Here is a 72,089-nt window from a genome sequence, read left to right on the forward strand (position 1 = left end):
TGGTTCAACTTATATAGGAGCTTTAAGCATCAGAATTACAAAAGACACATAAATTTCAATTACAACCCACTTAAAGCTATTAATTAATGATCCACTCAAGCTAGTAATGATCCGCTACTTAATGGTTGATTGTAACTGAATTTAAGGCTACCAAAAGTCATCCACAAACTTTCAGCAAAGGTCCTCTTGATCTTCCAAAGGTTGGTTCTTAAGTTGGCATATATGGACCCTTATTTCAACTTGAAAATAAAGCAAAACTAAAGCCCATTAATTGGTTAAGCCAAAACACAATTTGGTCAGCCAATTTTACAAAGCATTGGGCCCTTATTTAAATAAAAGAAACTGCATCAACACGCGCATTAGTCATCCTCCATTTGACCCATATGCAATTCACATCATACCCTCCTTCTTCGAGAAGATTTGTCCCGAATCTTAAGACACTAGTTTTGATGTAAGTTTATTATGATCTTGTGAAGGACTTTTATTTTTTCACAAGTTGAAACTAATTCTCTTCCTCCAGGATCAAATTCAACTTGATATTTGTTACTTTCCAATGGTTGCAATCCGTCGATAACATTTCTTGGCAACAGTACCCCACCTTGATATAAATAATTCCATGCATTGTGTTTGACGAATCTGCTTCTTATCGACGGACCAAATGCATAATAAAGCACTATGAACAAGCTTCCTTTTCAAACATGGAAGTTGGTGTGTTTCTTCACATGCTTATCCTTTTGTTCCTGTAAAATGACATCACAAACTGTAGAAGAAAAACATTGACGAATAAACTTTCTCTAGTTCCATTTCTTTTTCTTTATTTTCCCTTCCTTCTGCAGTTTATATTACTTCTTTTCTATTCTTCTTTTTCTGTTTTCTCCTTCAGCCTACTTGATTCTTACTGACTTGTCTTGGTGTCATAAATTTCTACTTCTTTTGATGTCCCTCATGCCTCAAATAAAGGGAACGTTCATCAAGATGGAGTGTTTTAAAACGAAGCCATGCCCATCCCAAAAGAAGATGACAGAGTCCATGGGAGCAATATCACATAATACTTCTTTCACACATTGCCATGTACTGAATTTGATCCATGCTTGATTCAGATGAAAGGTTGTTGGTAACTGGAGTTTCTCCACCAATCTTTGGCTCACAACATTGTTTTCGCTTTCGTAATCGAATGCAACTAAACATGGGTGGCCTTCGGTTAAACACCTTGTATAATAAACTTCCATTCCTATACCAAATCTACATAGCCAGGCTCTGAATACCAAATGATGTGAATCCAAAGTGTTCGATTCGTTTTACTGATCTTTCAAGGTTGGAATGCTAATAAGCAAGAAATTTGAGAAATTATTTAAAACGAGAAAATGGAAACATATAAGAAGATGGAGCGGAAATTGATAGACATCACACTTCCAAGAATGGAAGATAAGCCTAAGAGTTTAAACACACAAAGGATAAAGGAACTTTGATAAAACTCAGGATTCTTGAATCACTCAAGAACTTAGGAGAATCATCTCACTAAGATAGATGAGATAAAACTCGTTTATTTTCTGAATAAAACTCAGCTTGCCTTCATTGATGAAAATGGTTCAACTTATATAGGAGCTTTAAGCATCAGAATTACAAAAGACACATAAATTTCAATTACAACCCACTTAAAGCTATTAATTAATGATCCACTCAAGCTAGTAATGATCCGCTACTTAATGGTTGATTGTAACTGAATTTAAGGCTACCAAAAGTCATCCACAAACTTTCAGCAAAGGTCCTCTTGATCTTCCAAAGGTTGGTTCTTAAGTTGGCATATATGGACCCTTATTTCAACTTGAAAATAAGCAAAACTAAAGCCCATTAATTGGTTAAGCCAAAACACAATTTGGTCAGCCAATTTTACAAAGCATTGGGCCCTTATTTAAATAAAAGAAACTGCATCAACACGCGCATTAGTCATCCTCCATTTGACCCATATGCATTCACATCATACCCTCCTTCTTCGAGAAATTTGTCCCGAATCTTAAGACACTAGTTTTGATGTAAGTTTATTATGATCTTGTGAAGGACTTTTATTTTTTCACAAGTTGAAACTAATTCTCTTCCTCCAGGATCAAATTCAACTTGATATTTGTTACTTTCCATGGTTGCAATCCGTCGATAACATTCTTGCAACAGTACCCCACCTTGATATATAATTCCATGCATTGTGTTTGACGAATTTGCTTCTTATCGACGGACCAAATGCATAATAAAGCACTATGAACAAGCTTCCTTTTCAAACATGGAAGTGGTGTGTTTCATTCACATGCTTATCCTTTTGTTCCTGTAAAATGACATCACAAACTGTAGAAGAAAAAACATTGACGAATAAACTTTCTCTAGTTCCATTTCTTTTTCTTTATTTTCCCTTCCTTCTGCAGTTTATATTACTTCTTTTTCTGTTTTCTCCTTCAGCCTACATTGATTCTTGCTGACTTGTCTTGGTGTCATAAATTTCTACTTCTTTTGATGTCCTCATGCCTCAAATAAAGGGAACGTTCATCAAGATGGAGTGTTTTAAAACGAAGCCATGCCCATCCCAAAAGAAGATGACAGAGTCATGGGAGCAATATCACATAATACTTCTTTCACACATTGCCATGTACTGAATTTGATCCATGCTTGATTCAGATGAAAGGTTGTTGGTAACTGGAGTTTCTCCACCAATCTTTGGCTCACAACATTGTTTTCGCTTTCGTAATCGAATGCAACTAAACATGGGTGGCCTTCGGTAAACACCTTGTATAATAAACTTCCATTCCTATACCAAATCTACATAGCCAGGCTCTGAATACCAAATGATGTGAATCCAAAGTGTTCGATTCGTTTTACTGATCTTTCAAGGTTGGAATGCTAATAAGCAAGAAATTTGAGAAATTATTTAAAACGAGAAAATGGAAACATATAAGAAGATGGAGCGGAAATTGATAGACATCACACTTCCAAGAATGGAAGATAAGCCAAAGAGTTTAAACACACAAAGCATAAAAGGAACTTTGATAAAATTCAGGATTCTTGAATCACTCAAGAACATAGGAGAATCAATCTCACTAATATAGATGAGATAAAACTCGTTTATTTTCTGAATAAAACTCAGCTTGCCTTCACTGATGAAAATGGTTCAACTTATATAGGAGCTTTAAGCATCAGAATTACAAAAGACACATAAATTTCAATTACAACCCACTTAAAGCTATTAATTAATGATCCACTCAAGCTATAATGATCCGTACTTAATGGTTGATTGTAACTGAATTTAAGGCTACCAAAAGTCATCCACAAACTTTCAGCAAAGGTCCTCTTGATCTTCCAAAGGTTGGTTCTTAAGTTGGCATATATGGACCCTTATTTCAACTTGAAAATAACCAAAACTAAAGCCCATTAATGGTTAAGCCAAAACACAATTTGGTCAGCCAATTTTACAAAGCATTGGGCCCTTATTTTAAATAAAAGAAACTGCATCAACACAGCGCATTAGTCATCCTCCATTTGACCCATATGCTATTGACATCATACCCTCCTTCTTCGAGAACATTTGTCCCGAATCTTAAGACACTAGTTTTGATGTAAGTTTATTATGATCTTGTGAAGGACTTTTATTTTTTCACAAGTTGAAACTAATTCTCTTCCTCCAGGATCAAATTCAACTTGATATTTGTTACTTTCTAGTGGTTGCAATCCATCGACAACATTGCTTAGCAATAGTACCCCACCTTGATATATAATTCCATGCATTGTGTTTGACGACTTTGCTTCTTATCGACGGACCAAATGCATAATAAAGCACTATGAACAAGCTTCCTTTTCAAACATGGAAGATGGTGTGTTTCATTCACATGCTTATCCTTTTGTTCCTGTAAAATGACATCACAAACTGTAGAAGAAAAAACATTGACGAATAAACTTTCTCTAGTTCCATTTCTTTTTCTTTATTTTCCCTTCCTTCTGCAGTTTATATTACTTCTTTTTCTGTTTTCTCCTTCAGCCTACATTGATTCTTGCTGACTTGTCTTGGTGTCATAAATTTCTACTTCTTTTGATGTCCTTCATGCCTCAAATAAAGGGAACGTTCATCAAGATGGAGTGTTTTAAAACGAAGCCATGCCCATCCCAAAAGAAGATGACCAGAGTTCATGGGAGCAATATCACATAATACTTCTTTCACACATTGCCATGTACTGAATTTGATCCATGCTTGATTCAGATGAAAGGTTGTTGGTAACTGGAGTTTCTCCACCAATCTTTGGCTCACAACATTGTTTTCGCTTTCGTAATCGAATGCAACTAAACATGGGTGGCCTTCGGTGAAACACCTTGTATAATAAACTTCCATTCCTATACCAAATCTACATAGCCAGGCTCTGAATACCAAATGATGTGAATCCAAAGTGTTCGATTCGTTTTACTGATCTTTCAAGGTTGGAATGCTAATAAGCAAGAAATTTGAGAAATTATTTAAACGAGAAAATGGAAACATATAAGAAGATGGAGCGGAAATTGATAGACATCACACTTCCAAGAATGGAAGATAAGCCAAAGAGTTTAAACACACAAACGCATAAAAAGGAACTTTGATAAAATTCAGGAATTCTTGAATCACTCAAGAACATAGGAGAATCAATCTCACTAATATAGATGAGATAAAACTCGTTTATTTTCTGAATAAAACTCAGCTTGCCTTCACTGATGAAAATGGTTCAACTTATATAGGAGCTTTAAGCATCAGAATTACAAAAGACACATAAATTTCAATTACAACCCACTTAAAGCTATTAATTAATGATCCACTCAAGCTATAATGATCGTACTTAATGGTTGATTGTAACTGAATTAAGGCTACAAAAGTCATCCAAACTTTCAGCAAAGGTCCTCTTGATCTCCAAAGGTGGTTCTAAGTTGGCATATATGGACCCTTATTTCAACTTGAAAATAACCAAAACTAAAGCCCATTAAATGGTTAAGCCAAAACACAATTTGGTCAGCCAATTTTACAAAGCATTGGGCCCTTATTTAAATAAAAGAAACTGCATCAACACAGCGCATTAGTCATCCCTCCATTTGACCCATATGCATTGACATCAATACTCTTCTTCAAACATTTTCCCGACTTAAACCTATTATTATGAACACTGTAAGATTATGATCCGTATATCTTATGAGGATGAACTTTTATTAATCACTAGTAAGCTATACAAGTCATCCACAAACTTTCAGCAAAGTCCTCTTGATCTTCCAAAGGTTGGTTCTTAAGTTGGCATATATGGACCCTTATTTCAACTTGAAAATAACCAAAACTAAAGCCCATTAAATGGTTAAGCCAAAACACAATTTGGTCAGCCAATTTTACAAAGCATTGGCCCTTATTTTAAATAAAGAAACTGCATCAACACAGCGCATTAGTCATCCTCCATTTGACCCATATGCTATTGACATCATACCCTCCTTCTTCGAGAACATTTGTCCCGAATCTTAAGACACTAGTTTGATGTAAGTTTATTATATCTTGTGAAGGACTTTTATTTTTCACAAGTTGAAACTAATTCTCTTCCTCCAGGATCAAATTCAACTGATATTTGTTACTTTCTAGTGGTTGCAATCCATCGACAACATTGCTTAGCAATAGTACCCCACCTTGATATATAATTCCATGCATTGTGTTTGACGACTTTGCTTCTTATCGACGGACCAAATGCATAATAAAGCACTATCAACAAGCTTCCTTTTCAAACATGGAAGATGGTGTTTCATTCTAATGCTTATCCTTTTGTTCCTGTAAAATGACATCACAAACTGTAGAAGAAAAAACATTGACGAATAAACTTTCTCTAGTTCCATTTCTTTTTCTTATTTTCCCTTCCTTCTGTAGTTTATATTACTTCTTTTTCTATTCTTTCTTTTTCTATTTTCTCCTTCAGTCTACGTTGATCCTTACTGACTTGTCTTGGTGTCATAAATTTCTAAATAAAACTCAGCTTGCCATCATTGATGAAAATGGTTCAACTTATGTAGGAGCTTTAAGAATCAGAATTACAAAAGACACATAAATTTCAATTACAACCCACTTAAAGTTATTAATTAAGAAATCCACTCAAGCTAATAATGATCCGCTACTCAATGGTTGATTGTAACTGAATTTAAGGCTACCAAAAGTCATCCTAAAACTTTCAGCAAAGGTCCTGTTGATCTTCCAAAGGTTGGTTCTTAAGTTGGCATATGGACCCTTATTTCAACTTGAAGATAAAGCAAAACTAAAGCCCATTAATTGGTTAAGCACAAACACAATTTGGTCAGCCAATTTTACAAGGCATTGGGCCCTTATTTAAATAAAAGAAACTGCATCAACACGGCGCATTAGTCATCCTCCATTTGACCCATATGCAATTTACATCATACCCCCTTCTTCGAGAAGATTTGTCCCGAATCTTAAGACACTAGTTTTAATGTAAGTTTATTATGATCTTGTGAACGACTTTTATTTTTTAACTAGTTGAAACTAATTCTCTTCCTCCAGGATCAAATTCAACTTGATATTTGTTACTTTCCAATGGTTGCAATCCGTCGATAACATTTCTCGGCGACAGTACCCCACCTCGATAACATTTTTTGGCAACAATACCCAACATTGGTATGAAACAATAAATAATTCCATGCATTGTGTTTGAGGAATTTGCTTCGTATCGACAACAAAATGCATAATAAAGCACTATGAACAAGCTTCCTTTTTAAACATAGAAGTTGGTGTGTTTCATTGACATGCTTATCCTTTTGTTCCTGTAAAATGACATCACAAACTGTAGAAGAAAAAATATTGACGAAAAAACTTTCCCTAGTTCCATTTCTTTTTCTTTATTTTGCCTTCCTTCTACATATATTACTTCTTTTTCTATTCTTTCTTTTTCTGTTTTCTTCTTCAGCCTACGTTGATCCTTACTGACTTGTCTTGGTGTCATGAATTTATACTTCATTTCATGTCCCTCATGCCTCAAATAAAAGGAACGTTGATGAGGATGGAGTGTTTTAAAACGAAGCCATGCCAATCCCAAAAGAGGATGACAAGAGTCCATGGGAGCACTATCACATAATACTTCTTTCACACCTTGCCATGTACTGAATTTGATTCATGCTTGATCCAGATGAAAGGTTGCTGGTAACTGAAGTTTCTCCACCAATCTTTGGCTCACAACATTGTTTTCGCTTCCGTAATCGATTGCAACTAAACATGGATGCCCTTCGGTGAAACACTTTGTATAAAAAACTTCATTTCCTATTCCAAATCTAGATAGCCAGGTTCTGAATAGCAAATGATGTGAATCCATTACTTTGAGAATAACGATCCACTACTTAATGGTTGATTGTAACTGAATTTAAGGCTACCAATAGTTATCCACAAACTTTGAGAAAAGGTCCTCTTGATCTTCCAAAGGTTGGTTCTTTAGTTGGCATATTGACTCTCATTTCAACTTGAAGATAAAGCAAAACTAAAGCCCATTAATTGGTTAAGCACAAACACAATTTGGTCAGCCAATTTTACAAAGCATTGGGCCCTTATTTAAATAAAAGAAACTGCATCAACACGGCGCATTATACATCCTCCATTTGACCCATATGCAATTCACATCATACCCTCATTCTTCTAGTTGTCCCGAATCTTAAGACACTAGTTTTAATGTAAGTTTATTATGATCTTGTGAAGGACTTTTTATTTTTTAACAAGTTGAAACTAATTCTCTTCTTCCAGGATCAAATTCAACTTGATATTTGTTACTTTCCGATGGTTGCATTCCGTCCATAACATTTCTTGGCAACAGTACCCCACCTTGATATGTAGCAATAAATAACTCCATGCATTGTGTTCGACGAATTTGCTTCTTATCAACGGACCAAATGCAAAATAAAGCACTATGAACAAGCTTCCTTTTTAAACATGGAAGTTGGTGTGTTGCATTCACATGCTTATCCTTTTGTTCCTGTAAAATGACATCACAAACTGTAGAAGAAAAAACATTGAAGAATAAACTTTCTCTAGTTCCATTTATTTTGTTTATTTTCCCTTCCTTCTGCAGTTTATATTACTTCTTTTTCTATTCTTTCTTTTTCTGTTTTCTCCTTTAGCCTACGTTGATCCTTACTGACTTGTCTTGGTGTCATAAATTTCTACTTCTTTTGATGTCCCTCATGCCTCAAATAAAGGGAACGTTCATCAAGATGGAGTGTTTTAAAACGAAGCCATGTCCATCTCAAAAGAAGATGACAGGAGTCCATGGGAGCAATATCACATAATACTTCTTTCACACATTTCCATGTACTGAATTTGATCCATGCTTGATCCAGATGAAAGGTTGCTGGTAAATGGAGTTTCTCCACTAATCTTTGGCTCACAACATTGTTTTCGATTCCAAGAATGGAAGATAAGCCTAAGAGTTGATACACACAAAGGGATAAAGGATCAAAAGACATGTTATCCAACCACATTTAGGAGCAAAAGAGTCACAAAACCGAAGCCAAAATTGCCACAACATAACCTGCAAACGTTGTTTTTCGTATTCTCGACAGCTCTGACCTTTGCTCACTCATTTGATCATAACTCTCTCCACAGAACTCCAAATGCGTTAATTCTTTTTTTGTTGGACCACTGAGCTAGCTGCAGTTTTCTTTTCAAAAACGCACATGTTGCTGCCAGCACTGTTTTTTTGTAGACCATTCAAAGATAGCTACACAAGACAAGGTTAGAACATGAAAACACCATATTCAAGGACAACCAAAGCTCTAGATAACAAATGATGAAGGATTATCTTGTTTCCTTTTAGAGTTATGAATATGGTGAAGTTATTTAAGAAAGCTTTTTGAAAATTCCCACTGGACATTAAGATAGCAAGCTATCTAGATCTGAAGGTTCAATTCTCAAGCTCATGAAAGGAAGAAGAGAGTTGGATTCAAGCTTAAACTCACACAACATTAACAACACTTAAAGAACCAAAATGAAAGAAGAACATTAAAAATGGAAAGCATAGAAGATGAAGCATGGAAGAAGCACGCCACTCATAGGGGGGATCTAAGCCAACCAAGCCCTAGAGATGAGTGATGGTGCCGCCACTTGCAAGCAAGATAAGGCAAAGGTGAGTTCACTTCTAGGAAGGAGAGCTCACGAAAATTGGTGGTTGAATGCACAAAGTTTATAACAAAATGATCAACCCTTTTACAAGACAAGGAGCACCCTTTAAATAGGAGTTCATAGGGGTCCTTTAGCAAATACAAAAACATGAAAAAGGATTAACTAGCAAACCCTAAACCTAATGTGAGAGTGAGTCTTGGCCAAGTGAAGGAAGATGATTGGTGGAGGCATTCCCATGAGGATTCTAGGCCAAAAGAGGAAGGGGACCAAGTGACCTTCTAAGGCATAAACCACAAAGGCAAAAGGAGACAAGGTACATGTCTACTTTTGCTTTTGCTTTATGCTTTTTGCTTTCCTCTCTCTTCCACTTCATCCAAGTGCTCCAATCACCAAGTGCCACCTAGCCATGCTCTACTTTCTCTTAATTACCTACAAAACAAGACAAACAAGGATTAGCATGTTGGTTTAAGTTAATCTAATCTTGGTCAAAGGTCAACTTTGGATCAAAGTCAACAAGTCAACCAAAATAAATCAATTAGAAACCAACTTAGGGAATTCAAACTAAAGTAATGCAAAACAAAGATAAAGGTGATGGAATAGAAGACTCCCCTCTAGACATGCTTCTAGTGACCCTTCTTGAGGGAGCTTCTAAGGAGGTGGTCATGCCTTCATCAGAGAAGATTTGTCCCGAATCTTAAGACACCATTTTTAATGTAAGTTTATTATGATCTTGTGAAGGACTTTTATTTTTTCACAAGTTGAAACTAATTCTCTTCTTCCAGGATCCAATTTAACTTGATATTTGTTACATTCCAATGGTTGCATTCCGTCCATAACATTTCTTGGCAACAGTACCTCACCTTGATATGTAACAATAAATAATTCCATGCATTGTGTTCGACGAATTTGCTTCTTATCGACAGACCAAATGCATAACAAATCACTATGAACAAGCTTCCTTTTTAAACATGGAAGTTGGTGTGTTTCATTCACATGCTTATCCTTTTGTTCCTGTAAAATGACATCAAAAACTGTAGAGGAAAAACATTGACGGATAAACTTTCCCTAGTTCTATTTCTTTTTCTTTATTTTCCCTTCCTTCTGCAGTTTATATTACTTCTTTTCCTTTCTTTTACTGTTTTCTCCTTTAGCCTACGTTGATTCTTACTGACTTGTCTTGGTGTCATAAATTTCTACTTCATTGAATGTCCCGCATGCCTTAAATAAAGGGAACGTTCATCAAGATGGAGTGCTTTAAAACGAAGCCATGCCCATCCCAAAAGAAGATCACAAGAGTCCATGGGAGCAATATAACATAATACTTCTTTCACATATTGCCATGTACTGAATTTGATCCACGCTTGATCCAGATGAAAGGTTGCTGGTAACTGGAGTTTCTCCTCCTATTCCAAATCTAGATAGCGAGGCTCTGAATTCCAAATGATGTGAATCCACAGGGTTCGATTCATTTGATTGATCTATCATTATTGGAATGCTAACTAGCAAGAATTTGAGAAATTATTTAAAATGAGAAAATGGAAACATAAAAGAAGATGGAACGGAAATTGATAGACATCACACTTCCAATAATGGAAGATAAGCCTAAGAGTTGAAACACACAAAGGGATAACGAATCTTTGATTAAACTCATGGATTCTTGAATCACTCAAGAACTTAGGAGAATCACTCTCACTAAGATAGGTGAGATAAAACTCGTTTATTTTCTGAATAAAACTCAGCTTGCCTTCATTGATGAAAATGGTTCAACTTATATAGGAGCTTTAACCATCAGAATTACAAAAGACACATAAAGTTCAATATCAACCCTCTTAAAGCTACTAATTAATGATTCACTCAAGCTAATAACGGTCCGCTACTTAATGGTAGATTGTAACTGAATTTAAGGCTACCAAAAGTCATCCACAAACTTTGAGCAAAGGTCCTCTTGATCTTCGAAAGGTTGGTTCTTTAGTTGGCATATGGACCCTTATTTCAACTTGAAGATAAAGCAAAACTAAAGCCCATTATTTGGTTAAGCACAAACACAATTTGGTCAGCCAATTTTAAAAAGCATTGGGCCCTTCTTTAAATAAAAGAAATTGCATCAACACGGCGCATTAGTCATCCTCCATTTGACCCATATGCAATTCACATCATACCCTCCTTCTTCGAGAACATTTGTCCCGAATCTTAAGACACCATTTTTAATGTAAGTTTATTATGATCTTGTGAAGGACTTTTATTTTTTCACAAGTTGAAACTAATTCTCTTCTTCCAGGATCAAATTCAAGTTCATATTTGTTACTTTCCAATGGTTGCATTCCCTCCATAACATTTCTTGGCAACAGTACCCCACCTTGATATGTAGCAATAAATAATTGCATGCATTGTGTTCGACGAACTTGCTTCTTATCGACGGACCAAATGCAAAATAAAGCACTATGAACTAGCTTCCTTTTTAAACATGGAAGTTGGTGTGTTGCATTCACATGCTTATCCTTTTTTTCCTGTAAAATGACATCACAAATTGTAGAAGAAAAAACATTGAAGAATAAACTTTCTCTAGTTCCATTTCTTTTTCTTTATTTTCCCTTCCTTCTGCAGTTTATATTACTTCTTTTTCTGTTTTCTCCTTCAGCCTACGTTGATCCTTACTGGCTTGTCTTGGTGTCATAAATTTCTACTCCTTTTGATGTCCCTCATGCGTCAAATAAACGGAACATTCATCAAGATGGAGTGTTTTAAAACGAAGCCATGCCCATCCCAAAAGAAGATGACAAGAGTCCATGGGAGCAATATCACATAATACTTCTTTCACACATTGCCATGTACTAAATTTGATCCATGCTTGATCCAAATGAAAGGTTGCTGGTAACTAGAGTTTCTCCACCAATCTTTGGCTCACAACATTGCTTTCACTTCCGTAATCGAATGCAACTAAACATGGATGGCCTTCGGTTAAACACTTTGTATAATAAACTTCCTTTCCTATTCCAAATCTAGATAGCCAGGCTCTGAATAGCAAATGATGTGAATCCACAACGTTCGATTCGTTTGACTGATCTATCATCGTTGGAATGCTAACACGCAAGAAATTTGAGAAATTATTTAAAATGAGAAAATGGAAACATAAAAGAAGATGGAAGCGAAATTGATAGACATCACACTTCCAAGAATGGAAGATAAGCCTAAGAGTTAAAACACCTAAAGGGATAAAGGACCTTTGATTAAACTCATGGATTCTTGAATCACTCAAGAACTTAGGAGAATCACTCTCACTAAGATAGATGAGATAAAACTCGTTTATTTTCTGAATAAAACTCAGCTTGCCTTTATTGATGAAAATGGTTCAACTTATATAGGAGCTTTAACCATCAGAATTAGAAAAGACAAATAAAGTTCAATATCTACCCTCTAAAATTACTAATTAATGATTCACTCAAGCTAATAACGATCCGCTACTTAATGGTTGATTGTAACTGAATTTAAGGCTACCAAAAGTCATCCACAAACTTTGAGCAAAGGTCCTCTTGATCTTCCAAAGGTTGGTTCTTTAGTTGGCATATGGACCCTTATTTCAACTTGAAGATAAAGCAAAACTAAAGCCCATTAATTGGTTAAGCACAAACACAATTTGGTTAGCCAATTTAACAAAGCATTGGGCCCTTTTTAAATAAAAGAAACTGCATCAACACGGCGCATTAGTCATCCTCCATTTGACCTATATGCAATTCACATCATACCCTCCTTCTTCGAGAACATTTGTCCCGAATCTTAAGACAGCATTTTTAATGTAGGTTTGATATGATCTTGTGAAGGACTTTTATTTTTTCACAAGTTGAAACTAATTCTCTCCTTCCAGGATCAAATTTAACTTGATATTTGTTACTTTACAATGGTTGCAATCTGTCGATAACATTTCTTGGCAACAGTACCCCACCTTGATATGTAACAATAAATAATTCCATGCGTTGTGTTCGACGAATTTGCTTCTTATCGACATACCAAATTCATAACGAATCACTATGAACAAGCTTCCTTTTTAAACATGGAAGTTGGTGTGTTTCCTTCAAATGCTTATCCTTTTGTTCCTGTAAAATGACATCAAAAACTGTAGAGGAAAAACATTGACGGATAAACTTTCCCAGTTCCATTTCTTTTTCTTTATTTTCCCTTCCTTCTGCAGTTTATATTACTTCTTTTCCTTTCTTTTACTGTTTTCTCCTTCAGCCTACGTTGATTCTTACTGACTTATCTTGGTGTCATAAATTTCTACTTCATTTAATGTCCCGCATGCCTCAAATAAAGGGAACGTTCATCAAGATGGAGTGCTTTAAAACGAAGCCATGCCCATCCCAAAAGAAGATCACAACAGTCCATGGGAGCAATATCACATAATACTTCTTTCACACATTGCCATGTACTGAATTTGATCCATGCTTGATCCAGATGAAAGGTTGCTGGTAATTGGAGTTTCTCCACCAATCTTTGGCTCGCAACATTGTTTTCGCTTCCGTAATCGAATGCAACTAAACATGGATGGCCTTCGGTTAAAACTTTGTATAATAAACTTCCTTTCCTATTCTAAATCTAGATAGCCACTTCTGAATAGCCATGATGTGAATCCACAGGTTCGATTCGTTTGACTGATCTATCATTGTTGGAATGCTAACAAGCAAGAAATTTGAGAAATTATTTAAAACGAGAAAATGGAAACATAAAAGAAGATGGAGTGGAAATTGGAAGACATCACACTTCCAAGAATGGAAGATAAGCCTAAGAGTTGAAACACACAAAGGGATAAAGGATCTTTGACTAAACTCATGGATTCTTGAATCACTCAAGAACTTAGGAGAATCACTCTCACTAAGATAGATGAGATAAAACTCGTTTATTTTCTGAATAAAACTCAGCTTGCCTTCATTGATGAAAATGGTTCAACTTATATAGGAGCTTTAACCATCACAATTACAAAAGACACATAAATTTCAATATCATCTCGCTTAAAGCTATTAATTAATGATCCACTCAAGCTAATAACGATCCGCTAGTTAATGGTTGATTGCATCTAAATTTAAGCTAGCAAAAGTCATCCACAAACTTTGAGCAAAGGTCCTCTTGATCTTCCAAAGGTTGGTTCTTAAGTTGGCATATGGACCCTTATTTCAACTTGAAGAAAAGCAAAACTAAAGCCCATTAATTGGTTAAGCACAAACACAATTTGGTCAGCCAATTTTACAAAGCATTGGCCCTTGTTTAAATAAAAGAAACTGCATCAACACGACGCATTAGTCATCCTCCATTTGACCCATATGCAACTCACATCATACCCTCCTTCTTCGAGAAGATTTCTCCCGAATCTTAAGACACCATTTTTAATGTAAGTTTAGTATGATCTTGTGAAGGACATTTATTTTTTCACAAGTTGAAACTAATTCTCTTCTTCCAGGATCAAATTCAACTTGATATTTGTTACTTTCCAATGGTTGCATTCCGTCCATAACATTTCTTGGCAACAGTACCCCACCTTGACATGTAGCAATAAATAATTCTATGCATTGTGTTCGACGAATTTGCTTCTTATCGACGGAGCAAATACAAAATAAAGCACCATGAACTAGCTTCCTTTTTAAACATGGAAGTTGGTGTGTTGCATTCACATGCTTATCCTTTTGTTTCTATAAAATGACATCACAAACTGTAGAAGAAAAAACATTAAAGAATAAACTTTCTCTAGTTCCATTTCTTTTTCTTTGTTTTCCCTTCCTTCTGCAGTTTATATTACTTCTTTTTCTATTCTTTCTTTTTCGGTTTTCTCCTTCAGCCTACGTTGATCCTTACTGACTTGTCTTGGTGTCATAAATTTCTACTTCTTTTGATGTCCGTCATGCCTCAAATAAAGGGAACGTTCATCAAGGTGGAGTGTTTTAAAACGAAGGCATGCCCATCCCAAAAGAAGATGACAGGAGTCCATGGGAGCAATATCACATAATACTTCTTTCACACATTGCCATGTACTGAATTTGATCCATGCTTGATCCAGATGAAAGGTTGTTGGTAACTGGAGTTTCTCCACCAATCTTTGGCTCACAACATTGTTTTCACTTCCGTAATCGAATGCAACTAAACATGGATGGCCTTCGGTTAAACACTTTGTATAATAAACTTCCTTTCCTATTCCAAATCTAGATAGCCAGGCTCTGAATAGCAAATGATGTAATCCACAACGTTCGATTGTTTGACTGATCTATCATTGTTGGAATGCTAACAAGCAAAAATTTGAGAAATTATTTAAAACGAGAAAATGGAAACATAAAAGAAGATGGAAGCGAAATTGATAGACATCACACTTCCAAGAATGGAAGATAAGCCTAAGAGTTGAAACACCCAAAGGGATAAAGGATCTTTGATTAAACTCATGGATTCTTGAATCACTCAAGAACTTAGGAGAATCACTCTCACTAAGATAGGTGAGATAAAACTCGTTTATTTTCTGAATAAAACTCAGCTTGCCTTCATTGATGAAAATGGTTCAACTTATATAGGAGCTTTAACCATCAGAATTACAAAAGACACATAAAGTTCAATATCAACCCTCTTAAAGCTACTAATTAATGATTCACTCAAGCTAATAACGTCCGCTACTTAATGGTAGATTGTAACTGAATTTAAGGCTACCAAAAGTCATCCACAAACTTTGAGCAAAGGTCCTCTTGATCTTCGAAAGGTTGGTTCTTTAGTTGGCATATGGACCCTTATTTCAACTTGAAGATAAAGCAAAACTAAAGCCCATTATTTGGTTAAGCACAAACACATTTGGTCAGCCAATTTTAAAAAGCATTGGGCCCTTCTTTAAATAAAAGAAACTGCATCAACACGGCGCATTAGTCATCCTCCATTTGACCCATATGCAATTCACATCATACCCTCCTTCTTCGAGAACATTTGTCCCGAATCTTAAGACACCATTTTTAATGTAAGTTTATTATGATCTTGTGAAGGACTTTTATTTTTTCACAAGTTGAAACTAATTCTCTTCTTCCAGGATCAAATTCAAGTTCATATTTGTTACTTTCCAATGGTTGCATTCCTCCATAACATTTCTTGGCAACAGTACCCCACCTTGATATGTAGCAATAAATAATTGCATGCATTGTGTTCGACGAACTTGCTTCTTATCGACGGACCAAATGCAAAATAAAGCACTATGAACTAGCTTCCTTTTTAAACATGGAAGTTGGTGTGTTGCATTCACATGCTTATCCTTTTTTCCTGTAAAATGACATCACAAACTGTAGAAGAAAAAACATTGAAGAATAAACTTTCTCTAGTTCCATTTCTTTTTCTTTATTTTCCCTTCCTTCTGCAGTTTATATTACTTCTTTTTTCTGTTTTCTCCTTCAGCCTACGTTGATCCTTACTGACTTGTCTTGGTGTCATAAATTTCTACTCTTTTGATGTCCCTCATGCGTCAAATAAACGGAACATTCATCAAGATGGAGTGTTTTAAAACGAAGCCATGCCCATCCCAAAAGAAGATGACAAGAGTCCATGGGAGCAATATCACATAATACTTCTTTCACACATTGCCATGTACTGAATTTGATCCATGCTTGATCCAGATGAAAGGTTGCTGGTAACTGGAGTTTCTCCACCAATCTTTGGCTCACAACATTGTTTTCGCTTCCGTAATCGAATGCAACTAAACATGGATGGCCTTCGGTTAAACACTTTGTATAATAAACTTCCTTTCCTATTCCAAATCTAGATAGCCAGGCTCTGAATAGCAAATGATGTGAATCCACAACGTTCGATTCGTTTGACTGATCTATCATTGTTGGAATGCTAACAAGCAAGAAATTTGAGAAATTATTTAAAACGAGAAAATGGAAACATAAAAGAAGATGGAAGGAAATTGATAGACATCACACTTCCAAGAATGGAAGATAAGCCTAAGAGTTGAAACACCAAAGGGATAAAGGACCTTTGATTAAACTCATGGATTCTTGAATCACTCAAGAACTTAGGAGAATCACTCTCACTAAGATAGATGAGATAAAACTCGTTTATTTTCTGAATAAAACTCAGCTTGCCTTCATTGATGAAAATGGTTCAACTTATATAGGAGCTTTAACCATCAGAATTACAAAAGACACATAAAGTTCAATATCACCCTCTAAAGCTACTAATTAATGATTCACTCAAGCTAATAACGATCCGCTACTTAATGGTTGATTGTAACTGAATTTAGGCTACCAAAAGTCATCCACAAACTTTGAGCAAAGGTCCTCTTGATCTTCCAAAGGTTGGTTCTTTAGTTGGCATATGGACCCTTATTTCAACTTGAAGATAAAGCAAAACTAAAGCCCATTATTGGTTAAGCACAAACACAATTTGGTCAGCCAATTTTACAAAGCATTGGGCCCTTTTTAAATAAAAGAAACTGCATCAACACGGCGCATTAGTCATCCTCCATTTGACCCATATGCAATTCACATCATACCCTCCTTCTTCGAGAAGATTTGTCCCGAATCTTAAGACACCATTTTTAATGTAAGTTTATATGATCTTGTGAAGGACTTTTATTTTTTCACAAGTTGAAACTAATTCTCTTCTTCCAGGATCAAATTCAACTTGATATTTGTTACTTTCCAATGGTTGCAATCCGTCGATAACATTTCTTGGCAACAGTACCCCACCTTGATATGTAACAATAAATAATTCCATGCATTGTGTTCGACGAATTTGCTTCTTATCGACGACCAAATGCATAATAAAGCACTATGAACAGCTTCCTTTTTAAACATGGAAGTTGGTGTGTTCATTCACATGCTTATCCTTTTGTTCCTGTAAAATGACATCACAAACTGTAGAAGAAAAACATTGACGAATAAACTTTCTCTAGTTCCATTTCTTTTTCTTTATTTTCCCTTCCTTCTGCAGTTTATATTACTTCTTTTCTTTCTTTTCGGTTTCTCCTTCAGCCTACGTTGATCCTTACTGACTTGTCTTGGTGTCATAAATTTCTACTTCTTTGATGTCCTCATGCCTCAAATAAAGGGAACGTTCATCAAGATGGAGTGTTTTAAAACGAAGCCATGCCCATCCCAAAAGAAGATGACAAGAGTCCATGGGAGCAATATCACATAATACTTCTTTCACACATTGCCATGTACTGAATTTGATCCATGCTTGATCCAGATGAAAGGTTGCTGGTAACTGGAGTTTCTCCACCAATCTTTGGCTCACAACATTGTTTTCGCTTCCGTAATCGAATGCAACTAAACATGGATGGCCTTCGGTTAAACACTTTGTATAATAAACTTCCTTTCCTATTCCAAATCTAGATAGCCAGGCTCTGAATAGCACATGATGTGAATCCACAAGGTTCGATTCGTTTGACTGATCTATCATTGTTGGAATGCTAACAAGCAAGAAATTTGAGAAATTATTTAAAACGAGAAAATGGAAACATAAAAGAAGATGGAAGGAAATTGATAGACATCACACTTCCAAGAATGGAAGATAAGCCTAAGAGTTGAAACACACAAAGGGATAAAGGACCTTTGATTAAACTCATGGATTCTTGAATCACTCAAGAACTTAGGAGAATCACTCTCACTAAGATAGATGAGATAAAACTCGTTTATTTTCTGAATAAAACTCAGCTTGCCTTCATTGATGAAAATGGTTCAACTTATATAGGAGCTTTAACCATCAGAATTACAAAAGACACATAAATTTCAATATCATCCCGCTTAAAGCTATTAATTAATGATCCACTCAAGCTAATAACGATCCGCTACTTAATGGTTGATTGTAACTGAATTTAAGGCTACCAAAAGTCATCCACAAACTTTGAGCAAAGGTCCTCTTGATCTTCCAAAGGTTGGTTCTTAGTTGGCATATGGACCCTTATTTCAACTTGAAGATAAAGCAAAACTAAAGCCCATTAATTGGTTAAGCACAAACACAATTTGGTCAGCCAATTTTACAAAGCATTGGGCCCTTGTTTAAATAAAAGAAACTGCATCAACACGACGCATTAGTCATCCTCCATTTGACCCATATGCAATTCACATCATACCCTCCTTCTTCGAGAAGATTTGTCCCGAATCTTAAGACACATTTTAATGTAAGTTTATTATGATCTTGTGAAGGACTTTTATTTTTTCACAAGTTGAAACTAATTCTCTTCTTCCAGGATCAAATTCAACTTGATATTTGTTACTTTCCAATGGTTGCATTCCGTCCATAACATTTCTTGGCAACAGTACCCACCTTGATATGTAGCAATAAATAATTCCATGCATTGTGTTCGACGAATTTGCTTCTTATCGACGGACCAAATGCAAATAAAGCACTATGAACAGCTTCCTTTTTAAACATGGAAGTTGGTGTGTTCATTCACATGCTTATCCTTTTGTTCCTGTAAAATGACATCACAAACTGTAGAAGAAAAAACATTGAAGAATAAACTTTCTCTAGTTCCATTTCTTTTTCTTTATTTTCCCTTCCTTCTGAGTTTATATTACTTCTATTCTTCTTTTCGGTTTCTCCTTCAGCCTACGTTGATCCTTACTGACTTGTCTTGGTGTCATAAATTTCTACTTCTTTGATGTCCTCATGCCTCAAAAAGGGAACGTTCATCAAGATGGAGTGTTTTAAAACGAAGCCATGCCCATCCCAAAAGAAGATGACAAGAGTCCATGGGAGCAATATCACATAATACTTCTTTCACACATTGCCATGTACTGAATTTGATCCATGCTTGATCCAGATGAAAGGTTGTTGGTAACTGGAGTTTCTCCACCAATCTTTGGCTCACAACATTGTTTTCGCTTCCGTAATCGAATGCAACTAAACAGGATGGCCTTCGGTTAAACACTTTGTATAATAAACTTCCTTTCCTATTCCAAATCTAGATAGCCAGGCTCTGAATAGCAAATGATGTGAATCCACAACGTTCGATTCGTTTGACTGATCTATCATTGTTGGAATGCTAACAAGCAAGAAATTTGAGAAATTATTTAAAACGAGAAAATGGAAACATAAAAGAAGATGGAACGGAAATTGATAGACATCACACTTCCAAGAATGGAAGATAAGCCTAAGAGTTGAAACACCAAAGGGATAAAGGACCTTTGATTAAACTCATGGATTCTTGAATCACTCAAGAACTTAGGAGAATCACTCTCACTAAGATAGATGAGATAAAACTCGTTTATTTTCTGAATAAAACTCAGCTTGCCTTCATTGATGAAAATGGTTCAACTTATATAGGAGCTTTAACCATCAGAATTACAAAAGACACATAAAGTTCAATATCAACCCTCTTAAAGCTATTAATTAATGATTCACTCAAGCTAATAACGATCCGCTACTTAATGGTTGATTGTAACTGAATTTAAGGCTACCAAAAGTCATCCACAAACTTTGAGCAAAGGTCCTCTTGATCTTCCAAAGGTTGGTTCTTTAGTTGGCATATGGACCCTTATTTCAACTTGAAGATAAAGCAAAACTAAAGCCCATTAATTGGTTAAGCACAAACACAATTTGGTCAGCCAATTTTACAAGCATTGGGCCCTATTTAAATAAAAGAAACTGCATCAACACGACGCATTAGTCATCCTCCATTTGACCCATATGCAATTCACATCATACCCTCCTTCTTCGAGAAGATTTGTCCCGAATCTTAAGACACTATTTTAATGTAAGTTTATTATGATCTTGTGAAGGACTTTTATTTTTTCACAAGTTGAAACTAATTCTCTTCTTCCAGGATCAAATTCAACTTGATATTTGTTACTTTCCAATGGTTGCAATCGTCATAACATTTCTTGGCAACAGTACCCACCTTGATATGTAACAATAAATAATTGCATGCATTGTGTTCGACGAATTTGCTTCTTATCGACGACCAAATGCATAATAAAGCACTATGAACAGGCTTCCTTTTTAAACATGGAAGTTGGTGTGTTTCATTCACATGCTTATCCTTTTGTTCCTGTAAAATGACATCACAAACTGTAGAAGAAAAAACATTGACGATTAAACTTTCTCTAGTTCCATTTCTTTTTCTTTATTTTCCCTTCCGTCTGTAGTTTATATTACTTCTTTTTCAGGTTTCTCCTTCAGCCTACGTTGATCCTTACTGACTTGTCTTGGTGTCGTAAATTTATACTTCATTTGATGTCCTCATGCCTCAAAAAGGGAACGTTCATCAAGATGGAGTGTTTTAAAACGAAGCCATGCCCATCCCAAAAGAAGATGACAAGAGTCCATGGGGGCAATATCACATAATACTTCTTTCACACATTGCCAAGTACTGAATTTGATCCATGCTTGATCCAGATGAAAGGTTGTTGGTAACTGGAGTTTCTCCACCAATCTTTGGCTCACAACATTGTTTTCGCTTCCGTAATTGAATGCAACTAAACACGGATGGCCTTCGGTTAAACACTTTGTATAATAAACTTCCTTTCCTATTCCAAATCTAGATAGCTAGGCTTTGAATAGCACATTTGTGAATCCACAAGGTTCGATTCGTTTGACAGATCTATCATTGTTGGAATGCTAACAACCAAGAAATTTGAGAAATTATTTAAAACGAGAAAATAGAAACATAAAAGAAGATGGAACGGAAATTGATAGACATCACACTTCCAAGAATGGAAGATAAGCCTAAGAGATGAAACACACAAAGGGATAAAGGACCTTTGATTAAACTTATGGATTCTTGAATCACTCAAGAACTTAGGAGAATCACTCTCACTAAGATAGATGAGATAAAACTCGTTTATTTTCCGAATAAAACTCAGCTTGCCTTCATTGATGAAAATGGTTCAACTTATATAGGAGCTTTAACCATCAGAATTACAAAAGACACATAAATTTCAATATCATCCCGCTTAAAGCTATTAATTAATGATCCACTCAAGCTAATAACGATCTCTACTTAATGATTGATTGTAACTGAATTTAAGGCTACCAAAAGTCATCCACAAACTTTGAGCAAAGGTCCTCTTGAACTTCCAAAGGTTGGTTCTTAAGTTGGCATATGGACCCTTATTTCAAGTTGAATATAAAGCAAAACTAAAGCCCATTAATTGGTTAAGCACAAACACAATTTGGTCAGCCAATTTTACAAGGCATTGGGCCCTAATTTAAATAAAAGAAACTGCATCAACACGACGCATTAGTCATCCTCCATTTGACCCATATGCAATTCACATCACACCCTCCTTCTTCGAGAAGATTTGTCCCGAATCTTAAGACACTAGTTTTAATGTAAGTTTATTATGATCTTTTGAAGGACTTTTATTTTTTCACAAGTTGAAACTAATTCTTTTCTTCCAGGATCAAATTCAACTTGATATTTGTTACTTTCCAATGGTTGCAATACGTCGATAACATTTCTTGGAAACAGTACCCAACCTTGATATGCAACAATAAATAATTCCATGCATTGTGTTTGACGAATTTGCTTCTTATCGACAGACCAAATGCATAATAAAGCACTATGAACAGGCTTCCTTTTTAAACATGGAAGTTGGCGTGTTTCATTCACATGCTTATTGATGAGGACATCTCTCACCAACCTGGATCCAAGCTAACCAAAGAAGAGGAGAACTCTCTACAAGGGATAGGAGGTCCTATGACGAGATCCAAGGCCAAGCAAACCAAGGCAACATTACAAAGGCTAATTCTAAATCTCTTAGAAGATGTGGTCAAGGATCCTACACATAAGCTTGTTTACTTGATCACTTGGAAGGATGAAGCTAAGGATGAAGTTGAGCTCCAAAATGCGTGAAAGCAATATTGGTGGCACATAGTTGCATGGAAATTTTTATGTGTTAGTTCGTGTGGCACATAGTAGCATAGGAATTTTTATTGTGTTATTTTAGGGTGTTTTTAATTTAATGTAATGTTTATTTTTGTTAATTTCCGTGTATTTTCAATTAAATGTAAGGGAACTAAGTGACTTGTTCAGCCAAAAGCCATGTGGCCGTGCTTCTAGAGTAGTGGAGCGGTTATTTTGATAGTGGGGTGGTTACCTTGGTAGCAAATTCAGCACCCTAGACAAAAACAAGGGCTGAACACGTGAACTAGAGGTTTTTTTTTTTTTTGGATGATTATTGAATGAATTCTCTTTCCATTTTCGTGAAGAATTTGGGTGAGTGTGATGCTCATTGATCCTTGTGTGAATCAAGGCAAAATCCAGCCATCATAGGTGTGAAGCTTATGTGTGGTATACGTGTGGATGGTGTGATGCTATCCTTCATTGTCTTGTAAGTTTTCTTGTTTGAATTCGTGTTACATTGTTTCCCTTGTATGTTGATTACGCTACTCTTGGTCCAGAATTCTTGAATCAATCTTAAAGAACCTAATGTCCATAGAACCCTTTTCACGTCAAGCCTGTTTACATCCAGGGCATAATCCAATACGTTCTGAAATCATTTCGTTGCCATTGTTATTTTTCTGTTATGGAACCTTCATTGATCTCGTGCACATAATTCTTAAAGGAACCTTAACGAACCAAAGCCACGAATAGTAATTCCTTTGGATGATAACTGAATGTTGAGATTGGGGTGCAGCGTGACCTTGTCCAGTTGTGTGTGCCATTCTATTCCATTTCAATTCTGTTTTTCCAGCAAATCTAAACCCTTTAGATCCTTTTCCCATTAAGATTCATATCATTTGGTATCAGAGCTAGTTAAGGGTTTGTATTGAACAGCAACAAGAAGGTACTAATCTAATTTGCAACGTGCCAATTTGTGTTCTGAATTCTGGAAAAGAAAAGAAATCCAATTGTTATTGTATGTGAGGGCTGCTATAAAAAATTTCCGAAACTGAAGAATATAAGTGCAGCATTGTGTTTGTTCAAAATTGAATTCTGAATTGGCATGATTTAAGGGCAGTTGCTGTATGTTTTTACAAGTGGTGAATTCTGAAATTTTCAAGTCTGCATTGGAGTTAAAACCGTGACCTAGTTAGTGTGTCTTTGTTTGTGTGGTTTTCTTTGCCTTCTTTTTGTGTTTTGGTGTCTTGTTTTTTTGGCCTCTAGTGATAGCATCATTACTATAATTGTTATAGGCGCATTCTGCATTTAGGTAGATCATCTTTGTGTGGCTGAAGTAACCTTGTGACTCTCAAGGATTGAGTGCATCAAGAGTGGTAAAAGGCTAGAGAGAAATTTACATTATTAGTAAAAGCCGAATTGAGAGAAACACTTGAGAGGAAATTATTTGGTGAGGTAGATTAGGTGCTGGATTCTATTTGGCTTAACCTTTTATCTTGTCTACAAGCATTATTTTGTGAGATGGCAGATTCAAACCAAGAAGGAGGGGCAGGCATTAGTCCCATTCAAATGCAAGCTCTTACTCAACATCTTGAAAGATTACTCCGACAAGCCAATGATGAGATACATGAGAGAATTGATAGGTTGGAGAATGATGGAGTAACAAGAAGAGGTGTAAGGAGGCAAGAAACAAGGGTGGCGAGATATGATGAAGAAAGGAGGAATAGGGAGCAGTGGGGCAATCCTCTCCAAGGAATTAAACTAAACATTCCCTCTTTTGCAGGAAAGAATGATCCCGAAGCTTACTTTAATTGGGAGCTCAAGATGGAGAATGTGTTTGATTGCGGCAACTTTGAGGAGGAACAAAAGGTGAGGTTGGCAGCATCCGAATTCTCACACTATGCATTGATTTGGTGGCACAAGCTTCAAAGGGAGAGGCAAAGAGATGGAGATCCACCAGTAGACACATGGGAGGAATTGAGGAGGCTCATGAGGAGGAGATATGTCCCTGCATCCTATCAAAGGGATATGAAGTTTAAGCTTCAAAGAATTACTCAAGGAAGCCGAAGTGTGGAGGATTACCACAAAGAGATGGAGATGTTAATGATCCAAGCTAAGCTTGAGGAAGATCCTGAGGTAACAATGGCTAGGTTCATTAATGGGTTGAATAATGATATCCGTGATGTGGTTGAGTTGCAGGAGTTTGTGGAGATGGAGGATCTTCTCCATAAAGCCATCCAAGTAGAAGAGCAACTCAAAAGGAAGGGAGCTTCAAGGAGAATGGCGTCGTCTTCTACTTATGGGTGGAAGGACAAGGCTAAGAGGGAGGGATATAAGTCATCACCCTATTCGGCCAAGGGAGAGACCAGTTCGGCCATGAGTACCAAGGCCACCAAAGAAGCGGATCCTAAGCCTTCTAAGGGCAATGAAGCTGTACCAAAAAGAACTAGAGACATTACATGCTTCAAATGCCAAGGCAAGGGGCACTATGCATATGAATGTCCTACCAAGAGGACTGTGGTGATTAGAGATGATGGAGGATATTCTAGTGAGTCAGATGCAAATGAAGAATCTGAAGGAGAGGAGGATGAGGATGTTGGACCAGAAATGAACGAGAAGGGATTGTTGATGGTGAGGAGACTATTAGGATCTCATATAGAAGCCATGGATGAAAGCCAAAGGGACAACATTTTCCACACTAGGTGTATTGTCCAAGGGCAACTTTGCATGGTGATTGTGGATAGTGGGAGTTGCGCTAATGTGGCTAGTACAAGGCTAGTATCCAAGTTGAATCTTCCTACCAAGCCTCATCCCAGACCTTACCGTTTGCAATGGCTAAGTGATGAAGGAGAAATTAAAGTGAAACAGCAAGTGGAGGTGCCCATAGTCATTGGGACTTATTCTGATGTGATTTCATGTGATGTGGTGCCTATGGAGGCGTGTCATCTATTGTTGGGGAGACCATGGCAGCATGACCACAAGACCATCCATGATGGATTCTCCAACAAGATCTCTTTTACACATCAAGGAAAGAAGGTGGTGCTTAAACCTTTAAGCCCACAAGAGGTGTGTCATGATCAAGTGAGGTTGAGAGAGAAAATCATGAGAGAAAAGAAAGTTGAAAGTGAGAGCGTGGTAGAGAGTGTGAGTGACGAGAAAAGATCAAACACTAAGAGAGAGGAAAAGAGAGGCAAGGAGAGAAACACCAATGTGAGAGAGATAGCAAAAGAGAGGGAAGTGAGGAAGGTGTTGTTAGCACGGCAACCCTTATATATGCTTGTATGCAAACCTGTTTTGAATACTAACCCTGAATTTCCCACTTCCTTGCCATCTTCTATTTCTTCTATTTTGCAGGAATTCAAGGATGTTTTCCCCTCGGATTTGCCTAGTGGATTACCACCATTGAGGGGAATAGAACATCAAGTGGATTTGATACCTGGAGCCACCATTCCAAACAGGCCAGCGTATAGGAGCAATCCCGAGGAGACCAAGGAGATACAAAGGCAAGTGGAAGCTCTCTTAGAGAAAGGTTGGGTAAGAGATTCTATATCTCCATGTGCTGTTCCTGTGATTTTGGTGCCTAAGAAAGATGGTTCTTGGCGCATGTGTAGTGACTGTAGAAGTGTGAATAGCATTACCATTAAGTATAGGCATCCCATTCCTAGACTTGATGATTTACTTGATGAATTGCATGGTGCACAAGTGTTTTCAAAAATTGATTTGAAAAGTGGATACAACCAAATTAGGATTAGAGAAGGAGATGAATGGAAAACTGCTTTTAAAACCAAATTTGGGTTGTATGAGTGGCTGGTTATGCCATTTGGATTAACTAATGCACCAAGCACATTCATGAGGTTGATGAATCATGTTCTACGAGATTTTATAGGGCATTTTGTGGTAGTGTATTTTGATGATATTCTGATCTATAGTGCTGATTTGGACTTGCATGCTCAACATTTGCATTCTGTGTTATCTGCTTTGAGACATGAAAAGTTGTATGCTAATCTTGAGAAATGCATGTTTTGTCAAGACCATGTGGTATTTCTGGGTTTTGTGGTGAGTTCAAAAGGGGTAGAAGTTGATCAATCCAAAGTGAAGGCCATACAAGAGTGGCCAACACCCAAATCCGTGAGTGATATTAGGAGTTTTCATGGCCTGGCTAGTTTCTATAGGAGATTTGTGAGAGATTTCAGCACCTTGGCAGCCCCCTTAAATGAGTTAGTGAAGAAAAACGTGAGCTTCAAGTGGGGGGAAAAACAAGAGAAAGCTTTCCAAACTCTTAAGCAAAGACTAGTGAGTGCACCCATCCTAGCATTGCCCAATTTTTCCAAATCCTTTGAGATAGAGTGTGACGCTTCTGGCATAGGTATAGGAGCTGTTCTACTTCAAGAAGGCCATCCCATAGCATACTTTAGTGAAAAATTGAGTGGAGCAGCCTTGCATTACTCTACTTATGACAAGGAACTCTATGCCTTAGTGAGAGCCCTCAAAACTTGGCAACATTATCTTTTTCCCAAGGAATTCGTTATCCATAGTGACCATGAGTCTCTTAAGTATCTCAAGGGTCAAGGTAAGCTTAATACAAGACATGCCAAATGGGTTGAATTCTTAGAGCAATTTCCATATGTCATTAAGTACAAGAAAGGGAAAGGAAATGTGGTTGCGGATGCCCTATCTAGGAGACATGCGCTACTATCTATGGTTGAGACCAAGTTGTTGGGTTTGGAAGTGTTGAAGGGGTTGTATGAGGAGGATAAAGAGTTCGGCCAAAGGTACAAGGAGTGTGAAAAGATGGCCAAGGATGAGTACTATAGATTTGAGGGGTTCTTGTTTAGAGCAAATAGGCTATGTGTTCCTCAATCTTCCATTAGAGAACTCTTAGTGAAGGAAGCACATAGAGGGGGGTTGATGGGTCATTTTGGAGTGCTTAGAACTTATGACATCTTGCATGAGCATTTCTATTGGGTTAACATGAAAAAGGATGTAGCCAAACTGTGTGAGTCATGCATTGAGTGTAGACAAGCTAAGTCTAAAGTTCTTCCCCAAGGTTTATACACTCCTCTTCCTGTTCCTGAACACCCTTGGGTGGATTTGTCCATGGATTTTGTGCTTGGATTGCCTCGATCAAGTACTGGCCGAGACTCCATACTAGTTGTGGTGGATAGGTTTTCCAAGATGGCTCACTTTATTCCATGCAAAAAGGTAAATGATGCTAGTCACGTTGCTGACCTTGTCTTTAAAGAGATCATTAGGATACATGGTATGCCTAGGAGTATTGTGAGTGATAGGGACTCTAAGTTCTTGAGTCACTTTTGGAGAAGTTTGTGGGGTAGATTAGGAACTAAGTTGTTGTTCTCTACTACTTGTCACCCCCAAACAGATGGCCAAACTGAGGTGGTTAATAGGACACTTGGTGCTATGCTTAGAGCAGTGTTGAAGCACAATCTGAAACGTTGGGAGGCTTGCCTACCCCATATTGAGTTTGCTTATAACCGAGCTGTCCATTCTTCCACTAATCATTCTCCTTTTGAGGTAGTGTATGGGTTTAATCCTTTATCTCCACTTGATTTATTACCTGTGCCTAACATTTCTGTGTTTAAGCATACTGAAGGACAGGCAAAGGCAGAGTTTGTGCGGAAGCTTCATGAGAAAGTTAAAGATCAAATCACCAAAAAGAATGCGAGCTACGCAAAGCAAGCCAACAAAGGTAGAAGGAGAGTTGTGTTCCAACCAGGAGATTGGGTGTGGGTACACATGAGGAAAGAGAGATTTCCCGAACAAAGGAAATCCAAGTTGCTGCCTAGAGGAGATGGACCATTCCAAGTCTTGGAAAGGATCAATGACAATGCTTACAAGATCCAAATGCCAGGTGAGTATAATGTGTCTCCTACTTTTAATGTTGCTGACTTATCTTTGTTTGATGCAGGTGAAGATGGTTCGGCTTTGAAGAAAGCTGGTTCGGATTTGGAGACCCATCCGGTTCAAGAGGGAGGGAATGATGAGGACATCTCTCACCAACCTGGATCCAAGCTAACCAAAGAAGAGGAGAACTCTCTACAAGGGATAGGAGGTCCTATGACGAGATCCAAGGCCAAGCAAACCAAGGCAACATTACAAAGGCTAATTCTAAATCTCTTAGAAGATGTGGTCAAGGATCCTACACATAAGCTTGTTTACTTGATCACTTGGAAGGATGAAGCTAAGGATGAAGTTGAGCTCCAAAATGCGTGAAAGCAATATTGGTGGCACATAGTTGCATGGAAATTTTTATGTGTTAGTTCGTGTGGCACATAGTAGCATAGGAATTTTTATTGTGTTATTTTAGGGTGTTTTTAATTTAATGTAATGTTTATTTTTGTTAATTTCCGTGTATTTTCAATTAAATGTAAGGGAACTAAGTGACTTGTTCAGCCAAAAGCCATGTGGCCGTGCTTCTAGAGTAGTGGAGCGGTTATTTTGATAGTGGGGTGGTTACCTTGGTAGCAAATTCAGCACCCTAGACAAAAACAAGGGCTGAACACGTGAACTAGAGGTTTTTTTTTTTTTGGATGATTATTGAATGAATTCTCTTTCCATTTTCGTGAAGAATTTGGGTGAGTGTGATGCTCATTGATCCTTGTGTGAATCAAGGCAAAATCCAGCCATCATAGGTGTGAAGCTTATGTGTGGTATACGTGTGGATGGTGTGATGCTATCCTTCATTGTCTTGTAAGTTTTCTTGTTTGAATTCGTGTTACATTGTTTCCCTTGTATGTTGATTACGCTACTCTTGGTCCAGAATTCTTGAATCAATCTTAAAGAACCTAATGTCCATAGAACCCTTTTCACGTCAAGCCTGTTTACATCCAGGGCATAATCCAATACGTTCTGAAATCATTTCGTTGCCATTGTTATTTTTCTGTTATGGAACCTTCATTGATCTCGTGCACATAATTCTTAAAGGAACCTTAACGAACCAAAGCCACGAATAGTAATTCCTTTGGATGATAACTGAATGTTGAGATTGGGGTGCAGCGTGACCTTGTCCAGTTGTGTGTGCCATTCTATTCCATTTCAATTCTGTTTTTCCAGCAAATCTAAACCCTTTAGATCCTTTTCCCATTAAGATTCATATCACTTATCCTTTTGTTCCTGTAAAATGACATCACAAACTGTAGAAGAAAAAACATTGACGATTAAACTTTCTCTAGTTCCATTTCTTTTTCTTTATTTTCCCTTCCGTCTGTAGTTTATATTACTTCTTTTTCAGGTTTCTCCTTCAGCCTACGTTGATCCTTACTGACTTGTCTTGGTGTCGTAAATTTATACTTCATTTGATGTACCTCATGCCTCCAACAAAGGGAACGTTCATCAAGATGGAGTGTTTTAAAACGAAGCCATGCCCATCCCAAAAGAAGATGACAAGAGTCCATGGGGGCAATATCACATAATACTTCTTTCACACATTGCCAAGTACTGAATTTGATCCATGCTTGATCCAGATGAAAGGTTGTTGGTAACTGGAGTTTCTCCACCAATCTTTGGCTCACAACATTGTTTTCGCTTCCGTAATTGAATGCAACTAAACACGGATGGCCTTCGGTTAAACACTTTGTATAATAAACTTCCTTTCCTATTCCAAATCTAGATAGCTAGGCTTTGAATAGCACATTTTGTGAATCCACAAGGTTCGATTCGTTTGACAGATCTATCATTGTTGGAATGCTAACAACCAAGAAATTTGAGAAATTATTTAAAACGAGAAAATAGAAACATAAAAGAAGATGGAACGGAAATTGATAGACATCACACTTCCAAGAATGGAAGATAAGCCTAAGAGATGAAACACACAAAGGGATAAAGGACCTTTGATTAAACTTATGGATTCTTGAATCACTCAAGAACTTAGGAGAATCACTCTCACTAAGATAGATGAGATAAAACTCGTTTATTTTCCGAATAAAACTCAGCTTGCCTTCATTGATGAAAATGGTTCAACTTATATAGGAGCTTTAACCATCAGAATTACAAAAGACACATAAATTTCAATATCATCCCGCTTAAAGCTATTAATTAATGATCCACTCAAGCTAATAACGATCTACTACTTAATGATTGATTGTAACTGAATTTAAGGCTACCAAAAGTCATCCACAAACTTTGAGCAAAGGTCCTCTTGAACTTCCAAAGGTTGGTTCTTAAGTTGGCATATGGACCCTTATTTCAAGTTGAATATAAAGCAAAACTAAAGCCCATTAATTGGTTAAGCACAAACACAATTTGGTCAGCCAATTTTACAAGGCATTGGGCCCTAATTTAAATAAAAGAAACTGCATCAACACGACGCATTAGTCATCCTCCATTTGACCCATATGCAATTCACATCACACCCTCCTTCTTCGAGAAGATTTGTCCCGAATCTTAAGACACTAGTTTTAATGTAAGTTTATTATGATCTTTTGAAGGACTTTTATTTTTTCACAAGTTGAAACTAATTCTTTTCTTCCAGGATCAAATTCAACTTGATATTTGTTACTTTCCAATGGTTGCAATACGTCGATAACATTTCTTGGAAACAGTACCCAACCTTGATATGCAACAATAAATAATTCCATGCATTGTGTTTGACGAATTTGCTTCTTATCGACAGACCAAATGCATAATAAAGCACTATGAACAGGCTTCCTTTTTAAACATGGAAGTTGGTGTGTTTCATTCACATGCTTATCCTTTTGTTCCTGTAAAATGACATCACAAACTGTAGAAGAAAAAACATTGACGATTAAACTTTCTCTAGTTCCATTTCTTTTTCTTTATTTTCCCTTCCGTCTGTAGTTTATATTACTTCTTTTTCAGGTTTCTCCTTCAGCCTACGTTGATCCTTACTGACTTGTCTTGGTGTCGTAAATTTATACTTCATTTGATGTACCTCATGCCTCCAACAAAGGGAACGTTCATCAAGATGGAGTGTTTTAAAACGAAGCCATGCCCATCCCAAAAGAAGATGACAAGAGTCCATGGGGGCAATATCACATAATACTTCTTTCACACATTGCCAAGTACTGAATTTGATCCATGCTTGATCCAGATGAAAGGTTGTTGGTAACTGGAGTTTCTCCACCAATCTTTGGCTCACAACATTGTTTTCGCTTCCGTAATTGAATGCAACTAAACACGGATGGCCTTCGGTTAAACACTTTGTATAATAAACTTCCTTTCCTATTCCAAATCTAGATAGCTAGGCTTTGAATAGCACATTTTGTGAATCCACAAGGTTCGATTCGTTTGACAGATCTATCATTGTTGGAATGCTAACAACCAAGAAATTTGAGAAATTATTTAAAACGAGAAAATAGAAACATAAAAGAAGATGGAACGGAAATTGATAGACATCACACTTCCAAGAATGGAAGATAAGCCTAAGAGATGAAACACACAAAGGGATAAAGGACCTTTGATTAAACTTATGGATTCTTGAATCACTCAAGAACTTAGGAGAATCACTCTCACTAAGATAGATGAGATAAAACTCGTTTATTTTCCGAATAAAACTCAGCTTGCCTTCATTGATGAAAATGGTTCAACTTATATAGGAGCTTTAACCATCAGAATTACAAAAGACACATAAATTTCAATATCATCCCGCTTAAAGCTATTAATTAATGATCCACTCAAGCTAATAACGATCTACTACTTAATGATTGATTGTAACTGAATTTAAGGCTACCAAAAGTCATCCACAAACTTTGAGCAAAGGTCCTCTTGAACTTCCAAAGGTTGGTTCTTAAGTTGGCATATGGACCCTTATTTCAAGTTGAATATAAAGCAAAACTAAAGCCCATTAATTGGTTAAGCACAAACACAATTTGGTCAGCCAATTTTACAAGGCATTGGGCCCTAATTTAAATAAAAGAAACTGCATCAACACGACGCATTAGTCATCCTCCATTTGACCCATATGCAATTCACATCACACCCTCCTTCTTCGAGAAGATTTGTCCCGAATCTTAAGACACTAGTTTTAATGTAAGTTTATTATGATCTTTTGAAGGACTTTTATTTTTTCACAAGTTGAAACTAATTCTTTTCTTCCAGGATCAAATTCAACTTGATATTTGTTACTTTCCAATGGTTGCAATACGTCGATAACATTTCTTGGAAACAGTACCCAACCTTGATATGCAACAATAAATAATTCCATGCATTGTGTTTGACGAATTTGCTTCTTATCGACAGACCAAATGCATAATAAAGCACTATGAACAGGCTTCCTTTTTAAACATGGAAGTTGGTGTGTTTCATTCACATGCTTATCCTTTTGTTCCTGTAAAATGACATCACAAACTGTAGAAGAAAAAACATTGACGATTAAACTTTCTCTAGTTCCATTTCTTTTTCTTTATTTTCCCTTCCGTCTGTAGTTTATATTACTTCTTTTTCAGGTTTCTCCTTCAGCCTACGTTGATCCTTACTGACTTGTCTTGGTGTCGTAAATTTATACTTCATTTGATGTACCTCATGCCTCCAACAAAGGGAACGTTCATCAAGATGGAGTGTTTTAAAACGAAGCCATGCCCATCCCAAAAGAAGATGACAAGAGTCCATGGGGGCAATATCACATAATACTTCTTTCACACATTGCCAAGTACTGAATTTGATCCATGCTTGATCCAGATGAAAGGTTGTTGGTAACTGGAGTTTCTCCACCAATCTTTGGCTCACAACATTGTTTTCGCTTCCGTAATTGAATGCAACTAAACACGGATGGCCTTCGGTTAAACACTTTGTATAATAAACTTCCTTTCCTATTCCAAATCTAGATAGCTAGGCTTTGAATAGCACATTTTGTGAATCCACAAGGTTCGATTCGTTTGACAGATCTATCATTGTTGGAATGCTAACAACCAAGAAATTTGAGAAATTATTTAAAACGAGAAAATAGAAACATAAAAGAAGATGGAACGGAAATTGATAGACATCACACTTCCAAGAATGGAAGATAAGCCTAAGAGATGAAACACACAAAGGGATAAAGGACCTTTGATTAAACTTATGGATTCTTGAATCACTCAAGAACTTAGGAGAATCACTCTCACTAAGATAGATGAGATAAAACTCGTTTATTTTCCGAATAAAACTCAGCTTGCCTTCATTGATGAAAATGGTTCAACTTATATAGGAGCTTTAACCATCAGAATTACAAAAGACACATAAATTTCAATATCATCCCGCTTAAAGCTATTAATTAATGATCCACTCAAGCTAATAACGATCTACTACTTAATGATTGATTGTAACTGAATTTAAGGCTACCAAAAGTCATCCACAAACTTTGAGCAAAGGTCCTCTTGAACTTCCAAAGGTTGGTTCTTAAGTTGGCATATGGACCCTTATTTCAAGTTGAATATAAAGCAAAACTAAAGCCCATTAATTGGTTAAGCACAAACACAATTTGGTCAGCCAATTTTACAAGGCATTGGGCCCTAATTTAAATAAAAGAAACTGCATCAACACGACGCATTAGTCATCCTCCATTTGACCCATATGCAATTCACATCACACCCTCCTTCTTCGAGAAGATTTGTCCCGAATCTTAAGACACTAGTTTTAATGTAAGTTTATTATGATCTTTTGAAGGACTTTTATTTTTTCACAAGTTGAAACTAATTCTTTTCTTCCAGGATCAAATTCAACTTGATATTTGTTACTTTCCAATGGTTGCAATACGTCGATAACATTTCTTGGAAACAGTACCCAACCTTGATATGCAACAATAAATAATTCCATGCATTGTGTTTGACGAATTTGCTTCTTATCGACAGACCAAATGCATAATAAAGCACTATGAACAGGCTTCCTTTTTAAACATGGAAGTTGGTGTGTTTCATTCACATGCTTATCCTTTTGTTCCTGTAAAATGACATCACAAACTGTAGAAGAAAAAACATTGACGATTAAACTTTCTCTAGTTCCATTTCTTTTTCTTTATTTTCCCTTCCGTCTGTAGTTTATATTACTTCTTTTTCAGGTTTCTCCTTCAGCCTACGTTGATCCTTACTGACTTGTCTTGGTGTCGTAAATTTATACTTCATTTGATGTACCTCATGCCTCCAACAAAGGGAACGTTCATCAAGATGGAGTGTTTTAAAACGAAGCCATGCCCATCCCAAAAGAAGATGACAAGAGTCCATGGGGGCAATATCACATAATACTTCTTTCACACATTGCCAAGTACTGAATTTGATCCATGCTTGATCCAGATGAAAGGTTGTTGGTAACTGGAGTTTCTCCACCAATCTTTGGCTCACAACATTGTTTTCGCTTCCGTAATTGAATGCAACTAAACACGGATGGCCTTCGGTTAAACACTTTGTATAATAAACTTCCTTTCCTATTCCAAATCTAGATAGCTAGGCTTTGAATAGCACATTTTGTGAATCCACAAGGTTCGATTCGTTTGACAGATCTATCATTGTTGGAATGCTAACAACCAAGAAATTTGAGAAATTATTTAAAACGAGAAAATAGAAACATAAAAGAAGATGGAACGGAAATTGATAGACATCACACTTCCAAGAATGGAAGATAAGCCTAAGAGATGAAACACACAAAGGGATAAAGGACCTTTGATTAAACTTATGGATTCTTGAATCACTCAAGAACTTAGGAGAATCACTCTCACTAAGATAGATGAGATAAAACTCGTTTATTTTCCGAATAAAACTCAGCTTGCCTTCATTGATGAAAATGGTTCAACTTATATAGGAGCTTTAACCATCAGAATTACAAAAGACACATAAATTTCAATATCATCCCGCTTAAAGCTATTAATTAATGATCCACTCAAGCTAATAACGATCTACTACTTAATGATTGATTGTAACTGAATTTAAGGCTACCAAAAGTCATCCACAAACTTTGAGCAAAGGTCCTCTTGAACTTCCAAAGGTTGGTTCTTAAGTTGGCATATGGACCCTTATTTCAAGTTGAATATAAAGCAAAACTAAAGCCCATTAATTGGTTAAGCACAAACACAATTTGGTCAGCCAATTTTACAAGGCATTGGGCCCTAATTTAAATAAAAGAAACTGCATCAACACGACGCATTAGTCATCCTCCATTTGACCCATATGCAATTCACATCACACCCTCCTTCTTCGAGAAGATTTGTCCCGAATCTTAAGACACTAGTTTTAATGTAAGTTTATTATGATCTTTTGAAGGACTTTTATTTTTTCACAAGTTGAAACTAATTCTTTTCTTCCAGGATCAAATTCAACTTGATATTTGTTACTTTCCAATGGTTGCAATACGTCGATAACATTTCTTGGAAACAGTACCCAACCTTGATATGCAACAATAAATAATTCCATGCATTGTGTTTGACGAATTTGCTTCTTATCGACAGACCAAATGCATAATAAAGCACTATGAACAGGCTTCCTTTTTAAACATGGAAGTTGGTGTGTTTCATTCACATGCTTATCCTTTTGTTCCTGTAAAATGACATCACAAACTGTAGAAGAAAAAACATTGACGATTAAACTTTCTCTAGTTCCATTTCTTTTTCTTTATTTTCCCTTCCGTCTGTAGTTTATATTACTTCTTTTTCAGGTTTCTCCTTCAGCCTACGTTGATCCTTACTGACTTGTCTTGGTGTCGTAAATTTATACTTCATTTGATGTACCTCATGCCTCCAACAAAGGGAACGTTCATCAAGATGGAGTGTTTTAAAACGAAGCCATGCCCATCCCAAAAGAAGATGACAAGAGTCCATGGGGCAATATCACATAATACTTCTTTCACACATTGCCAAGTACTGAATTTGATCCATGCTTGATCCAGATGAAAGGTTGTTGGTAACTGGAGTTTCTCCACCAATCTTTGGCTCACAACATTGTTTTCGCTTCCGTAATTGAATGCAACTAAACACGGATGGCCTTCGGTTAAACACTTTGTATAATAAACTTCCTTTCCTATTCCAAATCTAGATAGCTAGGCTTTGAATAGCACATTTTGTGAATCCACAAGGTTCGATTCGTTTGACAGATCTATCATTGTTGGAATGCTAACAACCAAGAAATTTGAGAAATTATTTAAAACGAGAAAATAGAAACATAAAAGAAGATGGAACGGAAATTGATAGACATCACACTTCCAAGAATGGAAGATAAGCCTAAGAGATGAAACACACAAAGGGATAAAGGACCTTTGATTAAACTTATGGATTCTTGAATCACTCAAGAACTTAGGAGAATCACTCTCACTAAGATAGATGAGATAAAACTCGTTTATTTTCCGAATAAAACTCAGCTTGCCTTCATTGATGAAAATGGTTCAACTTATATAGGAGCTTTAACCATCAGAATTACAAAAGACACATAAATTTCAATATCATCCCGCTTAAAGCTATTAATTAATGATCCACTCAAGCTAATAACGATCTACTACTTAATGATTGATTGTAACTGAATTTAAGGCTACCAAAAGTCATCCACAAACTTTGAGCAAAGGTCCTCTTGAACTTCCAAAGGTTGGTTCTTAAGTTGGCATATGGACCCTTATTTCAAGTTGAATATAAAGCAAAACTAAAGCCCATTAATTGGTTAAGCACAAACACAATTTGGTCAGCCAATTTTACAAGGCATTGGGCCCTAATTTAAATAAAAGAAACTGCATCAACACGACGCATTAGTCATCCTCCATTTGACCCATATGCAATTCACATCACACCCTCCTTCTTCGAGAAGATTTGTCCCGAATCTTAAGACACTAGTTTTAATGTAAGTTTATTATGATCTTTTGAAGGACTTTTATTTTTTCACAAGTTGAAACTAATTCTTTTCTTCCAGGATCAAATTCAACTTGATATTTGTTACTTTCCAATGGTTGCAATACGTCGATAACATTTCTTGGAAACAGTACCCAACCTTGATATGCAACAATAAATAATTCCATGCATTGTGTTTGACGAATTTGCTTCTTATCGACAGACCAAATGCATAATAAAGCACTATGAACAGGCTTCCTTTTTAAACATGGAAGTTGGTGTGTTTCATTCACATGCTTATCCTTTTGTTCCTGTAAAATGACATCACAAACTGTAGAAGAAAAAACATTGACGATTAAATTTCTCTAGTTCCATTTCTTTTTCTTTATTTTCCCTTCCGTCTGTAGTTTATATTACTTCTTTTTCAGGTTTCTCCTTCAGCCTACGTTGATCCTTACTGACTTGTCTTGGTGTCGTAAATTTATACTTCATTTGATGTACCTCATGCCTCCAACAAAGGGAACGTTCATCAAGATGGAGTGTTTTAAAACGAAGCCATGCCCATCCCAAAAGAAGATGACAAGAGTCCATGGGGCAATATCACATAATACTTCTTTCACACATTGCCAAGTACTGAATTTGATCCATGCTTGATCCAGATGAAAGGTTGTTGGTAACTGGAGTTTCTCCACCAATCTTTGGCTCACAACATTGTTTTCGCTTCCGTAATTGAATGCAACTAAACACGGATGGCCTTCGGTTAAACACTTTGTATAATAAACTTCCTTTCCTATTCCAAATCTAGATAGCTAGGCTTTGAATAGCACATTTGTGAATCCACAAGGTTCGATTCGTTTGACAGATCTATCATTGTTGGAATGCTAACAACCAAGAAATTTGAGAAATTATTTAAAACGAGAAAATAGAAACATAAAAGAAGATGGAACGGAAATTGATAGACATCACACTTCCAAGAATGGAAGATAAGCCTAAGAGTTGAAACACACAAAGGGATAAAGGACCTTTGATTAAACTCATGGATTCTTGAATCACTCAAGAACTTAGGAGAATCACTCTCACTAAGATAGATGAGATAAAACTCGTTTATTTTCGAATAAAACTCAGCTTGCCTTCATTGATGAAAATGGTTCAACTTATATAGGAGCTTTAACCATCAGAATTACAAAAGACACATAAATTTCAATATCATCCCGCTTAAAGCTATTAATTAATGATCCACTCAAGCTAATACGATCTCTACTTAATGTTGATTGTAACTGAATTAAGGCTACCAAAAGTCATCCACCTTTATGTAAATATTTCAGCATTGTTTGACGAATTGCTCTTATCGACGACATGAATAAGCCATAACAGTTGGTTTTTCATAGTTGTGTTTCATATGTTATCCTTATTTTAAATACATCACATGTAGAAAAAAATACGAATAAACTTTCTTATTCATTTTTTTTTCTTTATTTCATTCTTCTTTTTTATTCTTTTTTCTTTTTCTCCTTCAGCCTACGTTGATCCTTACTGACTTGTTTGGTGTCATAAATTTACTTCTTTGATGTCCTCATGCCTCAATAAAGGGAACGTTCATCAAGATGGAGTGTTTTAAAACGAAGCATGCCCATCCAAAAGAAGATGACAAGAGTCCATGAGCAATATCACATAATACTTCTTTCACACATTGCATGTACTGAATTTGATCCATGCTTGATCCAGATGAAAGGTTGCTGGTAACTGGAGTTTCTCCACCAATCTTTGGCTCACAACATTGTTTCGCTTCCGTAATGAATGCAACTAAACAGGATGGCCTTCGGTTAAACACTTGTATAATAAACTTCTTCTATTCCAAATCTAGATAGCAGCTCTGAATACAATATGTGAATCCACAGGTTCGATTCGTTTGACTGATCTATCATTGTTGGATGCTAACAACAAGAAATTTGAGAAATTATTTAAAACGAGAAAATGAAACATAAAAGAAGATGGAACGGAAATGATAGACATCCACTTCCAGAATGGAAGATAAGCCTAAGTTGAAACACACAAAGGATAAAGGACCTTTGATTAAACTCATGGATTCTTGAATCACTCAAGAACTTAGGGAATCACTCTCACTAAGATAGATGAGATAAAACTTTTATTTCTGAATAAAACTCAGCTTGCCTTCATTGATGAAAATGGTTAACTTATATGAGCTTTAACATCAGAATTACAAAAGACACATAAATTTCAATATCATCCCGCTTAAAGCTATTAATTAATGATCCTCAAGCTAATGACGATGGCTACTTAATGGTTGATTGTAACTGCAATTAAGGCTACCAAAAGTCATCCACCTTGATATGTAACAATAAATAATTCCATGCATTGTGTTTGACGAATTTGCTTCTTATCGACGACCAAATGCATAATAAAGCACTATGAACAAGCTTCTTTTTAAACATGGAAGTTGGTGTGTTTCATTCACATGCTTATCCTTTAGTTCCTGTAAAATGACATCACAACTGTAGAAGAAAAAACATTGACGAATAAACTTTCTCTAGTTCCATTTATTTTTCTTTATTTTCCCTTCCTTCTGCAGTTTATATTACTTCTTTTTCTATCTTTCTTTTTTGTTTCTCCTTCAGCCTACGTTGATCCTTACTGACTTGTCTTGGTGTCATAAATTTCTACTTCTTTTGATGTCCCTCATGCCTCAAACAAAGGGAACGTTCATCAAGATGGAGTGTTTTAAAACGAAGCCATGCCCATCCCAAAGAAGATGACAAGAGTCCATGGGAGCAATATCACATAATACTTCTTTCACACATTGCCATGTACTGAATTTGATCCATGCTTGATCCAGATGAAAGGTTGTGGTAACTGGAGTTTCTCCACCAATCTTTGGCTCACAACATTGTTTTCGCTTCCGTAATCGAATGCAACTAAACATGGATGGCCTTCGGTTAAACACTTTGTATAATAACTTCCTTTCCTATTCCAAATCTAGATAGCAGGCTCTGAATACAAATGATGTGAATCCACAGGTTCGATTCGTTTGACTGATCTATCATTGTTGGAATGCTAACAAGCAAGAAATTTGAGAAATTATTTAAAACGAGAAAATGGAAACATAAAAGAAGATGGAACGGAAATTGATAGACATCACACTTCCAAGAATGGAAGATAAGCCTAAGAGTTGAAACACACAAAGGGATAAAGGACCTTTGATTAAACTCATGGATTCTTGAATCACTCAAGAACTTAGGAGAATCACTCTCACTAAGATAGATGAGATAAAACTCGTTTATTTTCTGAATAAAACTCAGCTTGCCTTCATTGATGAAAATGGTTCAACTTATATAGGAGCTTTAACCATCAGAATTACAAAAGACACATAAATTTCAATATCATCCCGCTTAAAGCTATTAATTAATGATCCACTCAAGCTAATGACGATGCGCTACTTAATGGTTGATTGTAACTGCAATTAAGGCTACCAAAAGTCATCCACCTTATATGTAACAATAAATAATTCCATGCATTGTGTTTGACGAATTTGCTTCTTATCGACGGACCAAATGCATAATAAAGCACTATGAACAAGCTTCCTTTTTAAACATGGAAGTTGGTGTGTTTCATTCACATGCTTATCCTTTAGTTCCTGTAAAATGACATCACAAACTGTAGAAGAAAAAACATTGACGAATAAACTTTCTCTAGTTCCATTTACTTTTCTTTATTTTCCCTTCCTTCTGCAGTTTATATTACTTCTTTTTCTACTCTTTCTTTTTCTGTTTTCTCCTTCAGCCTACGTGATCCTTACTGACTTGTCTTGGTGGCATAAATCTTACTTCTTTTGATGTCCCTCATGCCTCAAATAAAGGGAACGTTCATCAAGATGGAGTGTTTTAAACAAGCAATGCCCATCCCAAAAGAAGATGACAAGAGTCCATGGGAGCAATATCACATAATACTTCTTTCACACATTGCCATGTACTGAATTTGATGCATGCTTGATCCAGATGAAAGGTTGCTGGTAACTGGAGTTTCTCCACCAATCTTTGGCTCACAACATTGTTTTCGCTTCCGTAATGAATGCAACTAAACATGGATGGCCTTCGGTTAAACACTTTGTATAATAACTTCCTTTCCTATTCCAAATCTAGATAGCCAGGCTCTGAATACCAAATGATGTGAATCCACAGGTTCGATTCGTTTGACTGATCTATCATTGTTGGAATGCTAACAAGCAAGAAATTTGAGAAATTATTTAAAACGAGAAAATGGAAACATAAAAGAAGATGGAACGGAAATTGATAGACATCACACTTCCAAGAATGGAAGATAAGCCTAAGAGTTGAAACACACAAAGGGATAAAGGACCTTTGATTAAACTCATGGATTCTTGAATCACTCAAGAACTTAGGAGAATCACTCTCACTAAGATAGATGAGATAAAACTCGTTTATTTTCTGAATAAAACTCAGCTTGCCTTCATTGATGAAAATGGTTCAACTTATATAGGAGCTTTAACCATCAGAATTACAAAAGACACATAAATTCAATATCATCCCGCTTAAAGCTATTAATTAATGATCCACTCAAGCTAATGACGATGCGCTACTTAATGGTTGATTGTAACTGAATTAAGGCTACCAAAAGTCATCCACCTTGATATGTAACAATAAAAATTCCATGCATTGTGTTTGACGAATTTGCTTCTTATGGACGGACCAAATGCATAATAAAGCACTATGAACAAGCTTCCTTTTTAAACATGGAAGTTGGTGTGTTTCATTCACATGCTTATCCTTTAGTTCCTGTAAAATGATATCACAAACTGTAGCAGAAAAAACATTGACGAATAAACTTTCTCTAGTTCCATTTATTTTCTTTATTTTCCCTTCTTCTGCAGTTTATATTACTTCTTTTTCTACTCTTTCTTTTTCTTTTTCTCCTTCAGCCTACGTTGATCTTACTGACTTGTCTTGGTGTCATAAATTTCTACTTCTTTTGATGTCCCTCATGCCTCAAATAAAGGGAACGTTCATCAAGATGGAGTGTTTTAAAACGAAGCCATGCCCATCCCAAAAGAAGATGACAAGAGTCCATGGGAGCAATATCACATAATATTCTTTCACACATTGCCATGTACTGAATTTGATGCATGCTTGATCCAGATGAAAGGTTGCTGGTAACTGGAGTTTCTCCACCAATCTTTGGCTCACAACATTTTTTCGCTTCCGTAATCGAATGCAACTAAACATGGATGGCCTTCGGTTAAACACTTTGTATAATAAACTTCCTTTCCTATTCCAAATCTAGATAGCCAGGCTCTGAATACCAAATGATGTGAATCCACAGGGTTCGATTCTTTGACTGATCTATCATTGTTGGAATGCTAACAAGCAAGAAATTTGAGAAATTATTTAAAACTAGAAAATGGAAACATAAAAGAAGATGGAACGGAAATTGATAGACATCACACTTCCAAGAATGGAAGATAAGCCTAAGAGTTGAAACACACAAAGGATAAAGGACCTTTGATTAAACTCATGGATTCTTGAATCACTCAAGAACTTAGGAGAATCACTCTCACTAAGATAGATGAGATAAAACTCGTTTATTTTCTGATAAAACTCAGCTTGCCTTCATTGATGAAAATGGTTCAACTTATATAGGAGCTTTAACCATCAGAATTACAAAAGACACATAAATTTCAATATCATCCCGCTTAAAGCTATTGATTAATGATCCACTCAACTAATAACGATCCGCTACTTAATGGTTGATTGTAACTGAATTTAAGGCTACCAAAAGTCATCCACAACTTTGAGCAAAGGTCCTCTTGATCTTCCAAAGTTGGGTTCTTAAGTTGGCATATAGACCCTTATTTCAACTTGAAGATAAAGCAAAACTAAAGCCCATTAATTGGTTAAGCACAACACAATTTGGTCAACCAATTTTACAAGCATTGGGCCCTTATTTAAATAAAAGAAACTACATCAACACGGCGCATTAGTCATCCTCCATTTGACCCATATGCAATTCATATCATACCCTCCTTCTTCGTGAAGATTTTCCCGAATCTTAAGACACTAGTTTTAATGTAAGTTTATTATGATCTTGTGAAGCACTTTTATTTATTCACATGTTGAAACTAATTCTCTTCTTCCAGGATCAAATTGAACTTGATATTTGTTACTTTCCAATGGTTGCAATCCGTCGATAACATTTCTTGGTAACAGTACCCACCTTGATATGTGACAATAAATAATTCCATGCATTGTGTTTGACGAATTTGCTTCTTATCGACGCACCAAATGCATAATGAAGCACTATGAACAAGCTTCCTTTTTAAACATGGAAGTTGGTGTGTTTCATTCACACGCTTATCCTTTTGTTCCAGTAAAATGACATCACAAACTGTAGAAGAAAAACATTGACGAATAAACTTTCTCTAGTTCCATTTCTTTTCTTTATTTTCCCTTCCTTCTGCAGTTTATATTACTTCTTGTTCTATTCTTTCTTCCTGTTTTCTCCTTCAGCCTACGTTGATCCTTAGTGATTGTCTTGGTGTCATAAATTTCTACTTCTTTTGATCTCCCTCACGCCTCAATAAAGGGAACGTTCACCAAGATGGAGTGTTTTAAAACGATGCCATGCCCATCCCAAAAGAAGATGACAAGAGTCCATGGGAGCAATATCACATAATACTTCTTTCACACATTGCCATGTACTGAATTTGATGCATGCTTGATCCAGATGAAAGGTTGCTGGTAACTGGAGTTTCTCCACCAATCTTTGGCTCACAACATTTTTTTCGCTTCCGTAATCGAATGCAACTAAACATGGATGGCCTTCGGTTAAACACTTTGTATAATAAACTTCCTTTCCTATTCCAAATCTAGATAGCCAGGCTCTGAATACCAAATGATGTGAATCCACAGGGTTCAATTCCTTTGACTGATCTATCATTGTTGGAATGCTAACAAGCAAGAAATTTGAGAAATTATTTAAAACTAGAAAATGGAAACATAAAAGAAGATGGAACGGAAATTGATAGACATCACACTTCCAAGAATGGAAGATAAGCCTAAGAGTTGAAACACAAAACGGATAAAGGACCTTTGATTAAACTCATGGATTCTTGAATCACTCAAGAACTTAGGAGAATCACTCTCACTAAGATAGATGAGATAAAACTCGTTTATTTTCTGAATAAAACTCAGCTTGCCTTCAATGATGAAAATGGTTCAACTTCTATAGAGCTTTAACCATCAGAATTACAAAAGATATAAATTTCAATATCATCCCGCTTAAAGCTATTAATTAATGACCCACTCAACTAATAACAATCCGCTACTTAATGGTTGATTGTAACTGAATTTAAGGCTACCAAAAGTCAGCCACAAACTTTGAGCAAAGGTCCTTTTGATCTTCCAAGTTGGTTCTTAAGTTGGCATATGGACCCTTATTTCAACTTGAAGATAAAGCAAAACTAAAGCCCATTAATTGGTTAAGCACAAACACAATTTGGTCAGCCAATTTTACAAAGCATTGGGCCCTTATTTAAATAAAAGAAACTGCATCAACACGGCGCATTAGTCATCCTCCATTTGACCCATATGCAATTCATATCATACCCTCCTTCTTCGAGAAGATTTGTCCCGAATCTTAAGACACTAGTTTTAATGTAAGTTTGTTATGATCTTGTGAAGGATTTTTATTTTTTCCCAAGTTGAAACTAATTATCTTCCTCCAGGATCATATTCAACTTGGTATTTGTTACTTTCCAATGGTTGCAATCCGTCGATAACATTTCTTGGCAACAGTACCCCACCTTGATATGTAACAATAAATAATTCCATGCATTGTGTTTGACGAATTTGCTTCTTATCGACGGACCAAATGCATAATAAAGCACTATGAACAAGCTTCCGTTTTAAACATGGAAGTTGGTGTGTTTAATTCACATGCTTATCCTTTTGTTCCTGTAAAATGACATCACAAACTATAGAAGAAAAAGCATTGACGAATAAACTTTCTCTAGTTCCATTTCTTTTTCTTTATTTTCCCTTCCTTCTGCAATTTATATTACTTCTTGTTCTATTCTTTCTTTTCCTTTTTCTCCTTCAGCCTACTTTGATCCTTACTGACTTGTCTTGGTGTCATTAATTTCTACTTCTTTTCATGTCCCTCATGCCTCAAATAACGGGAACGTTCTTCAAGATGGAGTGTTTTAAAACCAAGCCATGCCCATCCCAAAAGAAGATGACAAGAGTCCATGGGAGCAATATCACACAATACTTCTTTCACACATTGCCATGTACTGAATTTGATGCATGTTTGATCCAGATGAAAGGTTGCTGGTAACTGTTGTTTCTCCACAAATCTTTGGCTCACAACATTGTTTTCGTTTCCGTAATCGAATGCAACTAAAACATGGATGGCCTTCGGTTAAACACTTTGTATAATAAACTTCCTTTCCTATTCCAAATCTAGATAGCCAGGCTCTAAATACCAAATGATGTGAATCCACAGGGTTCGATTCGTTTGACTGATCTATCATTGTTGGAATGCTAACAAGCAAGAAATTTGAGAAATTATTTAAAACTAGAAAATGGAAACATAAAAGAAGATGGAACGAAATTGATAGACATCACACTTCCAAGAATGGAAGATAAGCCTAAGAGTTGAGACACACAAAGAGATAAAGGATCTTTGATTAAAGTCATGGATTCTTGAATTACTCAAGAACTTAGGAGAATCATTCTCACTAAGATAGATGAGATAAAACTCGTTTATTTTCTGAATAATACTCAGCTTGCCTTCATTGATGAAAATGGTTCAACTTGTATAGGAGCTTTAACCATCAAAATTACAAAAGATATAAATTTCAATATCTTCCCGCTTAAAGCTATTAATTAATGATCCACTCAAACTAATAACGATCCGCTACTTAATGGTTGATTGTAACTCAATTTAAGGCTACCAAAAGTCATCCACAAACTTTGAGCAAAGGTCCTCTTGATCTTCTAAAGTTTGGTTCTTAAGTTGGCATATTGACCCTTATTTCAACTTGAAGATAAAGAAAAACTAAAGCCCATTAATTGGTTAAGCACAAACACAATTTGGTCAGCCAATTTTACAAAGCATTGGGCCCTTATTTAAATAAAAGAAACTTCATCAACACGGCGTATAGCCGTAGGGCACGCGACCTTAACCCACAAATGAAAATTGCAAAACAACACAACACCGGTAAGTCTTTACGTCAATATCTCCTCAAGACTGGGAGGCTGATGTCCCAGCCTAGGTACGCGGGACCAAACACATCCGCCAACCGCATACCAAAGCCCCCCCGGCTCAGGAAACACCCAACAAGGCTGATGACCGCCCACATCACATTACGCCATGGAAGGTCCCAACCCCTAGTATACGGCCCCCAGCAAAGCCTCGTGGCCGCTTACTCAAAGTCTTGCGGCCGTTTACTCAACCTAGGTCACACCAACCGCATACGCTACACCAAACGCCCTCCCTAGAGCACGGCCCTCAGCAGAACTGGGGACCGCATATTCACAGAAGGAAACCTCACAAGATACGCGGCCCTCGGCGACCACCCCGCGTTACGGACCGCATACCCCACATTACAGATATCTTTCCACCAAATAGCCCAGATCCGCGACACAACCACTCCAGTCAACCTGAAACCCCAAAGATCCTCATGACCGAGTACCGAATACCATAAACCCCTGAAGGATCCTTTGGTAATTTTCTCCCTAAAACACTGGATCCAAGAATAGCCAAAAAGGGGATGATTGGGCCAGAAAGCCCATTCCAGGTAGGACCCACAAGTAAAATAGTATAAATAGCACATTGTTCCATGCATTGATTACGCATTAAATTATTCTGATACTCTGACATCACCAGTGCTGACTTAGGCATCAGAGTGTCTTTTACAGGTCCCCTGCTCCGCCCCCGGAAAGTGACAGAAGAACAACCGATACCAGCCATCCGAAACCCTCAAGTGATCTGTGAGTTACAACCTTTGGTCCCGTAAGAACATCTGGCGCCCACCGTGGGGTCGAAGAGTACTTCACAGGTCTGAAGCAACCGCCCAAAAAGACAAGATGGTCTCCACGAGGAGCAGAATAGCAGACGTCCCCCCCGTGGTTCCAACTGCTGAAGTTGGAGACCCCGGAGCAGCCTCAGAGATCTCCCGCATTCTGGAGGCCCAATCCAGGATGCAGCAAGAGTTCGCAGAGTACAAGAAAAGAAACGTAGATGAAATGGAAGCATTGAGAGAGGAAAATTCTCGCCTTAGGCGGAAGATAGAAGCAGACCAAGCAGCTGAGGAGCCCTACCAACCTCGGTCAAGGGTGGATGTTCCCCCAAACTCAAGGGTCACTGTCCTCCCCACTCAAGAGTTGACATCCATCCAACTGAAGACAAAAGCGAATACAGGCCCGCCGGGCCAACAACAGGTGGTAACTACAGCTCCTTCGCCTCGAAGAGGAATCGTCGCCACCCCTTCATAGACGGGATCGCAGAAACTCCCCTACCCCATAAGTGGAAAGCGCCCACTGTGACGTATGACGGCACAACAGACCCAGACGAATTCATATCTATTTACACCAACCAGGTGGGGTTATATTCCACGGACGACGCCGTCCTATGTAAGTCGTTTTCGGTGGCCCTTAGAGGGTCGGCTTTAGAGTGGTTCATGAGCCTTCCTCCCTACACCATTGACTCCTTCACCACGCGTACCACCACCTTCACCACCCAGTTCGACACGAGTCGTCGCCACGACCTCACCACAATTGCCCTCCTCAATCTCAGGCAGGAGGAGGGAGAACCTCTCCGAGTTTTTATCGACAGATTTGGCACCATAGCCATGAAAATCAAGGACCTCACCCCTAATCTCATATTGATGTACATGATGACCTCCCTCCGGCCAGGACCCTTTGCTGATGAGTTAGCAATGCGTCCCCCCATAAGCATGCAGGAGCTTAGGAAAAGAGCGGCCATGTTTATCAGAGTCGAGGACATGAGGCGATACCAAAGTAACGCTCAGACCCCCTCAGCACAAACCAACATCAGGAGGCCTAATAAAGAGCCCCCCCCCCGCGTGAACAGAACCGTCCGATGGAGCGAAGACCCGCTAAGTTCTCCAACTACGCTCCCTTGAACGCACCCAGATCTCGCATACTAGACGAAGTCCTGCAGGCAGAACTCATCCCCCCGCCTAGGAAGTACCAAAACCCGCCTAATGTGGACCTGAGCAAGTACTGCCATTACCATCGCAACAACGGCCATACGACTGATGAATGCGATACACTGCGGGACAAGATAGAAGAACTCGTGCGGGCTGGACATCTCAAACATTACATAAGAGAAACCGGGGAAGGCCCACCCAGACCTCGTTATGAGAGAAATGACAATAGGCGAGTCGAGCAATGAACGAACCAGCAAACTGAGCGCAGAGAGCCAAGAAGAGAACCTGCAAGAACCCAACATACAAAACAAAGAGCGCCAACCCAACCACAACCTAGACGAACCGATGATAGACCACCCCTACGCGGAACAATCAAAACCATATCTGGAGGATTTGCCGGAGGAGGGAGGTCATCCTCCTCCAGGAAAAGGCACCTAAGAGCAGTCCAATCAGTATATGCTGTGTCCGGCAGAACGATAAGAAGAATGTCACCCATCACCTTCTTAGACTCAGACTTTCAAGGCACCGACCACAACCAAGACGACCCCATGGTCATAACCATAGAAGTTGAAAACTTCGCAGTCAAGAAAATGCTCATCGACCAAGGAAGCTCCGTGGATATCTTATATTGGAAAACTTTCAACAAACTGCAGATACCCCTAGCCGACCTCACTCCCCATAATGAACCGATATACGGGTTCTCAGGCGAAAGGGTCCCAACCAAAGGGTATATCGACCTCCACACAACCTTTGGAGAAGGCAGGCAAACGAAAACCATACCCATCCGCTACCTAGTTGTGGAGGCACACACATCCTACAACATACTTCTGGGAAGACCATCCATCAACGCCTTGGGAGCCATCGTATCCACCCCACACCTCGCCATGAAATTCCCATCCTCGCAGGGCGACATAATCACGGTACACGGCGACCAACGCGCCGCCAGGGAATGCTATATAGCAAGCCTAAAACTTCCCCACCCACCCTTGACAACCCACAATATCGAGCAATCCCCGGCCAAAGCAGCCCTGGCAGGCGACGACCTCGACCCCAGAATAAACTCCGAAGCCAGGGTCGAGCCCGTTGGGGACATAAGACACTTCCCCCTCGAACAGCAAAATCGATTCCTCCAAATTGGCACCACCCTCCCCAAAGGAGAAGAGCACCACATCGAACGCATCCTTAAACAGAACGCCGATCTTTTCGCTTGGTCCGCCGCAGATCTCCCTGGTGTACACCCCAAGATAGCCTCCCACAAGTTGTCCGTCTTCCCCCACGCCAAACCTGTTTCACAAAAGAAGAGGAAACTCGGAGAAAGCAGAGGACAAGCAGCAATCGAAGAAGCCAATAAACTCAAGCAGGCCGGATTCGTCGGTGAAGCCCAGTACACAACCTGGCTAGCAAACGTAGTGCTAGTAAAGAAACCCAATGGCAAGTGGCGCATGTGCGTCGACTACACGGACCTAAACAAAGCATGCCCGAGAGATGCCTACCCACTTCCTAGCATCGACAGACTAGTCGATGGGGCTGCGGGACACGCGGTACTTAGTTTCCTTGATGCCTATTCCGGCTACAATCAGATACCCATGGCCGATGAGGACAAGCTTAAAACCGCTTTCATCACCGAGGCGGCCAACCTTTTCTATAAGGTCATGCCCTTTGGCCTCAAGAACGCCGGCGCGACGTACCAGCGCCTCATGGATAGAGTCTTTCACCCACTCCTCGGCAGAACAGTGGAGGTTTACGTAGATGATATTATAGTAAAATCCCCTAACCCCAAGCAGCACTCAGCAGATTTGGCCGAAGTCTTCAAAGCCCTACGAACGTATAACATCAGACTCCACCCCGAGAAATATACCTTCGGGGTCGACAGCGGGAAGTTCCTCGGCTTCATGCTCACACAACGCGGAATCGAAGCAAACCCCGAAAAATGCCAAGCAATAATCGACATGAGAAGTCCCACAAACGTCAAGGAAGTGCAACGCCTAGTGGGCAGGTTAACCGCCATCTCACGTTTTCTCCCCAAGTTGGCCGACAAAACCAAACCAATGATCAAGTTACTAAAGAAATCATCCAAGTTCGTTTGGGACGAGACCTGCGAACAAAACTTCAACACTTTGAAACAGCTGCTAACCACCCCCCCCCAATTCTCACCAAACCAGACCTCAACCTTCCCCTCGTCATGTACATAGCGGCATCTGCGAGCGCACTCAGCTCCGCCCTCGTCCAAGAGAAAGACAACACCCAACAACCCATATATTTCACCAGCCGAATCCTCTAGGACACGGAAACGCGATACCAGATGATTGAAAAAGTAGCCCTTGCGCTGATAACCGCAGCACGACGATTACGCCCATACTTTCAGTCCCACACAATCATCGTCAGAACGGACCACCCTGCACAAAAAATCCTTCAAAAACCAGATTTGGCAGGACGACTATCTTCTTGGGCCATCGAAATGTCCGAATTCAACATCCGGTACGAGCCACACGGACCCATCAAAGCACAATGCTTAGCAGACTTCACCAACGACCTTCAGAACCACCCATCCACCCAAGACACTTGGTGGACGATGCATGTAGATGGCTCCTCAAACCCCCAAGGTGCCGGTGCAGGAATAGTACTGGAAGGCCCCGACGACATCCTCATCGAGCAATCCCTCCGCTTCAATTTCAAAACTTCCAACAATCAAGCAGAATACGAAGCCATAATAGCCAGCCTCAATCTAGCACGCGATGTCGGTGCCAAGAAGCTACTTTGCAAAACAGACTCCAAGCTCACAGTGGGGCAGCTCAACGACGACTATCAAGTCAAGGACACCTTGCTCTCGCAATACTACCACACGGTAACCGCCCTAATCGAACACTTCGAGGCTTTCAAGATCGAATATGTCCCTAGAAGTAACAACACCAGAGCCGATATCCTCTCCAAGCTCGCTAGCACTAAGAAGAAGGGGCGATACAAGTCACTTTTGCAGCACACCCTGAGCATACCCTCCATCGAACAAACTAATCAATGCCTCAACATTACCACAGCCGGCACCTGGATGGAACCTTTTGTCAAGTACCTAGAAGAAGGAACCACCCAGCAAACGAAGACAAAGGTTGGGCCCGGAAAGCGGCGTGCTATACTTTAGTCGAGGGTGAACTATTCAGAAGAGGCTTCAGCAGACCCTTGCTCAAGTGCGTCACACGCGAGCAAGCCGAATATGTCATGCAAGAAATACACCAAGGAACTTGTGGCTATCACTCGGGCCCCAAGACCATGGCCGCCAGGATATTGCGAGCCGGCTACTACTAGCCGACAATGGAGGGAGATTGCACCACGTATGTTAGAAAGTGCGTTCCATGTCAAAAGCAGGGTCCCGTGACGCACGTACCCCAGGAAGAACTCCACCACGTGTCCTCACCATGGCCATTCTCCAAATGGGGAATGGACATAGTCGGCCCTTTCGCACCAGGTAAAGGCCAAGTGAAATTCCTACTTATCACGGTCGATTACTTTTCCAAGTGGATCGAGGCAGAACCCCTTGCCACCATAACTGCCAACCAAGTGCAGCATTTCGTCTGGAAGAACATCATATGTCGTTACGGAATACCTCACACCATCATAACTGACAACGGCCGCCAGTTCATAGACAAGGGCCTCAGCGAATTCTACCGCAACTTGAAAATCACACATATAACCAGTTCCGTCGAGCACCCCCAAACAAACGGTCAAGCAGAAGCTGCAAACAAAGTCCTCCTCGGCCAACTCAAGAAGCGGCTTGACGGGGCAAAGGGGAAATGGCCAGACGAGCTCCTCAAAGTACTCTGGGCATATAGATGCACACCCCAATCCTCCACCCACGAGGCACCATACGCCCTTGTCTACGGCACCGATGTTGTGATTCCCGTAGAAATCGGACAACCATCCCTACGCCAGCAACACCACAACACACAATCCAATGACGACTGTATGAATACCCATCTCGACCTTCTGTACGAAGCACGAGAAAAGGCACACATCCAAGACCTTGCGACCAAATTAAGAGCCGCTAGAAGATACAACTCCAAACTCAAGCCGCGCTCTCTCCACAAGGGCGACTTAGTCTGGAGGATGACCAGTAAAGCACGGAAACACGAAGGCAAATTCTCACCAAACTGGGAGGGCCCATTCCGTATACTAAAGGACGTCGGCAAAGGAGCATATCGTCTGGAGAAACTTTCTGGGGAACCACTACCCAGCACTTGGAACATTTCACATTTAAAGTTTTATTTTAGCTGAACAGTACTTGTAATCAGATGTACTCTTTCCTCCCCTGACATTTTTCCCTAAGTAGGGTTTTGGCCAGGAAGGTTAACGAGGCATCCATCCACCAATATATTACAAGGAATCCATTACTCAAGATTTATCCTATCGCAACTCCCAGCCACTACTTTAAATGCCACTAGTCGATATTAAAGCTAACACTCCCAGCCACTACTCTTAGTGCCGCTAGTCGATATTACGAACTAACACTCCCAGCCACTGCTCTAAGTGCCGCTGGTCGATATTAAGAACTCATACTCCCAACCACTGCTCTAAGTGCCGCTGGTCGATATTAAGAACTAAAATTCCCAGCCACTATTCTAAGTGTCGCTGGTCGAAACTCAGACTAACACCCCCAGCCACTACTCTAAGTGTCGTTGGTCGATATTAAGAACTAACGTTCCCGGTCACTGACCCAAGTGTCGCTGGTCGAAATCTATTCAAATTCCTAGCCACTACCCTAAGTGCCGCTAGTCGAAAGCTAAAACGAGTATCCTCAACCACTCCTCCAAAATGCCGAGCGGTAATACACTATCAAGAAACTCATTCACTAAACATGATATATCAACCCAAGCGCATTATATAACAGAAACAAATCACGTCACCATTAAACCAACCGCACGTATACGCAAATACATAAACCTCAACTGAGCAAGAAGTATAACGATATACCACATGAAATCGAATATGAACAAACAAGCTTGGCATTCATTTCCAAATAACGTTCCCACCATACAAGTCAATACATAGCGGCCCTCTCGGATTAGCACAACAAAAGAGAGGTACCCAAACAAGCAAATCAAAATTAAGCTCTCAACAAACAAAGGCCCATAGCCACATTACGAAAATTACAAAGATTTCGGCGCCCTCGGCCCCAAGAAACTACGCTAAACAACCTACTCCTCCCCTGCGTCATTATCCCCATCAGCAGCCTCGGCTTCGACCTCTTCACCCACACCTTCCTCGTTGGAAGCACGGTCATCACCAACGTTTATTGGAGTCGTCATCAAAGTGCCCTCCTCATCCCGTGCAACCTCCTCGCCCTCGGCCAGCGCCTTCAGTTTGCTGATCTCCGCCACGTCCAACATCTTGTTATCATAGATGTCCAAATTTACGTTGAAACGACAGTCGGTGACAGAGACCTCTTTATACAAAAAGTCAGCCTGCCTCAATGCCTTCTCAAACCCCTTTACATGTTCCGTATACACGGCCTGCTATAAGCCGCTAATCTCATCGGCCGCCTCCTCAGACTCTGCTTTCCTCCTTGCCTGCAACTCATCCACCTCCACTTGCTTTAACTTCAATTTTTTCTCCGCGGCCAACACGCCCACCTTCAACTTCTTCACCTCAGCCTCCAACTTCTTCTTCTCCTCATCCCATGTACGCTGATCAAGCTCCACCTGCACTTTCAACGTAGCCAGCTCGTCGGCCAGTTTCTTCTTGTCACCCGCAGCGATCTCTTCCTGCATCACGGCTGACAACTGGCGCCCTAGCACAAGTCCACGGGATGTATACTCATTCCATGCCCTCATAATCAGCCCAGGATCGGCGGCCTCAACAAGTGCAACCTCCAGATCCGTCAACTTGATCTCCACTCCCTTCCTCATCTGCACCTTCGCCTTCTCAAAACCGCCTAAGTCCGGGTTGTTAGTTCCACCAGGCGCAACACCCCCGTCTTGGCGAGAGCTCTCAACCTTTTCCTATCCTTACCAACCCCCTTCAGCTTTGAGACAGTCGGCCTTTTCGCAGCAGGATGAACCGTCTCCACCACAGGACCAGCCAAAGCAGGCGCTTTCGAAGAACCCTCCCCCTTCGAAGAAGCCGCTAGCTGATCCCTGATTTTAGCAAATAAATCTTCTGAAGCCCCCACTTTCTTTGCGTAATGAGCCATCACACCTGCAAAAACGCAACACATTTAGATTAGTCCAACACGCGAACCCATACAGCTACCAGAAAACATACCACAAACATCCTGCCCCGGATCATCCGTCAAGTAGCAACACAATCCACTTCCCAGGAGCCCTAGGCGACAATCTTTCCAAAACTTCTACAACCCGCCTACTGGCTAAATCCAACGTATCTTTAGACACCAACTCCCACTTGGTAGGCGAACTCGTCCAATACAGCGGAAACCTCGCCACACCCGCCTCATCCAAATACCACGGCTCATTCCCTGCCTCCATACTCACACGGAAAAACCCATCTTTAAAATTCTTGAAAGATTGGGTGAACCCATCCAACACGCAACTCCTTGGTCTACACACCAGCGACACCCAACTGCACGGATCCCTCGGCCTCGTCACATAAAAGTACAAAAAGCTCTCGGCGGTCGCCTCCAACCCAAGCGCCCTACACAACAGTCTGAACGCTTGCAAACTACCCCAGCTGTTCGGATGCAACTTGGTAGGCGCCATGTTCAACAACCTAAGGACACCCATCGTGAAGTTGTCAAACGGAAGCCGGATGTGCAACTTCACAAACATACATGAATACATGTAAAAGAAGTCAGCAGTAGCCCCCTCTCTGCCATGACATACACACTCCACGGCACTCACCCGCTCCACTCTCATCGTGTCCGGATCAAAACCCCTCTCAAAAAGGTATATGCTATTTAACCAAGATCTAAGCATCCGAGACCATCTATACTTCGAGTAGCAATTTCTCACACCTTCAGCCACCCAAACATACCCGTTCCGCTTCGGCCATAGGGACTCGGCGTGCTCGCTAGGCGGATCCTACCGCACCTCCCGCTCCACCTCAACTCGCAATGACTCAGACGAGCTACTGAGAAACTCCAACCTTAATTCTCCATAACTCGCGTCAGACTCCTCGAAATTAGAACCATGAGAAGAGGACGACATACCTTCATAAGAAACAACACGGCCAATTCACGCAACTATCCTTAATCCCCAGCCGCTTTCTCTCTTCGCAAAGTCAAGAGCACAACTCAAGTATGACCCAACCACCACCCATGAGCCTTAAAGACCAAACACGCACCCTTTCACATCCCACACCAAACAGTGCAAGCCCAAGGCCCAAACCCCTTCGAAAAACGCACCCTGGCGCAAAACAGTACAACCCAAACGTCGCATCAATTCAATGCACCCTGACACCCCTATAGCACCTTCTGACAGCCACCTACGAACTCCTACTCAACCCTGGAAATCACCCAAACTGGCGCATACATAGCGGCCTCTCCACAACAAAGCCCCCCCCCCACCGCCATCTAGTAAGTCTTTACATCACTCCGTTTCCTCAAGACTGAGAGGCTGGTATAGCCGTAGGGCACGCGACCTTAACCCACAAATGAAAATTGCAAAATAACACAACACCGGTAAGTCTTTACGTCAATATCTCCTCAAGACTGGGAGGCTGATGTCCCAGCCTAGGTACGCGGCACCAAACACATCCGCCAACCGTATACCAAAACCCCCCCCCCCGGCTCAGGAAACACCTAACAAGGCTGATGATCGCCCACATCACATTACGCCATGGAAGGTCCCAACCCCTAGTATATGGCCCCCAGCAAAGCCTCGTGGCCGCTTACTCAAAGTCTTGCGATCGTTTACTCAACCTAGGTCACACCAACCGCATACGCTACACCAAACGCCCTCCCTAGAGCACGGCCCTCAGCAGAACTAGGGACCGCATATTCACAGAAGGAAACCTCACAAGATACACGACCCTCGACAACCAACCTGGTGGCCGCCCACCCCGCGTTATGGACCGCATACGCCACATTACAGATATCTTTCCACCAAATAGCCCAGATCCGCGACACAACCACTCCAGTCAACCTGAAACCCCAAAGATCCTCATGACCGAGTACCGAATATCGTAAACCCTTGAAGGATCCTTTGGTAATTTCCTCCCTAAAACACTGGATCCAAGAATAGCCAAAAAGGGGATGATTTGGCCAGAACGCCCATTCCAGGTAGGACCCACAAGTAAAATAGTATAAATAGCACACTGTTCCATGCATTGATTACGCATTAAATTAAAATGGAAACATAAAAGAAGATGGAACGAAAATTGATAGACATCACACTTCCAAGAATGGAAGATAAGCCTAAGAGTTGAGACACACAAAGGGATAAAGGATCTTTGATTAAACTCATGGATTCTTGAATCACTCAAGAACTTAGGAGAATCATTCTCACTAAGATAGATGAGATAAAACTCGTTTATTTTCTGAATAACACTCAGCTTGCCTTCATTGATGACAATGGTTCAACTTCTATAGCAGCTTTAACCATCAGAATTACAAAAGACACATAAATTTCAATATCATCTCGCTCAAAGGTATTAATTAATGATCCACTCAAACTAATAACGATCCGCTACTTAATGGTTGATTGTAACTGAATTTAAGGCTACCAAAAGTCATCCACAAACTTTGAGCAAAGGTCCTCTTGATCTTCCAAAGTTTGGTTCTTAAGTTGGCATATTGACCCTTATTTCAACTTGAAGATAAAGAAAAACTAAAGCCCATTAATTGGTTAAGTACAAACACAATTTGGTCAGCCAATTTTACAAAGCATTGGGCCCTTATTTAAATAAAAGAAACTGCATCAACACGGCGCATTAGTCATCCTCCATTTGACCCATATGCAATTCACATCATACCCTCCGTCTTCGAGAAGATTTGTCCCGAATCTTAAGACACTAGTTTTAATGTAAGTTTATTATGATCTTGTGAAGGATTTTTATTTTTTCCCAAGTTGAAACTAATTCTCTTCCTCCAGCATCATATTCAACTTGATATTTGGTACTTTCCAATGGTTGCAATCCGTCGATAACATTTCTTGGCAACAGTAACCCACCTTCATATGTAACAATAAATAATTCCATGCATTGTGTTTGACGAATTTGCTTCTTATCGACGGACCAAATGCATAATAAAGCACTATGAACAAGCTTCCTTTTTAAACATGGAAGTTGGTGTGTTTCATTCACATGCTTATCCTTTTGTTCCTGTAAAATGACATCACAAACCGTAGAAGAAAAAGCATTGACGAATAAACTTTCTCTACTTCCATTTCTTTTTCTTTATTTTCCCTTCCTTCTGCAGTTTATATTACTTCTTGTTCTATTCTTTCTTTTTCTGTTTTCTCCCTCAGCCTACGTTGATCCTTACTGACTTGTCTTGGTGTCATAAATTTCTACTTCTTTTGATGTCCCTCATGCCTCAAATACAGGGAACGTTCTTCAAGATGGAGTGTTTTAAAACGAAGCCATGCCCATCCCGAAAGAAGATGACAAGATTCCATGGGAGCAATATCATGTAATACTTCTTTCACACATTGCCATGTACTGAATTTGATGCATGCTTGATCCAGATGAAAGGTTACTGGTAACTAGAGTTTCTCCACCAATCTTTGGCTCACACTGTTGTTTTCGCTTCCGTAATCGAATGCAACTAAAACATGGATGGCCTTCGGTTAAACACTTTGTATAATAAACTTCCTTTCCTATTCCAAATCTAGATAGCCAGGCTCTGAATACCATATGATGTGAATCCACAAGGTTCGATTTGTTTGACTGATCTATCATTGTTGGAATCCTAACAAGCAAGAAATTTGAGAAATTATTTAAAACGAGAAAATGGAAACATTAAAGAAGATGGAACGAAAATTGATAGACATCACACTTCCAAGAATGGAAGATAAGCCTAAGAGTTGAGACACACAAAGGGATAAAGGATCTTTGATTAAACTCATGGATTCTTGAATCACTCAAGAACTTAGGAGAATCATTCTCACTAAGATAGATGAGATAAAACTCGTTTATTTTCTGAATAACACTCAGCTTGCCTTCATTTATGAAAATGGTTCAACTTATATAGGAGCTTTAACCATCAAAATTACAAAAGACACATAAATTTCAATATCATCCCGCTTAAAGCTATTAATTAATGATCCACTCAAACTAATAACGATCCGCTACTTAATGGTTGATTGTAACTGAATTTAAGGCTACCAAAAGTCATCCACAAACTTTGAGCAAAGGTCCTCTTGATCTTCCAAAGTTTGGTTCTTAAGTTGGCATATTGACCCTTATTTCAACTTGAAGATAAAGAAAAACTAAAGCCCATTAATTGGTTAAGCACAAACACAATTTGGTCAGCCAATTTTACAAAGCATTGGGACCTTATTTAAATAAAAGAAACTGCATCAACACAGCGCATTAGTCATCCTCCATTTGACCGATATGCAATTAACATCATACCCTCCGTCTTCGAGAAGATTTGTCTCGAATCTTAAGACACTAGTTTTAATGTAAGTTTATTATGATCTTGTGAAGGATTTTTATTTTTTCCCAAGTTGAAACTAATTCTCTTCCTCTAGCATCATATTCAACTTGATATTTGGTACTTTCCAATGGTTGCAATCCGTCGATAACATTTCTTGGCAACAGTACCCCACCTTGATATGTAACAATAAATAATTCCATGCATTGTGTTTGACGAATTTGCTTCTTATCGACGGACCAAATGCACAATAAAGCACTATGAACAAGCTTCCTTTTTAAACATGGAAGTTGGTGTGTTTCATTCACATGCTTATCCTTTTGTTCCTCTAAATGACATCACAAACTGTAGAAGAAAAAACATTGACGAATAAACTTTCTCTAGTTCCATTTCTTTTTCTTTATTTTCCCTTCCTTCTGCAGTTTATATTACTTCTTGTTCTATTCTTTCTTTTTCTGTTTTCTCCTTCAGCCTACGTTGATCCTTACTGACTTGTCTTGGTGTCATAAATTTCTACTTCTTTTGAGGTCCCTCATGCCTCAAATAAAGGGAACGTTCATCAAGATGGAGTGTTTTAAAAGGAAGCCATGCCCATCCCAAAAGAAGATGAGAAGAGTGCATGGGAGCAATATCACATAATACTTCTTTCACACATTGCCATGTACTAAATTTGATGCATGCTTGATCCAGATGAAAGGTTGCTAGTAACTGGAGTTTCTCCACCAATCTTTGGCTCACAACATTGTTTTCGCTTCCGTAATCGAATGCAACTAAAACATGGATGGCCTTCAGTTAAACACTTTGTATAATAAACTTCCTTTCCTGTTCCAAATCTAGATAGCCAGGCTCTGAATACCAAATGATGTGAATGCACAGGGTTCGATTCGTTTCACTGATCTATCATTGTTGGAATGCTAACAAGGAAGAAATTTGAGAAATTATTTAAAACGAGAAAATGGAAACATAAAAGAAGATGGAACGAAAATTGATAGACATCACACTTCCAAGAATGGAAGATAAGCCTAAGAGTTGAGACACACAAAGGGATAAAGGATCTTTGATTAAACTCATGGATTCTTGAATCACTGAAAAACTTAGGAGAATCATTCTCACTAAGATAGATGAGATAAAACTCGTTTATTTTCTGAATAACACTCAGCTTGCCTTCATTGATGAAAATGGTTCAACTTATATAGGAGCTTTAACCATCAGAATTACAAAAGACACATAAATTTCAATATCATCCCGCTTAAAGCTATTAATTAATGATCCACTCAAACTAATAACGATTCGCTACTTAATGATTGATTGTAACTGAATTTAAGGCTACCAAAAGTCATCCACAAACTTTGAGCAAAGGTCCTCTTGATCTTCCAAAGTTTGGTTCTTAAGTTGGCATATTGACCCTTATTTCAACTTGAAGATAAAGAAAAACTAAAGCCCATTAATTGGTTAAGCACAAACACAATTTGGTCAGCCAATTTTACAAAGCATTGGGCCCTTATTTAAATAAAAGAAACTGCATCAACGCGGCGCATTAGTCATCCTCCATTTCACCCATATGCAATTCACATCATACCCTCCTTCTTCGAGAAGATTTGTCCCGAATCTTAAGACACTAGTTTTAATGTAAGTTTATTATGATCTTGTGAAGGATTATTATTTTTTCCCAAGTTGAAACTAATTCTCTTCCTCCAGAATCATATTCAACTTGATATTTGTTACTTTCCAATGGTTGCAATCCGTCGATAACATTTCTTGGCAACAGTAACCCACCTTCATATGTAACAATAAATAATTCCATGCATTGTGTTTGACGAATTTGCTTCTTATCGACGGACCAAATGCATAATAAAGCACTATGAACAAGCTTCCTTTTTAAACATGGAAGTTGGTGTGTTTCATTCACATGCTTATCCTTTTGTTCCTGTAAAATGACATCACAAACCGTAGAAGAAAAAGCATTGACGAATAAACTTTCTCTACTTCCATTTCTTTTTCTTTATTTTCCCTTCCTTCTGCAGTTTATATTACTTCTTGTTCTATTCTTTCTTTTTCTGTTTTCTCCCTCAGCCTACGTTGATCCTTACTGACTTGTCTTGGTGTCATAAATTTCTACTTCTTTTGATGTCCCTCATGCCTCAAATACAGGGAACGTTCTTCAAGATGGAGTGTTTTAAAACGAAGCCATGCCCATCCCGAATAAAGATGACAAGATTCCATGGGAGCAATATCATGTAATACTTCTTTCACACATTGCCATGTACTGAATTTGATGCATGCTTGATCCAGATGAAAGGTTACTGGTAACTGGAGTTTCTCCATCAATCTTTGGCTCACAACGTTGTTTTCGCTTCCGTAATCGAATGCAACTAAAACATGGATGGCCTTCGGTTAAACACTTTGTATAATAAACTTCCTTTCCTATTCCAAATCTAGATAGCCAGGCTCTGAATACCATATGATGTGAATCCACAGGGTTCGATTTGTTTGACTGATCTATCATTGTTGGAATCCTAACAAGCAAGAAATTTGAGAAATTATTTAAAACGAGAAAATGGAAACATAAAAGAAGATGGAACGAAAATTGATAGACATCACACTTCCAAGAATGGAAGATAAGCCTAAGAGTTGAGACACACAAAGGGATAAAGGATCTTTGATTAAACTCATGGATTCTTGAATCACTCAAGAACTTACGAGAATCATTCTCACTAAGATAGATGACATAAAACTTGTTTATTTTCTGAATAACACTCAGCTTGCCTTCATTGATGAAAATGGTTCAACTTATATAGGAGCTTTAACCATCAGAATTACAAAAGACACATAAATTTCAATATCATCCCGCTTAAAGCTATTAATTAATGATCCACTCAAACTAATAACGATCCGCTACTTAATGGTTGATTGTAACTGAATTTAAGGCTACCAAAAGTCATCCACAAACTTTGAGCAAAGTTCCTCTTGATCTTCCAAAGTTTGGTTCTCAAGTTGGCATATTGACCCTTATTTCAACTTGAAGATAAAGAAAACTAAAGCCCATTAATTGGTTAAGCACAAACACAATTTGGTCAGCCAATTTTACAAAGCATTGGGCCCTTATTTAAATAAAAGAAACTGCATCAACGCGCCGCATTAGTCATCCTCCATTTGACCCATATGCAATTCACATCATACCCTCCTTCTTCGAGAAGATTTGTCCCGAATCTTAAGACACTAGTTTTAATGTAAGTTTATTATGATCTTGTGAAGGATTATTATTTTTTCCCAAGTTGAAACTAATTCTCTTCCTCCAGAATCATATTCAACTTGATATTTATTACTTTCCAATGGTTGCAATCCGTCGATAACATTTCTTGGCAACAGTACCCCACCTTGATATGTAACAATAAATAATTCCATGCATTGTGTTTGACGAATTTGCCTCTTATCGACAAACCAAATGCATCATAAAGCACTATGAACAAGCTTCCTTTTTAAACATGGAAGTTGGTGTGTTTCATTCACATGCTTATCCTTTTGTTCCTGTAAAATGACATCACAAACTGTAGAAGAAAAAGCATTGACGAATAAACTTTCTCTACTTCCATTTCTTTTTCTTTATTTTCCCTTCCTTCTGCAGTTTATATTACTTCTTGTTCTACTCTTTCTTTTTCTGTTTTCTCCCTCAGCCTACGTTGATCCTTACTGACTTGTCTTGGTGTCATAAATTTCTACTTCTTTTGATGTCCCTCATGCCTCAAATACAGGGAACGTTCTTCAAGATGGAGTGTTTTAAAACGAAGCCATGCCCATCCCAAAAGAAGATGACAAGATTCCATGGGAGCAATATCATGTAATACTTCTTTCACACATTGCCACGTACTGAATTTGATGCATGCTTGATCCATATGAAAGGTTATTGGTAACTGGAGTTTCTCCACCAATCTTTGGCTCACAACGTTGTTTTCGCTTCCGTAATCGAATGCAACTAAAACATGGATGGCCTTCGGTTAAACACTTTGTATAATAAACTTCCTTTCCTATTCCAAATCTAGATAGCCAGGCTCTGAATACCATATGATGTGAATCCACAGGGTTCGATTTGTTTGACTGATCTATCATTGTTGGAATCCTAACAAGCAAGAAATTTGAGAAATTATTTAAAACGAGAAAATGGAAACATAAAAGAAGATGGAACGAAAATTGATAGACATCACACTTCCAAGAATGGAAGATAAGCCTAAGAGTTGAGACACACAAAGGGATAAAGGATCTTTGATTAAACTCATGGATTCTTGAATCACTCAAGAACTTAGGAGAATCATTCTCACTAAGATAGATGACATAAAACTCGTTTATTTTCTGCATAACACTCAGCTTGCCTTCATTGATGAAAATGGTTCAACTTATATAGGAGCTTTAACCATCAGAATTACAAAAGACACATAAATTTCAATATCATCCCGCTTAAAGCTATTAATTAATGATCCACTCAAACTAATAACGATCCGCTACTTAATGGTTGATTGTAACTGAATTTAAGGCTACCAAAAGTCATCCACAAACTTTGAGCAAAGGTCCTCTTGATCTTCCAAAGTTTGGTTCTTAAGTTGGCATATTGACCCTTATTTCAACTTGAAGATAAAGAAAAACTAAAGCCCATTAATTGGTTAAGCACAAACACAATTTGGTCAGCCAATTTTACAAAGCATTGGGACCTTATTTAAATAAAAGAAACTGCATCAACACAGCGCATTAGTCATCCTCCATTTGACCCATATGCAATTCACATCATACCCTCCGTCTTCGAGAAGATTTGTCCCGAATCTTAAGACACTAATTTTAATGTAAGTTTATTATGATCTTGTGAAGGATTTTTATTTTTTCCCAAGTTGAAACTAATTCTCTTCCTCCAGCATCATATTCAACTTGATATTTGGTACTTTCCAATGGTTGCAATCCGTCGATAACATTTCTTGGCAACAGTACCCCACCTTGATATGTAACAATAAATAATTCCATGCATTGTGTTTGACGAATTTGCCTCTTATCGACAAACCAAATGCATCATAAAGCACTATGAACAAGCTTCCTTTTTAAACATGGAAGTTGGTGTGTTTCATTCACATGCTTATCCTTTTGTTCCTGTAAAATGACATCACAAACTGTAGAAGAAAAAGCATTGACGAATAAACTTTCTCTACTTCCATTTCTTTTTCTTTATTTTCCCTTCCTTCTGCAGTTTATATTACTTCTTGTTCTACTCTTTCTTTTTCTGTTTTCTCCCTCAGCCTACGTTGATCCTTACTGACTTGTCTTGGTGTCATAAATTTCTACTTCTTTTGATGTCCCTCATGCCTCAAATACAGGGAACGTTCTTCAAGATGGAGTGTTTTAAAACGAAGCCATGCCCATCCCAAAAGAAGATGACAAGATTCCATGGGAGCAATATCATGTAATACTTCTTTCACACATTGCCACGTACTGAATTTGATGCATGCTTGATCCATATGAAAGGTTATTGGTAACTGGAGTTTCTCCACCAATCTTTGGCTCACAACGTTGTTTTCGCTTCCGTAATCGAATGCAACTAAAACATGGATGGCCTTCGGTTAAACACTTTGTATAATAAACTTCCTTTCCTATTCCAAATCTAGATAGCCAGGCTCTGAATACCATATGATGTGAATCCACAGGGTTCGATTTGTTTGACTGATCTATCATTGTTGGAATCCTAACAAGCAAGAAATTTGAGAAATTATTTAAAACGAGAAAATGGAAACATAAAAGAAGATGGAACGAAAATTGATAGACATCACACTTCCAAGAATGGAAGATAAGCCTAAGAGTTGAGACACACAAAGGGATAAAGGATCTTTGATTAAACTCATGGATTCTTGAATCACTCAAGAACTTAGGAGAATCATTCTCACTAAGATAGATGACATAAAACTCGTTTATTTTCTGCATAACACTCAGCTTGCCTTCATTGATGAAAATGGTTCAACTTATATAGGAGCTTTAACCATCAGAATTACAAAAGACACATAAATTTCAATATCATCCCGCTTAAAGCTATTAATTAATGATCCACTCAAACTAATAACGATCCGCTACTTAATGGTTGATTGTAACTGAATTTAAGGCTACCAAAAGTCATCCACAAACTTTGAGCAAAGGTCCTCTTGATCTTCCAAAGTTTGGTTCTTAAGTTGGCATATTGACCCTTATTTCAACTTGAAGATAAAGAAAAACTAAAGCCCATTAATTGGTTAAGCACAAACACAATTTGGTCAGCCCATTTTACAAAGCATTGGGACCTTATTTAAATAAAAGAAACTGCATCAACACAGCGCATTAGTCATCCTCCATTTGACCCATATGCAATTCACATCATACCCTCCGTCTTCGAGAAGATTTGTCCCGAATCTTAAGACACTAATTTTAATGTAAGTTTATTATGATCTTGTGAAGGATTTTTATTTTTTCCCAAGTTGAAACTAATTCTCTTCCTCCAGCATCATATTCAACTTGATATTTGTACTTTCCAATGGTTGCAATCCGTCGATAACATTTCTTGGCAACAGTACCCCACCTTGATATGTAACAATAAATAATTCCATGCATTGTGTTTGACGAATTTGCCTCTTATCGACGAACCAAATGCATCATAAAGCACTATGAACAAGCTTCCTTTTTAAACATGGAAGTTGGTGTGTTTCATTCACATGCTTATCCTTTTGTTCCTGTAAAATGACATCACAAACTGTAGAAGAAAAAGCATTGACGAATAAACTTTCTCTACTTCCATTTCTTTTTCTTTATTTTCCCTTCCTTCTGCAGTTTATATTACTTCTTGTTCTATTCTTTCTTTTTCTGTTTTCTCCTCAGCCTACGTTGATCCTTACTGACTTGTCTTGGTGTCATAAATTTCTACTTCTTTTGATGTCCCTCATGCCTCAAATACAGGGAACGTTCTTCAAGATGGAGTGTTTTAAAACGAAGCCATGCCCATCCTAAAAGAAGATGACAAGATTCCATGGGAGCAATATCATGTAATACTTCTTTCACACATTGCCACGTACTGAATTTGATGCATGCTTGATCCAGATGAAAGGTTACTGGTAACTGGAGTTTCTCCACCAATCTTTGGCTCACAACGTTGTTTTCGCTTCCGTAATCGAATGCAACTAAAACATGGATGGCCTTCGGTTAAACACTTTGTATAATAAACTTCCTTTCCTGTTCCAAATCTAGATAGCCAGGCTCTGAATACCATATGATGTGAATCCACAGGGTTCGATTGTTTGACTGATCTATCATTGTTGGAATCCTAACAAGCAAGAAATTTGAGAAATTATTTAAAACGAGAAAATGGAAACATAAAAGAAGATGGAACGAAAATTGATAGACATCACACTTCCAAGAATGGAAGATAAGCCTAAGAGTTGAGACACACAAAGGGATAAAGGATCTTTGATTAAACTCATGGATTCTTGAATCACTCAAGAACTTAGGAGAATCATTCTCATAAGATAGATGACATAAAACTCGTTTATCTTCTGAATAACACTCAGCTTGCCTTCATTGATGAAAATGGTCAACTTATATAGGAGCTTTAACCATCAGAATTACAAAAGACACATAAATTTCAATATCATCCCGCTTAAAGCTATTAATTAATGATCCACTCAAACTAATAACGATCCGCTACTTAATGGTTGATTGTAACTGAATTTAAGGCTACCAAAAGTCATCCACAAACTTTGAGCAAAGTTCCTCTTGATCTTCCAAAGTTTGGTTCTCAAGTTGGCATATTGACCCTTATTTCAACTTGAAGATAAAGAAAACTAAAGCCCATTAATTGGTTAAGCACAAACACAATTTGGTCAGCCAATTTTACAAAGCATTGGGCCATTATTTAAATAAAAGAAACTGCATCAACACGCCGCATTAGTCATCCTCCATTTGACCCATATGCAATTCACATCATACCCTCCGTCTTCGAGAAGATTTGTCCCGAATCTTAAGACACTATTTTAATGTAAGTTTATTATGATCTTGTGAAGGATTTTATTTTTTCCAAGTTGAAACTAATTCTCTTCCTCCAGCATCAATTCAACTTGATATTTGTTACTTTCCAATGGTTGCAATCCGTCGATAACATTTCTTGGCAACAGTACCCCACCTTGATATGTAACAATAAATAATTCCATGCATTGTGTTTGACGAATTTGCTCTTATCGACGGACCAAATGCATAATAAAGCACTATGAACAAGCTTCCTTTTTAAACATGGAAGTTGGTGTGTTTCATTCACATGCTTATCCTTTTGTTCCTGTAAAATGACATCACAAACTGTAGAAGAAAAAGCATTGACGAATAAACTTTCTCTACTTCCATTTCTTTTTCTTTATTTTCCCTTCCTTCTGCAGTTTATATTACTTCTTGTTCTATTCTTTCTTTTTCTGTTTTCTCCTTCAGCCTACGTTGATCCTTACTGACTTGTCTTGGTGTCATAAATTTCTACTTCTTTTGATGTCCCTCATGCCTCAAATACAGGGAACGTTCATCAAGATGGAGTGTTTTAAAACGAAGCCATGCCCATCCCAAAAGAAGATGACAAGAGTCCATGGGAGCAATATCACATAATACTTCTTTCACACATTGCCATGTACTGAATTTGATGCATGCTTGATCCAGATGAAAGGTTGCTGGTAACTGGAGTTTCTCCACCAATCTTTGGCTCACAACGTTGTTTTCGCTTCCGTAATCGAATGCAACTAAAACATGGATGGCCTTCGGTTAAACACTTTGTATAATAAACTTCCTTTCCTGTTCCAAATCTAGATAGCCAGGCTCTGAATACCAAATGATGTGAATCCACAGGGTTCGATTCGTTTGACTGATCTATCATTGTTGGAATGCTAACAAGCAAGAAATTTGAGAAATTATTTAAAACGAGAAAATGGAAACATAAAAGAAGATGGAACGAAAATTGATAGACATCACACTTCCAAGAATGGAAGATAAGCCTAAGAGTTGAGACACACAAAGGGATAAAGGATCTTTGATTAAACTCATGGATTCTTGAATCACTCAAGAACTTAGGAGAATCATTCTCACTAAGATAGATGAGATAAAACTCGTTTATTTTCTGAATAACACTCAGCTTGCCTTCATTGATGAAAATGGTTCAACTTATATAGGAGCTTTAACCATCAGAATTACAAAAGACACATAAATTTCAATATCATCCCGCTTAAAGCTATTAATTAATGATCCACTCAAACTAATAACGATCCGCTACTTAATGGTTGATTGTAACTGAATTTAAGGCTACCAAAAGTCATCCACAAACTTTGAGCAAAGGTCCTCTTGATCTTCCAAAGTTTGGTTCTTAAGTTGGCATATTGACCCTTATTTCAACTTGAAGATAAAGCAAAACTAAAGCCCATTAATTGGTTAAGCACAAACACAATTTGGTCAGCCAATTTTACAAAGCATTGGGCCCTTATTTAAATAAAAGAAACTGCATCAACACGGCGCATTAGTCATCCTCCATTTGACCCATATGCAATTCACATCATACCCTCCTTCTTCGAGAAGATTTGTCCCGAATCTTAAGACACTAGTTTTAATGTAAGTTTATTATGATCTTGTGAAGGATTTTATTTTTTCCAAGTTGAAACTAATTCTCTTCCTCCAGGATCAAATTCAACTTGATATTTGTTACTTTCCAATGGTTGCAATCCGTCGATAACATTTCTTGGCAACAGTACCCCACCTTGATATGTAACAATAAATAATTCCATGCATTGTGTTTGACGAATTTGCTTCTTATCGACGGACCAAATGCATAATAAAGCACTATGAACAAGCTTCCTTTTTAAACATGGAAGTTGGTGTGTTTCATTCACATGCTTATCCTTTTGTTCCTGTAAAATGACATCACAAACTGTAGAAGAAAAAGCATTGACGAATAAACTTTCTCTACTTCCATTTCTTTTTCTTTATTTTCCCTTCCTTCTGCAGTTTATATTACTTCTTTTCTATTCTTCTTTTTCTGTTTTCTCCTTCAGCCTACGTTGATCCTTACTGACTTGTCTTGGTGTCATAAATTTCTACTTCTTTTGATGTCCCTCATGCCTCAAATAAAGGGAACGTTCATCAAGATGGAGTGTTTTAAAACGAAGCCATGCCCATCCCAAAAGAAGATGACAAGAGTCCATGGGAGCAATATCACATAATACTTCTTTCACACATTGCCATGTACTGAATTTGATGCATGCTTGATCCAGATGAAAGGTTGCTGGTAACTGGAGTTTCTCCACCAATCTTTGGCTCACAACATTGTTTTCGCTTCCGTAATCGAATGCAACTAAAACATGGATGGCCTTCGGTTAAACACTTTTATAATAAACTTCCTTTCCTATTCCAAATCTAGATAGCCAGGCTCTGAATACCAAATGATGTGAATCCACAGGGTTCGATTCGTTTACTGATCTATCATTGTTGGAATGCTAACAAGCAAGAAATTTGAGAAATTATTTAAAACGAGAAATGGAAACATAAAAGAAGATGGAACGAAATTGATAGACATCACACTTCCAAGAATGGAAGATAAGCCTAAGAGTTGAGACACACAAAGGGATAAAGGATCTTTGATTAAACTCATGGATTCTTGAATCACTCAAGAACTTAGGAGAATCATTCTCACTAAGATAGATGAGATAAAACTCATTTATTTTCTGAATAACACTCAGCTTGCCTTCATTGATGAAAATGGTTCAACTTATATAGGAGCTTTAACCATCAGAATTACAAAAGACACATAAATTTCAATATCATCCCGCTTAAAGCTATTAATTAATGATCCACTCAAACTAATAACGATCCGCTACTTAATGGTTGATTGTAACTGAATTTAAGGCTACCAAAAGTCATCCACAAACTTTGAGCAAAGGTCCTCTTGATCTTCCAAAGTTGGTTCTTAAGTTGGCATATGGACCCTTATTTCAACTTGAAGATAAAGCAAAACTAAAGCCCATTAATTGGTTAAGCACAAACACAATTTGGTCAGCCAATTTTACAAAGCATTGGGCCCTTATTTAAATAAAAGAAACTGCATCAACACGGCGCATTAGTCATCCTCCATTTGACCCATATGCAATTCACATCATACCCTCCTTCTTCGAGAAGATTTGTCCCGAATCTTAAGACACTAGTTTTAATGTAAGTTTATTATGATCTTGTGAAGGATTTTATTTTTTCCAAGTTGAAACTAATTCTCTTCCTCCAGGATCAAATTCAACTTGATATTTGTTACTTTCCAATGGTTGCAATCCGTCGATAACATTTCTTGGCAACAGTACCCACCTTGATATGTAACAATAAATAATTCCATGCATTGTGTTTGACGAATTTGCTTCTTATCGACGGACCAAATGCATAATAAAGCACTATGAACAAGCTTCCTTTTTAAACATGGAAGTTGGTGTGTTTCATTCACATGCTTATCCTTTTGTTCCTGTAAAATGACATCACAAACTGTAGAAGAAAAACATTGACGAATAAACTTTCTCTACTTCCATTTCTTTTCTTTATTTTCCCTTCCTTCTGCAGTTTATATTACTTCTTGTTCTATTCTTTCTTTTTCTGTTTTCTCCTTCAGCCTACGTTGATCCTTACTGACTTGTCTTGGTGTCATAAATTTCTACTTCTTTTGATGTCCCTCATGCCTCAAATAAAGGGAACGTTCATCAAGATGGAGTGTTTTAAAACGAAGCCATGCCCATCCCAAAAGAAGATGACAGAGTCCATGGGAGCAATATCACATAATACTTCTTTCACACATTGCCATGTACTGAATTTGATCCATGCTTGATCAGATGAAAGGTTGCTGGTAACTGGAGTTTCTCCACCAATCTTTGGCTCACAACATTGTTTTCGCTTCCGTAATCGAATGCAACTAAACATGGATGGCCTTCGGTTAAACACCTTGTATAATAAACTCCATTCCTATTCCAAATCTAGATAGCCAGGCTCTGAATACCAAATGATGTGAATCCACAGGGTTCGATTCTTTTACTGATCTTCATGTTGGAATGCTAACAAGCAAGAAATTTGAGAAATTATTTAAAACGAGAAATGAAACCTAAAGAAGATGGACGGAAATTGATAGACATCACACTTCCAAGAATGGAAGATAAGCCTAAGAGTTAGACACCAAGGATAAGGACTTGATAAATGGACAAAGAACTTAGGAGAATCACTCTCACTAAGATAGATGACATAAAACTCGTTTATTTTCTGAATAAAACTCAGCTTGCCTTCATTGATGAAAATGGTTCAACTTATATAGGAGCTTTAACCATCAGAATTACAAAAGACACATAAATTTCAATATCACCCGCTTAAAGCTATTAATTAATGATCCAATCAAGCTATAACGATCCGCTACTTAATGGTTGATTGTAACTGAATTAAGGCTACCAAAAGTCATCCACAAACACCAACAAAGGTCCTCTTGATCTTCCAAAGGTTGGTTCTTAAGTTGGCATATATGGACCCTTATTTCAACTTGAAAATAAAGCAAAACAAAGCCCATTAATTGGTTAAGCCAAACACAATTTGGTCAGCCAATTTTACAAAGCATTGGGC

General features: G+C 38.1%; 1 protein-coding gene across 1 annotated transcript; it reads left to right on the top strand.

Moving 5' to 3' along the window:
* Nucleotides 1-24,467: 24,467 nt before the first annotated feature.
* On the top strand, nt 24,468-29,177 carry LOC114172258. Its single transcript, XM_028056847.1, has 5 exons — nt 24,468-26,081; nt 26,166-26,453; nt 26,532-28,102; nt 28,463-28,815; nt 28,873-29,177. The coding sequence occupies exons 1-5, from the start codon at nt 24,468-24,470 to the stop codon at nt 29,175-29,177; spliced, it is 4,131 nt and encodes a 1,376-aa protein (XP_027912648.1).
* The last annotated feature ends 42,912 nt before the right edge of the window (nt 29,178-72,089 follow it).

The sequence above is a fragment of the Vigna unguiculata genome, unplaced genomic scaffold (genome assembly GCF_004118075.2).
Source record: "Vigna unguiculata cultivar IT97K-499-35 unplaced genomic scaffold, ASM411807v1 contig_510, whole genome shotgun sequence".
Taxonomy (NCBI): Eukaryota; Viridiplantae; Streptophyta; class Magnoliopsida; order Fabales; family Fabaceae; genus Vigna; species Vigna unguiculata.

Bases quoted from the DNA above. Each gene is read 5' to 3' on its own strand.
- LOC114172258 (XM_028056847.1), top strand. From the start codon at position 24,468: ATGGCAGATTCAAACCAAGAAGGAGGGGCAGGCATTAGTCCCATTCAA. The intron at 28,103-28,462 runs GGTGGATAGGTT...TTCTTCCACTAA, and splicing joins CGAGACTCCATACTAGTTGT to TCATTCTCCTTTTGAGGTAG. The intron at 28,816-28,872 runs GTGAGTATAATG...TGTTTGATGCAG, and splicing joins TTACAAGATCCAAATGCCAG to GTGAAGATGGTTCGGCTTTG.